The sequence below is a fragment of the Balaenoptera acutorostrata genome, chromosome 1 (genome assembly GCF_949987535.1).
Source record: "Balaenoptera acutorostrata chromosome 1, mBalAcu1.1, whole genome shotgun sequence".
Taxonomy (NCBI): domain Eukaryota; kingdom Metazoa; phylum Chordata; class Mammalia; order Artiodactyla; family Balaenopteridae; genus Balaenoptera; species Balaenoptera acutorostrata.
Window position 1 is genome coordinate 111,002,771 of NC_080064.1, and position 72,089 is coordinate 111,074,859.

General features: G+C 41.6%; 1 protein-coding gene across 1 annotated transcript; it reads right to left on the reverse strand.

Moving 5' to 3' along the window:
• Positions 1 to 38,912: 38,912 nt before the first annotated feature.
• LOC130708932 (filaggrin-like) lies at positions 38,913 to 58,455 on the reverse strand. The gene is given in 4 exon segments (XM_057553501.1): positions 38,913 to 39,008; positions 39,775 to 39,818; positions 39,821 to 39,852; positions 58,376 to 58,455. Coding segments are annotated over 4 exon segments (252 nt in total).
• Between the last annotated feature and the right edge of the window lie 13,634 nt (positions 58,456 to 72,089).

Sequence of the window (72,089 nt, forward strand, 5' to 3'; positions counted from 1 at the left end):
GTATGCTAACACATATATATGGAATCTTAAAAAGAAAAAAAAAGTTTCTGAAGAACCTAGGGGAAGGACAGGAATAAAGACACAGACGTAGAGAATGGACTTGAGGACATGGGGAGGGGGAAGGGTAAACTGGGATGAAGTGAGAGAGTGGCATGGACTTATATATACTACCAAATGTAAAATAGATAGCTAGTGGGAAGCAGCTGCATAGCACAGGGAGATCAGCTCCGTGCTTTGTGACCACCTAGAGGGGTGGGATAGGGAGGGTGGGAGGGAGACACAAGAGGGAGGAGATATGGGGATATATGTATATGTATAGCTGATTCACTTTGTTATACAGCAGAAACTAACACACCATTTTAAAGCAATTATACTCCAATAAAAATGTTACAAAAATAAAATAAAATGAGGAAGTTGACTAATTCATTTTAATAAACATTTATTACCATGCCTATGCTATGTCACTTAAAAAACAAAAAACAAAAAACAATTTCAATTTTCTTAAATTTACCAAGGCTTGATTTGTGACCCAAGGTATGATCTATGCTGGAGAATGTTCCATGAGCACTTGAGAAGAAAGTGTATTCTGTTGTTTTTGGGTGGAATGTCCTATAAATATTAATTAAGTCCATCTTGTTTAATGTATCATTTAAAGCTTGTGTTTCCTTATTTATTTTCATTTTGGATGATCTGTCCATTGGTGAAAGTGGAGTGTTAAAGTCCCCTACTATGATTATGTTACTTTTGATTTCCCCTTTTATGGCTGTTAGCATTTGCCTTATGTATTGAGGTGCTCCTATGGTGGGTGCATAAATATTTACAATTGTTATATCTTCCTCTTGGATTGATCCCTTGATCATTATGTAGTGTCCTTCTTTGTCTCTTGTAACAGTGTTTGTTTTAAAGTCTATTTTGTCTGATATGAGAATTGCTACTCCAGCTTTCTTCTGATTTCCATTTGCGTGGAACATCTTTTTCCATCCCCTCACTTTCAGTCTGTATGTGTCCCTGGGTCTGAAGTGGGTCTCCTGTAGACAGCATATATACAGGTCTTGGTTTTGTATCCATTCAGCCAGTCTATGTCTTTTGCATTTAATCCATTTACATTTAAGGCAATTATTGATATGTATGCTCCTATTACCATTTTCTTAATTGTTTTTGGTTTGTTATTGTAGGTCTTTTCCTTCTCTTGTGTTTCCTGCCTGGAGAAGTTCCTTTAGCATTTGTTATAAAGCTGGTTTGGTCGTGCTGAATTCTCTTAGCTTTTGCTTGTCCGTAAAGGTTTTAATTTCTACGTCGAATCTAAATGAGATCCTCGCTGGGTGGAGTAATCTTGGTTGTAAGTTTTTCCCTTTCATCACTTTAAATATGTCCTGCCACTCCCTTCTGGCTTGCAGAGTTTCTGCTGAAACATCAGCTGTTAACCTTATGGGGATTCCCTTGTATGTTATTTGTTGTTTTTCCCTTGCTGCTTTTAATATTTTTTCTTTGTATTTAATTTTTGGTAATATGTGTCTTGGCGTGTTTCTCCTTGGATTTATCCTGTATGGGACTCTCTGTGCTTCCTGGACTTGATTGACTATTCCCTTTCCCATGTTAGGGAAGTTTTCAACTATAATCTCTTCAAATATTTTCTCAGACCCTTTCTTTTTCTCTTCTTCTGGGACCCCTATAATTCAAATGTTGGTGCGTTTAATGTTGCTCCAGAGGTCTCTGAGACTGTCCTCAATTCTTTTCATTCTTTTATTTTTATTCTGTTCTGTGGTAGTTATTTCCACTATTTTACCTTCCAGGTCACTTATCCATTCTTCTGCCTGAGTTATTCTGCTGTTGGTTCCTTCTAGAGTATTTTTAATTTCATTTATTGTGTTGTTTATCATTGTTTGTTTGCTCTTTAGTTCTTATAGGTCCTTGTTAAACATTTCTTGTATTTTCTCCAACATATTTCCAAGACTTTGGATCATCTTTACTATCATTACTGTGAATTCTTTTTCAGGTAGACTGCCTATTTCCTCTATATTTGTTTGGTCTGGTGAGTTTTTTACCTTCCTCCTTCATCTGCTGCATATTTCTCTGTCTTCTCATTTTGTTTAACTTACTGTGTTTGGGGTTTCCTTTTCTCAGTCTGCAGGTTCGTAGCTCCTGTTGTTTTTGGTGTCTGCCCCCAGTGGGTGAGGTTGGTTCAGTGGCTTGTGTAGGCTTCCTGGTGGAGGGGACTGGTGCCTGTGTTCTGGTGGGTGGGGCTGAATCTTGTCTTTCTGGTGGGCAGTACCACGTCCGGTGGTGTGTTTTTGGGTGTCTGTGAACTTAGTATGATTTTAGGCAGCCACTCTGCTAATGGGTGGGGTTGTGTTCCTGTCTTGCTAGTTGATTGGCATGGGGCATCCAGCACTGGAGCTTGCTGGCCATTGTCATGGAGCTGGGTCTCAGCATTGAGATGGAGATCTCTGGGAGAGCTCTCGCCTATTGATATTACATGGGACGTGGGGCCAGGAGGTCTCTGGTGGTCCAATGTCCTGAACTTGGCTCTCCCACCTTGGAGGCTCAGGCCTGACACCTGGCTGGAGTACCAAGACCTTGTCAGCCACACAGCTCAGAAGAAAAGGGGGAAAAAAAGAAAGAAAACAAAATTAAAAGAAAATTATTAAAATTAAAAAAAATAGTAAAAAAAAAGAAGGGAGCAACCAAACCAGTAAACAAATCTACCAATGATAACAAGTGCTAAACACTAAACTAAGATAAACATAAAAATCAGAAACAAATCAGTCGCAGACAGCAAACCCCAAGTCTGCAGTTGCTCCCAAAGTTCAAGACCTCAATTTTGGGGTGATTTGTTGTCTATTCAGGTATTCCACAGATGCAGGGTACATCAGGTTGATTGTGGAGATTTAATCCGCTGCTCCTGCGGCTGCACAGAGAAATTTCACTTTCTCTTCTTTGTTCGCACAGCTCCTGGGGTTCAGCTTTGGTTTTGGCCCCGCCTCTGTGTGTAGGTCGCCCTCTGGCATCTGTTCCTGCGCGGACAGGAGGTGGTTAAAGCAGCGGTGATTAGTGTGCTCTTGCTCACTCAGACTGGGGAGAGGGAAGGGTATGCTAGTCATAATTGGGATGCGGGGCGAGCCTGCAGCAGCAGAGGCTGGTGTGACGTTGCAACAGCCTGAGGCACACAGTGTGTTCTCCCTGGGAAGTTGTCCCTGGATCATGGGACCCTGGCAGTGGCGAGATGCACAGGCTCCCAGGGGACGTGTGGATAGTGACCTGTGCTTGCACACAGGATTCTTGGTGGCAGCAGCAGCAGTGTTAGCATTTCATGCCCTTCTCTGGGGTCCAAGCTGATAGCCATGGCTCACGCCTGTCTCTGGAGCTCACTTAGGCGGTGCTCTGCCTTCTGTGGGCGCACAGGGAAGGAATCCGGTCTCCTCGCGCACCCCGAAAGAATGGTCTCTTGCCTCTTCGGCAGGTCTAGACTTTTTCCCGGACTCCCTCCCGGCTAGCTCTGGCGCACTAGCCCCGTTCAGGCTGTGTTCACGTCACCAACCCCAGTCCTCTCCCTGGGATCCGACCGAAGCCCGAGCCCCAGCTCCCAGCCCCCGCCCACCCCGGCGGGTGAGCAGACAAGCCTCTCAGGCTGGTGAGTGCTGGTTGGCACCGATCCTCTGTGGGAAGCTCTCTGCTTTACCCTCTGCACCCCTGTTGCTGCGCTCTCCTCCGTGGCTCTGAAGCTTCCCCCTCCGCCACCCACAGTCTCCACCCGCGAAGGGGCTTCCTAGTGTGTGGAAACCTTTCCTCCTTCACAGCTCCCTCCCACTGGTGCAGGTCCTGTCCCTATTCTTTTGTCTCTGTGTTTTCTTTGTTTTTTTGCCCTACCCAGGTACGTGGGGGAGTTTCTTGCCTTTTGGTAGGTCTGAGGTCTTCTGCCAGCCTTCAGTAGGTGTTCTGTAGGAGTTGTTCCACACGTAGATGTATTTCCGATGTATTTGTGGGGAGGAAGGCGATCTCCACGTCTTACTCCTCCACCATCTTGAAGGTCCCTGTGATGCTGTATTTTAAGGCAAATATCAAGAAATGAACCTAGTAGAATTATATTAATACCTTCCAAAAATGAGTATACTAATTAAATTCATATTTGTGGATTGATATCAGTATTTGGCAATATGTATCCACGTGAGAAGACATTTTTAAATATGAAATATGTAAAATTTCATTACACATCAGCAAAAGCAGATGAATATTAGCAATAGATTTTGGTGATAGGAAAAAATAACTTTGAGCTTCAATTAAATGAAATATTACTCCTTAAAAAGGAATTGCAATTTTTCTTATTGGTAGACCTCTATTAAAAAAATTGTATTCAATATTATTTTTATATTTTGAATGTTGTCAAAAGATTGTGGAAATTTGTTTTCCCTCTTGTTATGTATAAGTAACTATGTAATATACTTTTAGGCCACAAATGCCGAAAATATTTATTATCTGGCTTTTACAGAAAGTGTTGGTCCACCCCTAATTTCATCTATACTGGAACTGTCCAGGGCCAAAACAAACAAGCAGACAGACAATGACCAAAAGATCCCATTTTCCTGAATCTCAGTTAATACTTAAATCCTTAGTTGAATGAATGTAGCAAAACAGAAACAGACTCAAAGATACAGAGAACAAACCCGTTGTTACCAGAGAGAAGAAGGGTGGGGGAAGAACAAAGCAGGTGAAGGGGATTAAGAGGTATAAACAACTAGGTATAAACTAAATAAGTTAACAAGGATATAATGTACAGCACACGGAATATAGCCAATATTTTATAATAACTTTACATGGAGTATAATCTATAGAAATATGGAATCACTGTGTTGTACACATGAAAGTAATATAATACTGTAAGTCAACTACATTTCAATTTTTACAATGTTCTTAGTCTTGCAGTTTAGCTGATTTTTTTTTTGTGCTGCCATATCATCAGTGAAGAGCAAGGTCATCAGGTCATTGTGGAAATCAATTTTAATTTGCTGTGAGTCAGTTCTATACAACAGAATAATGAAGCCCTTTATTTGCAGAAAGAAACCCAAGGTTTTCAATAAAGAAACCCAAGGCTTTAGTGGTCTGAATTGGCTAAGCTGATTTTTGGTTTATGGGAACTGTCTTCTCTGAAGCAGGTAAATGCCTCTGGGGATGGGAAGGGCAGAGGTTGAGGAAATCCTCTGGAGTGCTTGAAGTGGCTGTGGAAGGGAGTGAGTTCAGAGGCCTTTGAGCATACCTCGGATGATAGGAGAGAACAGAGGGGCCTCCTGAGTGGGGACAGAACCCTGGGATCCAGGCAGGAACGAGGCATGGTCTATAGCTCAGCTCAGCCCCCTCCCTGGGTCAGAGCTGATGCTTCTCCTTCTGTGTTCCCCCAGACCTCTTTTCTCTGCCCTCTGTATGTTTGTGTTCAAGAAGGGGGGCCGTAACACTATTTTACCAATGAGGAAAATGAAGCTCAGAAAAGCTAAGTAACTAATCAGTAACTTAACTGACATAGTCAGTATAAGGTGGAGCGAGGGCTTAACCCAGGACTCTGCCTCCCATTGCAGTTCCCTTGCCCTCTGACTAGCACTATGCTGAACACAGTTAGGTTCTGAGCCCTGTTGCTTGATTGATCGGAGGGTCTTCAAGAGGACTTTCCCATGCAAATGCTACTGTGCTGCACACCCAGCATTAGATTTGCTCATTGCTTTCTTGAGGCACCCTCTTTCAAAATGTGGATTGGCATGTTAAGGCATTAACACTCTTAAGTAAGTTCTTTTCTTTGTTTACTCACGTCCAAGACAAGAATGTTCATGTTAGGAGTTTTACAAGCAGAGATGACAAGTGTTCTGAAAAGGTAAGTAAGGTATGCTAAAGTCAGATTTTCCCTTTTCATAGTTTTGTTCAGGGCCTCACAGGACTCATGTCACATGAAAACTTGTTCTCCTTCTGAGGGAAGGGAGAAATGAATCTGGACTCTTCCAGCTAATCTCAGCGGTTGGTCTGTTGCCTGAACCTCTCACAAGGTGCAGGCCCGTGCTCCTCCCCATGGTGGTGTCCAGCCTCTGATGGAGGAGGCCCTTCCCAACAGGCAGCCTGTCCCACACCTGGGTAGTTCCAGCCGTGGGGAATATCCATCTGCTTGGAGCTATAATCTACCTGTGAACTCTGCTCCTTGGCTCCCATTCTGCCTTCTGGAACAATGTAAATCAAGGATTATCAAATTCTTCCTCCTTCTTTCTGATTTCAGAAACAATTGTCCAGTCTCCCTCTTACATCTCCTCTTCTCTGTTTCTATCCCTTCTGTTAACTTTTTGTCACATGACGAGGTCTCCGGAACACTCACAATCCTGGCTGCCGGCTCTGGTTTTGCTGTAGTTTGTCAACTCCTCTCATAAAGCTGGCACTCAGAACTCATTAGTCACATTAATTCACGTTTGTTTATTCAACAAACATTTATGCGAGCTTGCTCTATGCTGAGTCCTGGGCACGTGTCTGGGGGATATAAGATGAGATTCAGTTCCTGACTGTGGTGCTGATTAATTTAATAATCAAATAATCAGACTCATTCTCTCACTTCCAGTCTGTCTGTCTCACCCCCTTTTCTTCTCTTTGAGGAAGACGCAGGCAGAGACAGGCCAAAGTTGCACAAAAAGAGTCTTGGGAAAGGCTCTGGAGGAGTTTTGAGGCACACTTTCTTACTGATAGACATTCAGTTATAGGCTGTGGCTCTAGGTCTGTTGTTAGGGCTTGCTCATGGTAGACCCCATGGTTAGGCAGAGTTACCCACCTAATGCCAGCCCTGGGCTGGGGCAGGCCTCCCTGCACAGATGTAGGTCCCTGTTATGGCATGGAGGATCTCTGCAGCTCCCAGTAGAAGAAGGGCAGACCTGAGCCAATCACCCTTACAAAATTTAGCAATCAGTTAAGTCTTTCTACCATTTCAGGGGCAAAGACAGGAAAGGGGTGGAAAGAGGCCAGGCGCGGAGAAAGGCACTCACATCCTGCAGAGACCTTAGACCTTCTAGTCATGCCCTCTTATCCTACAGATACAACAGAATTCCAGGGAAGGGAAAAGACTCTGATAAGCAAGTGCTGCAAGGTCATCAGGGAGAGGAGCCAGGAAACTAGATATCCTGACCTGGGTACAGACTCCACCTACTTGGCACTACTTAGTTCTCCTCCAGGAAGAGTGAGCAGTGGGAATGCCCCAAGACTTGGTGTGCAAGGGCCCTGGTGGGAAGGGGAAGGAGGACAGAAGCAGTGAAACCGGGTTGAGTGTGCCTAGAGAATAGGGCATAGAGTGACCCCTCAGCACTTCAGAGCATCAGGTATTGGAGTCAAACTTTCTCTCCCCTGCTGTCCTCCTCACAGCTCCACCTAGTGTCAGTGTGGAAGCTGGAAGGACTACTTGAGATGACCCACTCTATTAGTCAGAGTTCTCCAGAGAAACAGAACGAGTAGGATGTGTATATATGTAGGAAAAGGTTTATTGTAAGGAATTGGCTCATGCAGTTATTGAGGCAGCCAAGTCCAAAATCTGCAGCTTGGAGACCCAGAAAATCCCATGGTACAGATGAAGTCTGAAGGCATTCCACTGGAGAATTCCCTCTTGCTCAGGTTGGTGGGTCTTTTTATTCTATTCAGACCTTTAGCTGATTGGATGACACCCAATCACGTTATGGAGAGTAACCTGCTTTACTCAAAGTGCACTGATTTAAATGCTAATGTCATGCAAAAACTCCCTGCAAGTTGACGCATAAAATTAACCATGACACCCACATATTCCCTTCATCGTCCTTGTAGGGCTGATAGTTCTCCCGGATTTTAGTCATTTGAGTACCACTACCATGAGTTTTTAGTGCAACATCTGTTTATTTTTTATTCAATATTTCCTTTAAACCAATGTTAACCATTCACTTTTAAAAAGTTAGCCACATAGCAAAATAATATTCAAGAAAAGGCATTGTTGTACTAGTAATTTCTTTCTAAAACACCCAAGAGTAAATAACTCAAGCATTTCAAAAAAGCTTACTTAGCACCTAAAACCATCTTGCATCCTCCTTTTGGGCAACACTGTAACCAGGGCTGCAGTTGAGGAAAGAGCCCGAGGCCCCGCCTGACCACCAGGGGACGCAGTTGTTCGCCTTCCCAGAAGCCCGGGCTTTTATCCCACCTGGGGGTCTCCCCCCACCCCTCGGGGCGCTGTGCTCTCTACCCTGGGGTGGCTGCCCCGGAGCGCCCAGACCCGGGGGCCCTGAGAGGCCCAGAGCTGAGCCCTGCGGCGCCGATGGGGAGGAGCTGCTGGGGACTGTCGGGGAGGTAAGGCCTGGAGTAAGCGCGGCGTCCTCCGAGATGCGGAGGATCCTCGGAGCAGAGGCCTCCCCGCGTCGGAGGTGGAGCGTGCGGGGTGGGCGGGCGGCCCGGTGGCCTCCTGCGTAGCCCTTCGCCCACTCGGTGGTGCGCTTGGAAACTGCGAGAGGCCCTGCCTCAGGCATCCGCCCTCAGAGGCGCTGGTGCCCGTGGCGTCCTCCGGCCTGGCCTGGCCTCGGGGGAAGTAGAAGAAGCTGCTTCTGGGAAGAGGGATTGCACTTCCGGAAGGGGGGGCGGGGCCCAGCCAGCTCAGCTGAGAAAGGCAGGTGGGAGCATCTGAGGCCTGGAAACAGCTCACATGGCCTTCTGGGGAGCGTTCCCCTTCTTCTCTGAGGTGAGCAGGGTGAACCGGGCGGCCTTGGGATCCAGAGCCCAGGACTGAGGTCGTGCCTGGCTTGAGGGGTGGGCTGGTTGGTCTGTCACACCTGCCAGCACAGGCGCGCTAGGACTCCCCAAGCGCCGCGTGCACACCACGTCTTGTTTTTTCTTATCAATATTTTAATTTAGATGGGTTCACTGTTTCACTTAAACGAAAACATTTATTTTAAAAACAAACTTTCTGGGACTTCCCTGGTGGCGCAGTGGTTAAGAATCCGCCTGCCAGTGCAGGGGACACGGGTTCGAGCCCACGTGGCACATCTACTGAAGCCCGCGCGCCTAGAGCCCGTGCTCCGCAACAAGAGAAGCCACCGCAATGAGAAGCCTGCGCACCGCAACGAACAGTAGCCCCTGCTCACCGCAACTAGGGAAAGCCCACGCTCAGCAACAAAGACCCAATGCAGCCAAAAATAAATTAAAAAAAAAACTTTCTTCATTTATAAAATGGTAGTAATGGTATGTGCGTCAACGGCTTGATGACGTTTAACAGATTAAACAGAATAATACATGAAAGTTCTTTAAACAGTGCCTGACACATAAGAGCTTAGTACGTAGTACTTACTGTTATTATCGTTAAGTGGAAAGAAGTTCTGGGAAACACTGGGACATATGGTCCTTCAGAGAAATTTTAACTCTCTCTTCCAGAAACTTTTGGACGCTCCTGATTTGTAGTCCAGCTTTCTTCTTCCTTTTTTAAAAAATAAATTTATTTTTTTATGGCTGCATTGGGTCTTCTTTGCTGCACGTGGGCTCTCTCTAGTTGTGGCAAGCCTTCAGTAGTTGTGGCACCCAGGCTCAGTAGTTATGGCGCACAGGCTTAGTTGCTCCATGGTATTCCAGACCAGGGCTTGAACCCATGTCCCTTGCATTGGCAGGCGGATTCTTAACCACTGCGCCACCAGGGAAGCCCTCTTTTTCCTTTTTAATCTGTAGCCTGAGTGTCCTCAGTGGCTGAAGGGAGCCGGTCCCTGCAACTCCATACCCCACTGGAAATTCCTGTCAGTTTAATTGCTGAGGTAGCTACTAGGTAGAGCTGCCAGCAGATGGCCCCAGAGCACTGTGGACACGTTTGCCTTTTTGGGTTCCCTCAAGAGGGTATTAAGGAATTTTAGGGATGCTTGAGGGTGTGGGCAGGAGATTTGTTATTGTAGTTTTTTTATTTCACAAGATTTTGGCCTTTAATTGACTTGTTCATATATTCATTCTTCAAATATTTATTGGATGCCTAAGCTGTCCCAGATGCTATTCAGAGGCTTGATATATATCAGTGAACTAGAACAGACAAAGATCCTTGCTGTCATGGGGCTTACATTCTAGCAGGCAGCAATAAAGATAATAGATAAATTATATAGAGTGTTAGAAGTGTTATGGAAAAGAAAAGTGTAAACCAGAGTGTGTGTGGGTGGGGTGTTGGCATGGGCTGGTTGCAGTATTGAATAGGGTGGCTAGGATAGGCCTCATTAGGGATGCAGGATTTGATCAAAGATTAAAAAAAAAAAAAATGAAGTTAGCCAAGCAGAGAACTGGGTGCAGAGTGTTTTAGATACCATGAAAAATTTGAAGCAATTACATTTACCCTCTTATAGATGGGGTAATTGTGGCTCAGAGAAGTGAAGTGACTTGTCTAAGGTCTTACAGGAGGTTGCTGGCAAAGTTGGTGTAGTTTCCCCTCCTCACTTCTAGCCCCATCTTCCTTCACCACATCACATTACCTCTCTGTGTTTGCCACGGTGATGGAGGTTTCTTGTAAACCTGCAAAAATACATAGCTTGCTTAAGTGATGACTCAGGTTGGCTTGGCTTATTTCCTCAATTGGGTAACACCAAACTCTCTGTGATCTTCCTTTTTTATGTAATCAATAAATATGTATTGCTACGTGCTGTGGGGGATAGAATTGAGGCATGGGCCCTGCACCCGGGGGACTAGTAATCCATGGACATTTTTGGCCTTCATTTCTTCTCTTTCATCTACTTTCTGTACTTTCCCCAAACAAGTCCACTGATGATCTCTACCTACAGCTTAAACTTAGAATTGAGTCAGATTATCAAACTTAGTCACCCAGTCTTGGTGTCTAGGTTCCTGAATTCTCCCCCAGGTTCCTTTTGTTGCCAGTTGATGCATGGTGGCCCTGGGTATCCCCCGGTCACAAGTCTGTGCTCCCTCTAGCCTGTGTTGGACCAGGTCTGTGAGACCAGGCTTATGCTTTATCCTCTACTCCCAGGCTCTGATTACATACCCCACCTGGCCTTTTAGTCTCCCCCTAGAACTGTCTCCTTGCCACCTGTATTCACAACTGTAGAGATCTCTGCACTTGACTGGAGACTCTGTGTCTTGCTATTTGGAAATTGTGCTTCTTGAACACTGATATGTGGACTTGTGGACTTGGACACTGTTCTTGGTCCCCTCGAGCTGCTTTTCTGAGCCTGAGTCAGTTCTCTCAGCCTCTGGCTCTGAGAACTCTGGACGTATACTGAATCCCCTTCCCTTCCTGCCCACACTTGCTGCAAGGAGATGGTAGTTAGGGTCTGTGTTAAAGTCCTTGGTTATGGTGCTTGTGAAACAGCAGTGAAAGACAGCAGGCTTTATTTTGAGGTAATGAAGTGTTTGTGAACTGGTAGTGTAGAGGAGAGGGGAGCTTGGTAAGCCTGTAGTGGATAAAAATGAGGAAGCCTGGTCTTGAAGGGTGGGTAGAATTAAGGTGAAGGGAGAGAACAGGGTGGGTGAACATGAGGTGTTGCGGGACAGTGAGACATTAGCCTAAATGGAATGGAGAGGGTGTGTTTGGAAGTGGTGGTGGGAAGGGGTAGGTAGGTAGGTCAGGGCTGCAGCAGGGCCTGGAGCACCAGGTCAAGAAGTTTGCATTACAGGGTCCTAAAGTATTCTTTGGGAAGTTCCTGGGAAGTTGGCATAAAGTCATAAAGTGGGGCATGTCATTAGGACCTATATATCCACCTCCCAATCTTTGAGGATCTCAAATTTACTACTTACATTTCTGAATGCCCATATGAAAGAGGTTCCCTGGGTTATTTTGTCATGGCATCCTGCTTCTTACTTACCGTTTGCTTGTTTTTTCTCAGTCTCCTCTAGCATATCCTGGAAGGAATGCTGCCAGACTCTGGTTCCCTGTTGTGTCCCCAGATTCCCCCACAGTATCAGATACTCAATGCTCTGAAAATACTTGTTGACTGAATGAATAAACTAAACTAAATATCTGTTTCTCCAAACCTGCTCTGCCCTCTGAATGCTTGAATCTGTTAGTGCTGACATTGTCTATCTGGTCTGCAAAGTTGGAAACTTGGAGTCAATCTTGGTGAAGACATGAGCACATGACCTGACTGCTCCTGAACTTGGCATGGGGACGGTACTCCCACTGAGATCTTGTTTTTTACTCCATTATGACAAGATAAAACTACATACCCTGTTGCATTTTAGATGTGAAGCCTGAAAGCCTCAAACGTAAACATTGAAAGGAGTGAAAACTCATTGGGAGGCAGGGCTGCAAATTGTAGATTACATATTTCTCAACATAACAATCATATTAGCTGTTCTGAATTCTTCCAAAGGGCAGAATCACACAGTGGGTAAGAGTATGGGCTCTGAAATCGGTTTGCCTGGGCTGAAATCCTTGTTGTGCCACTTACTAGCTGTATGTCTTTGGGAAAGCTGCTTAACCTCTCCATGGTGTAGTTTTCTTGTGTGTGAAATATGGGTGACGATAATACTTCCCTCACACAGTTATAATGATTGAGTTCTCAGAGCAGTGCTACCATGTATTAATGCTCAACAAGGCTTGACTATAATTACTAGTTCTGGGTATTTAATGGGCCATTGAGACAACCTCTGTTCTCTTGCCATCTGGGGGCTGCTGCTCAGAGACAGGCAGCCTGGCTTCATCACGATGTGGCCAAGGGTGTGGTAGGAAGGGATGTTGGAATTTGTTGAGTGAGGAGTGAGCTCCTGCAGGAGATGACAGTGGCCACAGAGGGAGGCCCCAGGTGCAGATGGGATTATTTCAGGTGGAATGTACACATAATTCCCTGACACAGTGAAGGAAGTGTTACTGCCTAGCTCTGTATACACAGGGCTGCACAGAGACTGAAAGATCTGTGCTTCTGCCCTGGGTTTGCTTTATAGGAGGAGAAGGCAGCCAAGTCTGAAGACTGAGTGTTAGGTCTCAGCGCAGTCCTGCTCTACTTCCCCATCCTCTCCTTCCTCAAATGACGCTCCCCAGCTCAGTGAGTATAGCTGGACAAGAGTGGTGCTGTTGTCAAGGCGGCCCAGGAGGGTTTGGTGCTTTCACCAAACTGGTGAACCATAAAAAGTTACTTGTCACCACTGGGTCCTAGTTCCCCACCATATCAGGCATTTAATTCTCTTACTACTTCCCTCTACAAACAGAGCAAAGATGGATTTGATAACCAGTTATTTTACACTATAGAGTGGTTTTATTTTGCTGACTTTTGAAATACTTGGAAGTGAAACATTTTATAGGTACAGAAACATCCGCGGCCATCTATGTGTAGTAATAATGAGGTCTTTCCCAGCCCCCTGTGGGCTTCACAACGTGTACTCTTGAGGGCCCCTCAGCCCAAACTGAAGGACCTGAGGAAGAAGACATCAGCATTCCTCTCTTCTAAATGCAAAAGGCAAGGTGCAGGTGTGAGACATTCAAATTTGAAAGAAGATGCTATTGCAAGGAACCTTTATTTTTTTTTCTACTCTACCTGTATGCATAATAGAAAAAAGACTGCCTAAACAGGGATGGAGGGGAGTTGGAGAAAAATAAAGAGGAGGCTGTAGCATGTAGGTCTGTGCTCTTTCTCTGCCCCAGAATGAGTGTGATGAATTTTTTTCTTTTTTAACAGAAAGGCATCAGTGTATTTTGTGAATAAGGTCTTGATCAAGGTAAGCAGTTCTTTTTTAGCACATTGTACTCTGCCCAGAAATAAAGGAGTCTCTTTAAATGAACATTTCCAGTGACAATGAGCAGTCCCCTCTCTCTAAGTGTGGGCATCCTACAGCTGAGGGGGCACGGGCCTCCATTAGTGTCTCCAAGGTGAGGCCCTTCAGTGCTGGGGAGGACAAACATGGTTTGGCATGCCTTGGCATGAATGAGGGGACTGACTTTCTCCTAGACCAAAAGTGGCATCAGGGGACATCTGCAAGTTCCATCCAATTATTCCTGTTCCCTTCCTGGATACTTGCCTGTCTTCCTCTTCACCATTCTGACCTAGTCACTTTTCTAGTCTATCTTGAAAAGATTTAATTCTGAGGATATGGTTTTACCTTGTCTGTGTGGGTCCATTTGGACTCTCAACCTCACATCCCTTCATATGTGGGCCCCTCTCTCCATTCATCCCTTGACACTTTCCCAGAGCTGTTTCCAGAGCCAAAACCACTTCCTGAGCCAGAGTCATCTCTTCATTGACAATATTCTGAAATATCTCTATCTGCTCCCTCAGGTCATTTCACTCATTCAGTGCCAACTTGATTTCCCAGGGCTGAGTATTTTACTGCCCGTTTGGCCTTTGCTTGGTGATAATCTCCCTCAGCATTCTGTGCTCCTTGGTGCAGTTGGCGGCTTGATTTCCCAGTATAAGCTGTCCCGAAGTCTTTTTTGTTGGTAACATCAACACTCCTCTCTGATTGAACCCACAGTTTTGGATCAATGAATTAGAAAGGTAGAGTCGGTAGAATTTTTGAGGTAACTACCTCCTCACCTGAACTGAAACCAGACTTTTCCTGAGTGACGTGACTTTCCAGCAGTTCCAGTGCAGGGTGTTCATTCTCCCTCATTGTGTTGTGGCTGGAGATGGGCCGAGCTTGCCTTTGCTCGCCACCCTGGCTTCTTTCAACAACTACTCCTCCATTGATGCATACGTACTCCACCCTCTTTCCAACCTCATTTTTCCCTTGACTAATCTTGCCCTGTAACCGTATTCAATAAGGACTTTGGCTGCTTTCCATTTCACATCAGCCACCCATTCAAACGGCCACACCCTGAACCTTGCATTCACCCATAACTACTCCACCTCTTGGGAAGCCAGGACTCCCAAAGTTTCACTTATTGATCACACAGCATAGTCTTCTTACTCTTCTATTCCTTAGGTTCCTACTAAGCCCATTCTTAAAAAATAATCTTTATTTTTATTTTGAGTAATTGCATGCCTGTCACCCAGAATCGATAGTGACATATTTTGTCATGTTTGCTTCAAGGCTTATGAAAAGGAATAAAACATTACAGGTATATTTAAGTCTCCTGTGCTCTTCCCCAAGTGATGATCTCCTCCCCTTCTCAGAAGCAATCACCAACACAAAGTTGGTGAATCTGTGTGTGTGTTTATAAAATGTAATCTTTTTGGGTTTTAAAATTTACATAGTATACTGTATATAATTTACAGCTTGATTCACTCAATGTTATATTTAAATAATCAATATACATATAACAAGTAGTTCATTCCTTTTTAAGTGTTCCGTAGCATTCCAGTATAAGTATATTGTGCAGTTTATTTATCCATTTCCACATTCATCACTACAAGCAGTGTTGCATCAAACAGCCTCATAAATATCTTCCCACACAAAATAGTGTAGTGCTGTGACAGGTAGGTATGACCACAGCTAGACTCTGGCACCTTTGTGTGAGTCAGAAAGGCTTCCTCTTTGCATGGGCCTAGTCCTCTGGACACACAGCTTGGCAAATGGAGGGTCCCTGGGGAAAAGGAAAAAGTACTCACATGGTTGTAGCTTTGTGCTAAGGATATGTCGGTTGTTACGTGGACATGGATTGGATTTCTTGGACTTGCTTCCTGTGGGCATCTCTGGACAGTGGACAGATTTCATAGCCATAGTTGGTGCCTTGTGTTAAGAAGAAAAACTTTAGAGTCACACCGCTTGGGTACAAATGCTAGCTATGGTGACCATAGCCAATTATGCAATTGCTGTGCCTCACTGTCCTCATCAGTAAAATGGGAAGATGGAATTATCTCTCTCATGGGGTAATTGAGAGGGTTGTATATAGTATAGTAACATATAATAAGTTTGACTTATACTAAGTTTTATATAAATGTTAGATATTATTATTGTCATATATGTACACCTTCTTTTAAGATACAAGACTAGGAGTGGAACTGCTGGTTGGTTGGGTGTGCATTTTAAATAAACCTGTTCTTTATTCTGTCTCTATTTGTTCGGCCTGCCAGTCTGCCTCTTGCCTTCTTTCATATCTGTCCTGGATTCCATAATCACACTTTTGAAAGTGTGGGCCTCAGTCATGTTATAATGCATCGTGAGTTTGTCAGCAGTGGGTAAGCATCTCAAAGAGGCACAAATCTGGTTACACAGATTGCTCCCAAAGTGGGCAGAAGAAAAGGACTGGATTAAGGGTGCAATGAGATCAGCTCCTCCTGCTAGGCTCAATGACTCCTCATCTAGACAGGGCCTCCACCTCCACTGACAGATGTCACAGATAATGATCATGATGGGCTGAGCTTGTTTTCTTCCTCTCCCTTCTCCTCCCTGTGTCCTCCCGCTCACGTCCTCCAAATACATACGCCTTCAACCAGCAATCTGATACACAATCTACAGCTACTTACTGCCTGTTACTTGCTTTCCTCCCTCTGGTAATTCTCCTACATTTTGCTTCTCTCGTTTTCTTTAGTTCTGTTGCCAAGAAAGGTCCCTATATCCTTAATTCTTCCCTGAAAAACTCCCTGCAACCCCGTGTTCTATGAGACATCTGGTTTTCTGTGATGCTGTTTCCTTTCACTCTGTGGAGTGGAGCCTGCTGCTTCTGAAGTTAGTGTGGGCTAGTGGATTGAGAACGAGTTTTGTGGTTGGTCACTTCTGACCTACATCATGGCTGATCTGTGTGTCCTTGGACTCATGGTTAACTTCTAAGAACCCCAGTTTGCACACTGAAAAGCTTAAGGATCTCTGCTCCAAAGAGTTGTGAGGTTAAAAAGGGATAAGTGACCTGGCATTGATGCATAGGTCCTAGTATATTCCATGTTGTTATTTACCTTTACCTGAAAAGCTGCTGCTGCTAGGAAGCCCCATCTTTACTACAGTAGTGGAATTAAGGAGAAATTTGACTGTAACATTATCCCTCCCTTCACACATACAGTTTGGGCCCAGGAGAGATACTGTAAGATGTCTCTTTCTCCCATACTTGTAACCCTCACTAGGGATCGTTCAGTGCCTTGGACCCTTCACTTGTCCTCACACCTGCCCTGCCGATTTCATATCTGCCATTTTCTTTGCTTCTTCTGCCAGGCTGTTGGGTGTTGGCGATATCATGTACTATGGTGCATTCGCTTCTCTCTACACCTTTGTGATTTTTCTACCTTATCTAGTCTCTGAATCCTACCTGACAATCTTTCCTCATTCCTAGTTGATGCCCTTCCCAGACCCCTCAACTGCTACTTCACACCTTTCCCACTCCTTTCAAGCCTCCCTCCCTCCCTCCCTATATTCCTTTTAGCAGATCACTTCACTTCCTTCTTTGTTAAGATGGTGGAGTGTCTAAAAAAGCATTAGGAGTCCAGTCTTGAGAAGAATGTTTCTTTGAATAAATGACACAGAGACATTTAAAGGAAAAAAAAAATCCTGAGGTTACCAAGGTTACAGTTGGTCATTTCTTGTGGGTAAAAATCAGTGATTTCCCCATGTGATTGATTATCATACTTGTAGATGTCAGTATTTCGAAAGTCAGGGAGAAACATTTTTCATGAGGGAGTCAGCAGTTTACAGGAAAGAGCTCAAGGCTTCACTGACTTGGGGACACTAATTTTAGGTAGATCTTCTTCCATATTTTCAGGTTATCTCAGGGCATAAAGATTTTTTTCCCCCTGCAACAGTTGGATCTGATGTACGTAGTCATAATAGTGATGGGCAAGGGGTCAATTTTGCTTTCTCCATAGGGGCAACAGATGTGAATTCTCCTAACTTCCATTCTTCTCAAAGGAATCCAACAGATCATTTAAATGCAGGTTGTTGGATCCCATCTCCTAGAAATTCTGACTCAGTGGGTCTCGGGGGTAGTCCAAGAATTAGCTTTCTGAATAAGTACCTCAGGTGATAATTCTCATCTTAGGAACCTCTTTTAGTAACACTGAGATAATAATATCTTCACTCATTTTTACCTCCTTTTACCCTCAAGCATATAAGGAATCCTATTCCTTTCTAGGGCTGATTTTGCTATATGTGCTCTTGCTTCCATTTCTGTCATTTCTTCCAGATCCTTGAGCCAGCAATGAACCCCCTTTTTGGTATCGACCATCTCTTTCTTTTCAATCTCCTTCTCCTTAGCTTACAGACATAATTCACTCATTCAGTAAATTTTACTGGGTGCCTCCTAGGTTTTCAACCCATACTTTAATTTCGTTCTTTGTAAAGGCTTCTTTTGTCTTCCTTGCTTACTCTCCTACGTCTCTTTCCTATCAAACTTCTTGAAAGAATCTGTCCTTTCCATACTGATGTGTAATAATAACAGCAACAGCAGCAGCAACAGCAACAACAACAAATAATAATAAGGGTAGCCACTAATATTTACTGGAGGATGACTGTGGACTAGGCACTTTTCCAAGTGCTTTACATATGTTGAGTGTGTAGCAGACACTCCATGTGTCCTTTAAAAAAATACATATATATGTATATATATTTCTGGACTGTTTATTCAGATATATCGATCTATTTGTTTACTCTTCTGCCAGTTCTCTCTGGTTTTATTTATTGTAACTTTTAAAAATACATTTTATATTCATGCCTGTTACTTACCGGAGTTCTCTTTTTTGGCTTCTGGAACAGCAGTTTCCCCTGCTTCTCCTCCTGCTTTGATTCATCTTTATCAGTGTTCGTCCCTGACTTTTCTTCTCTGTGTACCTCTCAGTCCACTTAAGCCTTTCCCAACTAACTTTTCCAGGCACAGTTCCTGATACTCTTTGCCTACATGCTTCAGCCAAAGATGTCTACTCTTTGGTCCCTGAACATATTACTTCTTTGATGTCTTTGCACATGGAGTTTTGTTCTCTGCCTATGCAGTCTGGGAGTATTGCATGGCAAATTTGTCATAGCTGTGTCTCAGATTACCTGATGATATAATATCTTCAACATCTGGAATGCTCTGACTAGGACTTGTAGATAAGGACCAAGCAGGAGCCGGGAGGGCTGCTCAGGGGTCTTTCATATATGGGGTAGAGAGTACAGAGTGAGGGAGTCAGAGGGCACAGGAGTGGGTGATGGGGGCAGGGCATAGACAGGGAATTCTGGCTGATGGGGGAATTGATGTAGGATCTTTGTTTTTAAAGAGTACTAGACTGTGGGAGGTTGTTTATAAGTAGTCCCTAGTGAACCTCATATAAGGCATGCACTAGGGAGGACTAGGTCAGAAATGCCACCCTCTGGAATTGAACCTAATGAGAAGCATTAAATGTGATCAGATAAATAAAATGTGAGGAGATGAGTTATCTGCCACAGGGGTCCTCCCTTAAAATTGTTCTTATGTATGTTGCTAATGAGCAAGGGTGTTTCTCAAGTGTCCCTTAAGGACATTCTCTTTGCATGGAGAGTAGGAAAAGGAAAGTCAGAGGATGAGTACCAATTGGTGTGACTCCAGCAGTGTCCAGACGAGGGGGCTGCTCTGGTCCTAGAAGTTTGACTGTAGTTGTTTAAAGAGAAATACTACTAGAGTGGAAGACATATGGTAACTTCACATGTTTTTTGAGTCAGGCTGGTTTGGGTCTAAATCCTGTCTCTACTAACGTAAGCAAGTCACTTGACCTTTCAGAGTCTCAGTTTCCTCTTCAATAAAATGAGTGTAGCTCCTTTAGTTGCAGGGTTGCTATGAGAGTGAAATTAAGCAATAAATAATATTATTAAATAATATATGTACAGCACATAATTTAGTATTCCCTGTTCATAGGGAACTCAATAAAAGTGTTAGTTTCATACTCTTTCCCTTTTAAGACAAATTGTTAAATCATGATAGGGCAACACTTTGAGAATCAAACTCCTTTGCTCTAAAGCTCATCGAAGAACCTCTGATATTTCTTAAATGAATCTATCCAGTGGGAAGGAAGTTCCCATGATAGACAACTGGTTCCTGTTCTCAATGCATATCTATCTTTTGTTAAAAATTGGACTGTTAAGACTTTGCTTAGTATGAATCTGTCTCCCAGAGATTAATTGCATATTGAGTGCACAGAAAAAAAATTGACTTTCTTTATTTTCTGAATTGGGATCCAGATCCTAGATAAGTTATTAAGATCCTGTAAGATCCTGCCCCAAACAGTTAGTCTACCCCTTTCTCTTAGGTGAAACACTTTGGTTCTTAGATTCTGGAGTCATAACAAGGAGAAGAGGAATACTATGAAAAACTTGGCTTAGCTGTACAACGAGGCATTTATTTGAATTTTTTTTTTTTTGCTTTATCTTAATTTTCTTTCTCCTGAACCCTGAAATTGGGAAGAGGCAAAAAGTAAGGTTGAGATATTGCCTGGTAAAAGGGTTAGAGTTTGGTCCTCATCCTTGTAGACTCAGATGTACACTGATATCAGTGTATCAGTGGTGATTAGACTCAGGAAAGCTGTTTCTTTGTAACTAAACTAACCAGGGTATGAAGCATGAAAACTAGAATGCCAGCTTATTAATTTCCAATCAGAAATGTGCTGTCAGAAACACAAGGTGTCTTTATTAATCTGGCTAGTGAATGCTTTGGGCTTTTGGGAAAATTATAGGAAGCCAACATTTCAGAAGGTTCTCTGGTAAGTTTCAAGTCTGAACCAGACAGTTGGTTGTGTGATTCAGTTGATGAATCTCATCAGGCATTGATCTGCTGATACGTTTATTTCAACTCCTGGGACATGCCGGACCATGTATGTCAGTGGAGTAGCTTGTCAGAACACTTTCTCCCTTGAGCGGTCCTTGATGTCATGCTCACATTGATCTTTCTGTCCTCCTTTTGTGAAATAATTATGGTTTACAAATAAGTGTAGGGAATAATATAGTAAACATCAACTTGCTTAAGAAAACTTTTGGCCTCATTTATTCTTTCAGTCCCATTTTCTCCCCTCTCTCCAGAGGTAACCGCTATCCTGAATCTGGTGTTTAACATTCCCATAAAGATTTTTATATTTACCAAGTATGTGTTAACTACAAATAATATATGGTATTATGATGTATATTGTAACACTTTATAAAGGGTAACACACAATATATACATGTTTTACAATTTTTTCACTTTATATTTTGGGGACTTCTCCATATTGAGATACATCGACAGTCCCTGACTTACAGTGGTTTGGCTTACACTTTTTCAACTTTGCGATGGTTTGAAAATGATAAGCATTCAGTGGAAACTGTACTTTGAATTTCGAATTTAGATCTTTTCCCAGGCTAGTGACATGTGGTACAGTTCTCTCTCTTGGTGCTGGCCAGTGGCAGCGAGCCACAGCTCCCAGTCAGCTATGTGATCACGAGGGTAAACAACTGATGCACTTACAACCATTCTGTTTTTCACTTTCAGTACAGTATTCAATAAATTACATGAGATGTACTACAGTTTGTTATAAAATAGGCTTTGTTTTAAATGATTTTGTCCAACTAAAGGCTAATATAAGTGTTCTGAGCATATTTAAAGTAGGCTAGACTAAGCTATGATGTTTGGTAGGTTAGGTATATTAAATGCATTTTCAATTTAAGATATTTTAACCTTCCAGTGGTTTTATTGGGATATAACTCCCATGATAAGTTGAGGAAGATCTGAATATACTTAGGGGGAGAAAACTTTTCTCTTCTTCCCTTCTAGGTTCTTTGGCTAGCCTAATAGTTAAATTGATATAAGACAGATTAACTTGAGAAAAACAAATTTAATTTCATACATATGGGAGTACCATAAAAATATGAGACTCAAAGGCAGTCAGGCAATTGAGGCTTATGTACCATTCTGAGCAAAGGAGAAGGGGTAGGGGTCCTCAAAGGGAGGAAGAAAAATCCCAGGAAGTTGAGAAGAGCAAATGTTTGGTAAACAAATGTTTTCCAGGCCATGTAGGTAAGTCTTTCTGATACAAAAAGTTATCTCTGCTAATAGCTCTGGTCCTGGTGTAGGCCCCCTACCTAAACTCTTTTAGACAGTTAAGGGAGAGGCAAAAACAAACAAACCTCTGAAACAAAACTCTTCCTAAGTCTGCTAGGCCTTGGTTGCCTTCAACTCAAAACAATCTACATGCCAATGTGGAATATTTTTCAGTGTTGTATTCTGTACTCCCCTCCCCCCGACCCCAGGTATATCTCATTAATTTTAACTGTTGTATAGCATTCTAGTATATGGATATGTCACAATTTATTTATCCATTCTTCTGTTGAACTTTTAAGTTATTTGCAACATTTTCTGACTCCTGTGTCATTGCCAGATTGCTTCCTAAATGGTTACCAATGTAGACCTTCATTGCTCCAGTCCTCCCCAATGCTGGATATTGCCAGAATTTAGTTCTTTCTAACCTGATCTGTATGAAACGGTATTTCATTGTATTTTAATTTTATGTTTCCCTGAGCATTGTTTTTAAAATGTCACTTGGCTGTTCGAATTTCTATTTTGGTAAACTTTCTTATTGTAAGTTTTGCTGTTTTTTCCTAATTTGATATTTATAAGTTCTATGTACAGTCTAGCTATTAATTACTTGTTGTTTATAGGCCTTGCAGAAGTTTTATCCTCATCGGTGGCTTGTCTTTTTTTACTTTTTGAGAATTTCTTTTGATTTATGGACATTTATAACTTAATTGGGTCTGTTCTGGATGTTCCATTGCTTTTTTTTTTTTAATATTTATTTATTTTGGCTGTGCTGGGTCTTAGTTGCGGCATGCGGGATCTTCATTGCAGCATGCGGATCTTTAGTTGTGGCATATGGACTTCTTAGTTGATGGCATGCAGACTTCTGAGTTGCGGCATGCAGACTCTTAGTTGCGGCATGTGTACGGGGTCTAGTTCCCCGAACAGGGATTGTACACCGGCCCCCTGCATTGGGAACGCGGAGTCTTACCCACTGGACCACGAAGGAAGTCCCTCCATTGCTTTATATGTCTGTTTTTACAACAATTCCACATTATCTTAGATAATATAACTTTGTAATATAGTTTGATATCTGTTAAGATGACATTCCTCCTCCTTATTTATCTTATAAATTGTCCTGGCTATTTTTGATTCTTTGATCTTCTATATAAATTTTAGAATTAGTGTAGCAAGTTTCACAAAAAGCCGTGTGGAGATTTTAAACAAAATTAACTTTATTGTGGTATAATTTACATATTGAAATACACCATTTTAAGTATACTATTTTATGAGTTTTGATGTAAATATATATCAGTGTAGAATAAGTCCATCGCCCTGGACTTCTGTTGGGTTCCTCTTTCCAGCTAATGCATAAGTTCGTAAGTTCTATTCCCTGCCCTAGACAACCACTGGTCTACTTTCTATGTTTTGTATTTTAAAATTTGTCTTTAATAGTTCCCTATAAATGGAATCATATAACATGTACTTTAAAAAAAAATTAATTAATTAATTAATTAATTTTTTGGCTGCGTTGGGTCTTTGTTGCTGTGCGCGGGCTTTCTCTAGTTGCGGCGAGTAGGGGCTACTCTTTGTTGTGGTGCGCGGGCTTCTCATTGCGGTGGCTTCTCTTTGTTGTGGAGCAGAGGCTTTAGGCACAAGGGGTGCAGTTGTTGTGGCACATGGACTCAGTAGTTGTGGTTCACGGGCTCTAGAGCACAGGCTCAGTAGTTGTGACACACGAGCTTCGTTGCTCCATGGCATGTGAGATCTTCCTGGACCAGGGCTTGAACCCATGTCCCCTGTATTGGCAGGTGGATTCTTAACCACTGCACCACCAGGGAAGTCCATATGTACTTTTTTTGTGTCTGGATTCTTTTGATCAGTATAATGTTTTTGAGGTTCATCCATGTCATGTATATGAGCAGTTCATTCTTTTCTCTTTGCTAAATAGTGTTTCATTGTATGGCTGTACAGTTTGTTTATCTGTTCATCAGTTGTGCACATTTTGGTTGTTTTAAGTTTTGGGTATTATTATTAAAGCTGCCATGAATATTCATGTAAAAATCTTCATGTGGACATGTATTCATTTCACCTAGGAGTAGAATTGCTGGGTCATATACTCATGTATATTTAACTTTATAAGACATTGCCACACTATTTTTCAAAGTGAATATATCATTTTCCTTTCTTGTTTTTTAAAAAAATATCTTTACTGGAGTATAATTGCTTTACAATGTTCTGTTAGTTTCTGCTGTACAACAAAGTGAGTCAGCTCTATGTATACATGTATCTCCATATGGCCTCCCTCTTGAGCCTCCTTCCAACCTCCCTATCCCACCCTCTAGGTCTAGGTCATCACAAAGCATTATCATTTTACTTTCCACCAGTAATACCAATACTTGGTATTGCCCGTATTTTTAATTTTGGCCATTCTAATGTGTGTGTAGTAATATCTCATTATGTTTTAATTTGCGTTTCTCTGATGACTAAGGACATTGAGCAACTTTTCAGGTGCTTATTGGCCATTTGTACATCTTGCTTGGTAAGTGTCCAATCTTTTGCTCATTTTAAAATTGAGTTGTCTTGTTTTTGAATTTAAAAAATTATTTACATATTCTGGGTTATCTGTGAAGGACAGGGCCTTGGAAAATAACTATTTAAGTTAGTTTTTAGTCTGACCACCTGTGTGTGAGAGTGAATTGAAGCAGAGATGAGACAAACCTCAGTATTTGATCACCATTATTTATTGTCAGTTTTAATGCAATCCAGTTATTTGAATCCAAAGACTTCAAACAAATATGCTACAAACTAAGAAACTATGAAGCAGTGGCTGACAGTGTTTTGTTCCATCGCTGTATAAATGATATTGTCCTATGAGGCAGGCCAGTGAACTTCAGAAGTAGTTTAGAGCCATTGTATTTTCACGCTATTGCTCTTATAAATTTTTTTTAACCTGGAGAAAATTCTTAGTAGTAGGGGTCAAGATCTTTCTTGCTGAAACCAAGTCAGAGCCCACATTTGGATCTTTTAATCCTGAACTGATTCATCCCTGCCCTTTAAGAAAAAAATGCTCTCACTCACAGGTTAGGGAGAAGCACCTGGTGCCACTTTTTAATGCCTCTTGTTAGTTTACTCATTAAAGATGCAGCTAAGAATAGGGGTTTGGTGGTTTTGATAAGCAAAGACACTATCAACGCTGTGTCTTTGCTTTTAGGGTCTTCTTTTTTCTGATGTCATCCATTGTGGGGCACACAAAAAATTATGGTCCATGTTACTGTAAGAGAAGCTTTGGCTCCAGAACTGGTAACACATTTATAATTTTTTGCTCTTTAGAGATGAAACATTAGTTTTGGCATCATATGATGAGTAAGGAGCTCTCAAAAAGACACCTCAACTAAACCCCAGGCTCCTCAAATGCTTTGCCTTATTCTTCCAAATTTATTCCCACGCATTATTTATTCAACTCAGTATTTCCTAACAAAGTAGCCCCCATACCGTACATTCTTTGGAAGGAACCCAATAACAAGGAATTGAGTACAGTTACATGTTTAAAAGGAAAAGACAGAAATGGATACATCCAGTGTTAGAAAGAAGTTTCATAATGAATTGCTTGTATATAAGTTTCATATTTCTTAAACTACTACTTGAGTTAATTTCACTTCTATTTATTATTCATTCCTTGAATTAGCACCTCTGCTCTTGGACATATTCAGAGAGTGGGGTGCTGCTATGGAAATTGTGGGAACTTGAGTTTGTATCTCCCCCTTCATAACTACCTCCTTCTCTCTGGTAATAATAGCCACCTTGTCTATTATCCTCCTTGCAAGTTAACAATGTATTGATAGTGTTGGATCTAGACTGTCCATAGGAGGGTGTAAACTGTCTAAAGCCACAACTTGAGGAGCTTTCATCTTGTCTATAACTGCTTCCTGGTTGCCCTTCATTACAATTTGAATGGCTACAGCCAGATTCCCTTTGACCCTGGCTCCGTCCTTGGCTTTGTTGCCTACATGTTCTTGATTGTCCATGAATACTCTCATATCCATTCGACTTGCTACTTGATGGGCTACAACTCCTACTTCTTTCTTTCTGGCTGTACCCTGACCATTCCTGGCTGCTGCTTCTTGACTGATTGGGGGTTGAGCCTATTTGGGGTCTGCTATACCCTTCATGAGTTCCACTTGAACTTGACCTACATCTCCTTTGTAATTCATGTTGCTCATAGCTAGAACACTGACCAAATCCAGAACCACCTTGTTCAGAGCAAGATGAGTGACACGAGCCGGACCCATATTGTCCAGAGCTAGAACACTGACCAGATCAGGAACCACATTGTCCAGAGCTAGATGAGTGACATGAGCCAGGCCCATATTGTTCAGAACTGGGTCACTGACCAAAGCCAGATCCATGTTGACTCTGGGTAGAACACTGACCCATGGAAGATTTGTGTTGGCCATAGCAAGAAGACTGACTCCATCCAGACCCAAACTGGCCATGGCTAGAGGACTGACTTGAGCCAGAGTCACATTGGACATGGCCAGAAGACTGTCCTGATCCAGACCTCTGTGGATTATAGCTAGAAGATTGACCTAATCCAGACCCACAATGGCCATAGCTAGAAGACTGGCATGATCCAGATGTATGTTGACCACAGCTTGATTATTGTCCTGAAGCAGAACCATGTTGTCTATAGTCAGAGGATTGACCATATCTAGATTCACGCTATCCAGAGCTTAATGATTGACCTAAGCTAGATCTGTGCTCAAAGGCAGAAGAGTCTCCTGAGTTAGACCCATGTTGCCCAAAGCTAGACTGACCTGATCTGGGTCCATAACAGTCATGCCTAGAGGACTGACTAGAGCCAAACCTATGTTGGCTGTAGCTAGAAGATTGGCTTGCTCCAGACCTAGGTTGGCCATAGCTAGAAGACCCATCTGAGCTAGACTTATATTGACCATAGCTTGAAGACTGTCTTGAACTAGATCCATGCTGGCCACAACTAGAAGACTGACCTGAGCCAGACCTGTGTTGGCCATAGCTAGATTGACCTGATCCAGACCTTTTTTGTCCAAAGCTGGAGGACTGACCTGAAGCAGAGCCATGTTTTCCATGCCTAGAAGATTGACCATATTCAGATTGGTATTGTCCATAGCTTGATGACTGACCTAAGCCAGATCCATGCTGACCAAAGCCAAATGACTCTCTTGAGCTAGAACCATGCCGACCAAAGCTAGAAGACTGCCCTGAGCCAGATCCATGTCGGCTGTGGCCAGAAGACTGACTTGAGCCACATTGACTTGAGCCACGTTGACCATAGCTGGAAGACTGACCTAAGTTAGATCCATGTTGGCCACAGCTTGGTGACTGTCCTGAAGTAGAACCATGTTGTTCATAGCTGGAGGATTGACCTAAGCTAGATCTGTGCTGATTGAAGCCAGAAGACTCTTCTGAGCCAGACCCATGTTGTCTAAAGCCAGAAGACTGGCCTGATCCAGTCCTATGTTGGCCATAGCTAGAAGTCTGACTTGATTCAGTCCTGTGTTGGCCACGATTAAGAGATTGGCTTGATCTGGAACTGTGTTGGCCACAGCTAGATGACTGACCTGAGCCAGATCCATGTTGGCTACAGCTTGGTGACTGTCTTGAAGTAGAACTATGCTGTTCATAGCTAGAGGATTGACCTATGCCAGATCCATGCTGCCAGAAGACTGACCTGAGCCAGATCTATGTTGTCTGTAGCCAGAGGATTGACCTGATCCAGACCCATGTTGGATAGAGCTAGAAGACCATCCTGAGCCTGACCTGTGTTGGCCATAACTGGATACCTCACTCGAACTAGAAGTAGAACAGTATCCTTGTTCTTCACAGTTTCCTGATTGATATCCTTCATTTGATTCATGCCATCTCTGTTGAGAGGGCTGGCCTGAGCCACAGCCATGACCACAACCAGTGGGCTCATTTGAATTTGACTGGTGGTCTTGTCCTCCACAACTCCCTGAGATGACTCCACGATGCTGCTTACTAAGTGACTGGCATGATTTTTTCTTATGTTGTCTCTTCACTAAAGATTCATTTGAGTCAGACCAGTGTTGGTCAGAACTGGAAGACTGATCCTCTGAGTGGCACACATGCCCTTGTTCTCCATAAGTACCTGACTGATTTGCTGAGTTTGATCTTGTGCTACAGTTCCTTGAATGAGTATAACCAACTTCTTCACTCCTAGACCTTTTGTGCTGATGAGAACCATGCTTATTTTTCTTACTATCCTTGAAGTAGCCTGAACTTGACTCTCTCTTTCTTTCCCCAGAGCTTTGGCTGTGCCCAGCACTAGACAAGCCTCCTTGATGCCCAGTTCTTCTGGAGCTGGACCCAGACCTGTGTTTAATGCTGCCCCTGGAGCCTCTGGAGTAAGAATCATGTTTTCCTTCACTCCAACTTGAATGACTAGAAGACAATTCTTGCCCTTCATCCTCCTTTTCTGTTTCACTCTGTTCCTCTTGGTGCTGGTGACTGTGATCTTTTTGCTTTGACCCTGAAGCTTGGCAATAGTCTTTGCCGATGATTTTATTACAAGCCTGAGCCACCTTGAATATCATCAGAGGGTACTCAGTAAATTCTATCTTCTTGTTATGATCTCAATTGAGATTTTGCATGATGGTATCTACAGTGTCTGGATCATCTGGATTCTGTATAGGAACAAGGTACAAAAGGAAGCTCTGTGAGTATGCAGCACACACTGAGCTAACCAATCGAAGGAAGGCTGTAGAAATATGAATGTTTAGCTTACTTAGGTGGAGCTCAGCCTCATAGTCCTTTAGGCTGGACTGCCCTATCCCGAGCAGAAAGAGAAAAAGGAATATACAATGAATAGCTAGAAAAGGGTGCAACTGGAAGATGACAGGGAACAGGGAATTGATTATTTTTTAAGGAATGGGTCAAATATATATGATTAGCTAATTTATAAACAATAATTTTGGATAACTGCTTTAATTCTATATGGCTTTTCTTTATTTGTCCAGCTTTTAATTAACTACTTAATTAACTCAACAACAAACATTTATTGTGCACCTACTATCTGCCTAGCATTGAGGCAAAAGATTGTTGCAGGCAGAGGGAACAATATGAACAGAGAGCCAGAGGTGAGAGGAAGCATGGTTCATACAAGGAACTGAGAGATTCAGGATTGCTAAATATAGAGTCTCAACAGTCAAGAGATATGGCTAGAAAGAGAAATAGGGACCAGATCATGCCTTTTTTTTTTTTAAAGATTAAAAAAAAATTAAATTATTTAATTTATTTATTTTTGGCTGTGTTGGCGCTTTGTTGCTGCGTGTGGCCTTTCTCTAGTTGTGGCGAGCGGGGGGCTACTCTTCATTGCGATGCACGGGCTTCTCATTGCAGTGTCTTCTCTTGTTGCAGAGCATGGGCTCTAGGTGCGTGGGCTTCAGTAGTTGCAGCACGCGGGTTCAGTAGTTGTGGCTCATGGGGTCTAGAGCGCAGGCTCAGTAGTTGTGGCCCACAGGCTTAGTTGCTCCGTGGCATGTGGGATCTTCCCGGACCAGTGCTCAAACCCGTGTCCCCTGCATTGGCTGGCGGATTCCTAACCACTGCACCACCAGGGAAGCCCCAGATCATACCTTTTAAGTTGTGTTAAGGAACTTGAAGTTTAAGAGCTGGGAACTGTTGAAGGATTTTGAGTTGAGTTGTGAAATGATTAGATTTGCATATAATGCTGAGATTGGAAGTGGAAGGTGGCCTGACCCAAAGACTAGCAATAGTGATGGAGAGAAATGGGCTGTTTTGAGAGACTGTTGGTGAATTCGATGGAAGTTGGAGGGTGGAGGATCCTGCTGAGAGAGGAAATCAAGAATGGCACCAGATTATGCCTTGGTCGAAGAGGAGGAGGGTTGTTTAAAGGGGAAGATGATGAGTTTCGCATCTGACACTGAATTTAAGGCATCCATAGAAACCCAAATAGAACTATTCAGTAGGCAGCTTGATTTAATGAATTGAAGATCAAGAGCTAGATATAAGCTTATGAATATTTATTTCCTGAGCTAACATTTTAGGGTGGTAGTTACTCTATTTTATGATTTAGGAGTAAGATGTTAATTTCCTGAACTCAGAGGCCTTATAGTGCCAGAATCTCAGTAATGGACAGTGGTCAGGATGTTCTGGGTTGAAGAAAGACAAAGGGAAGAAGATGCATTTCATCTACTTTGCAGTTTTTCTGAGAACCAGCTCATTTTCTTTCCAGAAGAATTACTCACATAGGACATTATTTAATCTGTGGATTTTCCCCTGTTGTTTAGTAGGATCACTTCCCTTGGTCATGTTATGGAAACATTATGGTCAACTTTTGACTTTATTTCAAGCCTTTTTTTAAACACTGTTCTCTACAACCAAGTAGGGAAAGTTCTCCAGGAATTTGACATATGTGACAAAAAGGTAGAAAGGGGTGACTAAAAGAATTGCAGCTGTCTTCAGTCCAGACATAGAGTTCTTACCTTCAGAATTTGATCAAACTCATTTTCCAAAAGTTCTTTCAGTTCTGCCTTGTTCAACATGTCACACTCCCCATCCTGGGTGGCATATTGGTAGAAAAGATTGATAATAGTGACAGTGCTTTGTAGGAGTTTAGGCATCTTTTTGTAAATTCAGTTAACCTAGAGGGGAAAAAAAGGACAGAGACCCACCTATTATTATTCTTTTTTATTGCTTAAATAGATAAATAGTTTGAGTCACTTGTAATAATTGTTCAGCATTAATTAGCCATGATTAATTTCATTCTGTTGTAATCAAGAACGAATCCAGACTTGAATGACTTGTTCAAGCCATGTAGCAAGAAAGTGATGTAATTGGGAACAGAATCTATTGATGTATCTCTTCTTTCCATTCCTGAATGAATGGAGCAACAATGACTTTCTGTTTTGGGCTCCCTGCCTCTACCAGGGATAATTTTCATAGCTTTGTTTGGGAGCTGTAGGAATCCTGAGTGCGCCAATCCATCCACTCCCTCAGTTTCGCTCTAGGTCCCAACCCTCAAACTAGGGAGGGACAGGTCCATCCACTTGCATGCCTGACTCCAGCTGGGGGGCACCAGGGCTCACCTGGATGCTCAAGACTGTAGGCCAGAGAAAGCAGACAAAGTGGGCAAAGCCAGCCACAGGCCTATGTGGTATGGAGCCAGGGGCAGCTTCTGTTTTCATTCTTTAAGCAGGGACTGACCCTCAGGCTTTACTGATTACACGTCAAAGAGAAAAGGCTCAGAGTAAAGGAGGCAACCTGCCTGATGGATAATTTGAGCCTTGTGATCTTTAAGGAGATGACCTCAAAGAAAGGAGGTACTACCATCCCAGTTATCTCTTCATTTTCCTTCTCAATAAAGCTAAACTTATACCAAAGTTCCCCAAAGTATGTATATTACAAAGGAGCCTGGTGCCCAGAGCCTCTTTGCCTTAGAGCACATCTTGGATTCTCATAATTTATAGCCCTAAGTACTCCTGTTCACTTACCTGGTTCAGCAGAGGAACAAGTAGGATGGAGACTGAAGCAGCTTACAGGGTGCTGCTAGTTGGGGATAGTGGCCTTTTTATAGAAGGAATAGTAGTCCATCTTAGGGAGGAGCTGCTCTCTTTGAGATGTCCTAATTCACTTCCAAACAAGCCCAGATCCACCTACATTTCCACCTCCCAGGTGTTTACCTTCTCACTTCCTTACCTGTTCACCTGAGATTGTGTTAGCAGTTCCCAAATCTGGGCTAGTATCAACCCCACCTGCCAGAGTCTCTGGACACTGCAATGAAAGACCTCTGTGCTGTTCAACAAGGTGTCTAGCATAATGCATTGATAACACATTATATGGATTTTAATTGAAGTTGAATGGAGTGTGTGCGGAGACATCAGGGACCAGATGTCAATAAATCATGGAATCTGATGTTTAGAAGGAGCCGTGAAGATCATCTAGTCAAACTCTCTTTTTTAAACTTAATTTTCTTATACAGGATTCCAGCCAAGGTGTCACCCATGATATTATTACCTCTTGGAATGGATAATGGCTGCAGAGGCCCTCTTGTTTCTTTACCTAAGTCTATTTATGAGACCTTAGTGACCATTCATCAATGTTGCTTTCACTCAACCACTATCTAACATTGGGAAGAAATCCACGCTCTTTAGCATGGTATCCAAGGTTCCTCATGATCTGTGCTGTGGCCTCTCTACAGCCGTATCTCCTCACTCCCTATCCTTCTTTGTGCTCCACCAGTAATTAACTTCATAAACCTTCCTGAATATACCATACTGTTTTATATATTTTTCTGGAATATCTTCCGTCATTATCTGCCTGGCAAACCCTTATTCATTTTTCAAACTCACCTTTCATATTCTGTAGGAAATCTTTCCTGAATTACTTGAGAGAGAGTTATAATTGTGTCCCTTCTTCATAATTTTATTTTAATATCAATCACACAGTATTATAGTCTTTTAAAATTCTCTTACTATGTAATTAATATTTAATATAAAAAATTAGAAAATGTAGATAAATATAGAAAAGTTAATGAAAATACATGTAATCCTACTGCCCAGAAATAGTTACTGTTAATTGTTTGGTGTATATCCTTTACACACACACACACACACACACACACACACACAAACACAGACACACAAATGTATTTGTCTATGTGCCTATGTCACTTCTAGACTATTAGCTCCTTAGAATAGAGAACAGGCCTTATATTATCCCTATGCCACTTGGAGACACAGCACATTGCTTGGCATATAAAGGTCCCCAATAAATGTCTGCCAAATTGAATCGAAATGAAAGAGGAGTAAGGGTCATGACTACAGTGCTCTGCACTGACCACCTCTGTTTTTTCACAGGATTAGGATCTGCCCTTTCTCTTCCTGTGTTCAGCTCAGAGGACATGATTTCGCCTGGATATAAACTGAATCTTACATTAGGAATCGTCCCTGAGGACCTTGCTGTACACTCGATCTGTTGTGACTATGTAGCACAAATCTCACTGAAGCTGGGTGAAGTGACATAGACTTACAACTTGTGCAGTATGATCATCAGGGTTTGGGAAGGGGTTGTAGCAACTATTGGGAAATGATAAATTATATGATTCCAAATTTTGCCATTATTAGGCTACCTGTTTTCTTCTAAGTGTTACTCAGAGGGCTGCAGAGTCAGTATCCATTCTGGTGGCCACGTTTCCTCTGGATGCCTGTTTTGGGCCTGGTTGTCACGCTTCATCAGAGGTGTGACTGAGACTGTGGGATTGCAGGGGGGGTGGAATTTGCTGAGTGAGGGCTAATTTCCTGCAGGAGCTGGCTTTCACCACAGAGGGAAGAAAGGGTTGTGGGTAAAACATGTTTTGGGGGCCAGTGCTCTCCTACAGGAGGGGTTGGCAAACATTTCTGTAAAGGATCAGGTAGTAAATATTATAGACTTGTAGGCCAGATGGGCTTTGTTGCAACTACTCAACCCTGCTCTTGCAGCAGGAAAGCATCCATAAATGATGTGTAAACAAATGAGCATGACTGTGTTTTGATAAAACCTGTTGATCCACCTAACCCTTAAATTTCATAATTTCACATGTAACAAGTTTTCTTCAACCCTTAAAAATGTAGAAAGCATTCTTAGCTTAGGGGCCATTTTTAGCAAATTGGTGATGCCCTCGATATGGCCTCTGGGCTGTACTTTGCCACCCCACTGGCCCTCTTCTATATTTGCTTGTCAGGAAGATTCACAGGAGAGGAGAATCTAGAGGGAAGAGAAGGGCTGGGAAGTGTGGGACATCGGAAGCACTAATTCTTGTGAGAGAGAAAAGCGTGCATGTCTGTGAACGCTGGCGTATGTGACGTGGTAGGAAAGGGACCAACCATGAAAGGGAGGTAAATTTTGACTTGATGTAACGAACAAACTTTTAACATCTCTGTTGGCTGAAAATGCAATGAGGTCTTTGCAAAGTAATTGTATTTATTGTCAGGGGTATTAAAGGAACTTTCATGTATCGTGTAAGCAGTTTTAATCCTTTCAGTGCTTTATTTTCTGATTATCCTGCAAAATCAACAATCAGAGTTTGATGAGCTTTATTTTTCGGTTTGTGTCATGAAAACAACAGGCATGTTGAAATGTGCCTTTTGGCCTCTTGTCTCCCTTTTGAGAATTACTAATGTAAGAGTCAGACTAGATTATCACAGAAGTCTTTTCCCAAACTGAGATTCATGATTTTACCAGAGTACGTGCTCCACATTAACAGAGTGGGCATGAAGTCTGCACCCCCCGCCTTCTGCCATTAGTTTAGTTAGTGGTTTATCCCCTTGGAGGTGACAGGGTTCAGGAGAAGAGATTTCTTAAGGTACGTGACATGTTCTAGGTTTTTCAGTGCCTTATGTGTTGGCAGAAGAAAGGAAATTACGTTCCCCTTTATGCCAAGCACAGTGCTCTGTGCCCTTCTGTACATCATTCTATTAATCCTCACAACAACCATATGATGTAGGAATTATTACCTCTATCTTGCAGATGAAAAACTGAGGCTCAGAGAAAATACAAAACTTGTTTCAAGTCAGTTATTAAGTGGAGAAAAAGACTCAAACTCAAATCTGTTTCTTCCTAAGAATAGCCAGGGAATGGGGGACTATTCCTGTTTTGGAAGGGTTTGGGGGACAATTCTTAAGGAATCTAATTTTGACTTAAAAAAACCAACCAACAAACAAATAAGATTGGTGAGGATAAACAGTGAAGCTTTCTTCCCACCTCTGTTCAGTCACATTTTCACTCTTGTCTGGAAGGCACTGTTCCTATAGCACCATCTGCTGGGTCTTAGGGAAATGCTAGGGAAAGTCTCCCTCTTGTCCTTTCTGTCTTTTACCCTCAACTCCCTGTGTAGTTTCTGAGAGTTGTTTGTACCTTAGTGTCTATGAATGAGGAGATGGTAAAAAGCAGGGACATAACAAGCAGAGAGTGTTGATGGTCATGATTTAGGGGTAAATGGAATCAAAAAGAAGTCAGCTATAATATAAAACTGGCCAAGAGGTGTTTCCCCCCCCATATCTTTCTCCCCAGGTACAGGGGTCATTTTTTCTCTTATCTCAAAAGAATCAAAAATGGATCTGATGTAATTTTATAGCTTAACATGTATTATCTGGGAGGTGGGCCAGGCACGTTGATATATCTTTCAGCTCCAGACCCAGGCCCTGGAATAACTCTGCTTGAGGATTTGCCTTCCTATTCAGTTGTTTCTCTCTCTCTCATCTTAGTATTCTCCCTTTTCTCCTTCAAGTTCTCAAAAACACCCAGATGCTGGGAATCCAGAGCTCGTTCTTACTCGTATCCTCTTATTTTTTCTGTCAGTATCTTTCACTAGTGTGTTTCCATCTCCTTAACTTGCTGTTTGATTCTCTTATTGGCATGGCCATTTATAGCCTGTATCCCTTTGTTCCTACCTACTTGAGGCTTTCTGCATGCAGACCTGGTCTCTCAAAGTGGGCAGATGGAGAAAGTGTTTGGGAGTGCTCCTTAGGGATCCTCCAGATGTTACAGAGGTGGCATAAAAGACCTGCTAGCATGGGAGACAGCAGAGGCGATGTCCTAGCTTTAAGTATGGGAGGGGAAAAAGCGAGACATAGAGACCTTGGTTGTTGGGAGTCAGATCCAGAACCTTTGTCTTTTAGTGTGGAGGGGGTGGGGGAAGGGAACGGGTAGGGGGAGGGGCAGGGGGAGAGGGAGAGGGACAGGGAGGGGGGAGGGAATGTAGCGAATGTAATGAGTGTGAAGCTGATTGGGCCTCAGTTTCCTCTCTGACCTTTTCTCCTCCTACTTTCCCTCTCCTCATAGACTCTGCTGAAGCCATGCTTCTTCCTTGCTATTCTCCAAAACCTTCAGGCACACTCTTTCCTTAGGAATTTTATTTCAAGAACGTCTTCCCTCAGATATCCATTTGGTTTAATCCTTTATCTCCTTCAAGTCTTCGCTGAAATATTACCATCTCACATTACCTCCCTGCCTTTTCTATGTGATACATACATCTAACATGCTAGAGTATTGTTGGCTTATTTATTATGCAGGGTTTTGAGCAGAGGAGAGACATGATCTGAATCACTGCTCTGTTGATACTAGACCACAGCGAGATGAGGTAGAATAAGGACGATCAGTCAGTTGAGAGACGAGGGAATGGAAGTAACCAAGGCTTCTGGCTTGGATGACTGTGTTGTTATCATACACACTGAGAAAAGCAGGGCTTGAGATGGGGGAAGGATGATGACTTGTCATCTAAGTTATCTCCATCATCTGATTCTTTCCACCTCTTCATACCTCAACTTTTTAAAAGAGCAGTGAGCACTCCCTGTCTCTGACTCCCTTATCTTCCATTTACTCGTCAGCCCTTTACAACCTGAGTTTCACGCCCTCTTTCAGGCTTTTTTGAGGGCTCATCTTCCTTGGTTGTGCTTAAATGCTTTTGTTCTGCAAAGCATCTTTAATTCTCTGCCTGTTTGGGTCAGTTTTTACCATTTATATATAGTAAGATAATGGAGAAGGGAAGAGGCAAGACATAGGGTTTATACTTTTATATTGGCAATTTTTATGCAGTAGATAGTCTGAAACCAAAGACTTGAAAGCTCTGTCTATAAACTCAAGGTATTGCAGTCACAGTAATCTGATGATGCTGTAAGACCTAATACATCACTTTTGAGTCACATGTAATATCAAACTTGGCAGAAACTTCAAAACTTAAGTGCTCATATTTAACTCTTATTGAACCCTACACAGCAAAATTTTTTGTATTATATTATTACATTTAAATTTATATCACTAACATATAGCTGAGGGGGAGAAGTATACACTATCCTTTAAAGGAAGATTAACAGGAAGTATAATGATTAAAGTAGAATTACATTTTTAAAGAAAACAATAGAGACAGATAACTGTCTTTAAAAAGCAGTTTTTCACTACAAATTCCTGTGCTTTATGTATTTTTCTCCTGTCTTTGCTTAGTTTTTTGAGTTAGTTCCTCTCCTGTTGGTGTTTCACTTATGGTAATTGTCCCTTTGCTCGTGGATGTATTTATAGAGTGGAGTGTTGCTACAAAAAGTAGTAAAAACTTGGTTTTCGCTTGCTTCCATTGTTACTTGTTGTCTCAGAACTGCCATCTTGATAAATATCCTCATCCTGGCTGTACCTTCCACTGTCCCATAGCTGAGTATGGCTAGATTCCTTTTTATACCTTCCATTGAACCCTTTGGTTTTGGTACTGAGTGTATAGCAATAGTTGCATTCTGCTATTTTTGTGGGGGAGGTGGGGCTTTGCTGTCACCAGATTTGTAAGAACTGGAGATGTGATTTTCACTTTGGGGAACTTGATTGTCCTTGTTCATACCATGATTGCCTGGATGTATCACTAAATTGGACATTATTATCCTGCTTTCCATTTGTACTGGACTCAAAATGATTGTAGATGTAACTTGCTTGGGTGGGTATTATTGCACTCCTGTCTTCCAGTATTGTTGAGTTGAATCCTGGTCTTTCATGGCCAGAAGTCATCTGTCCACTAGTAGATGATGATTTTCTGTTTGATTATCCTGACTGAACTTCAGAGTTACTAGAATGTCCATTGTTAGGTGTCTGTTTTCTAGTTGAAGTGAATTATGGACAATAGGGGAAGTAGTTAGAAAATGACTAGATTCTAATTGTCTGAGGTCATTCAGGGGACCTGCTATAAGCAGTTGATGGTCTTACACCTCTGATAGATTCAGACTGATCATCGGTATCAAGTTTATAACTTATCCTTGAGTATCCAAAATTAAATCCTTGCCTTTCTATCTTACCTGTTGATCTGGACTCTGAATGATCAGAAGCAGATCCTGACTGATCAAGCCTAGGCTTGTTTGTACTTTTATTCCCAGATTTCAGTGGACTGGAATCAAAGCTAAATGTTCTGTTCTATTGTTTTCAGACCATCCATAGTCATATTCAGCACTTCCATAGCTGCCATGTTTGCAATTATAACCCAAATCCTTGCCTTTGTCTCTACTAATGCCTGTCTGAATATGATTAGACCCAAATTGATCTTGGGTTTGATGTGTCTGGCTTCTGAGTGTGCTGTCTCTTGCCTGATTATGACTATGACTTTTTCCTGGAAAGAATTTGTCGTATACATTATTCTTTTGGTATTGGATTCTGACTGCTCTTGGGTAGTTGACTAGACTCTGAATTTCTAGCTTGGTCTTCAGAAATGTTCATGAATGGGTCTTTTGGGAGGCTTATTTTTTTGGGTTCTGATTGTCCATGGGTTTATGTTGACTCTTTATTTGAGTCTCCTTCACCACCACTAAACTGACAATAATTGTATGCTCATTTTCTAGTTTTACTAGGTTCAGATTGTATGGATGAAGTTTGTAGGCTGACCCTGAGTGTCAACCTATTTTCTGATTGTTGATAGCTGGATACATGTCCTTCTGTTGTGCTGTACCTAAATCTCTCATGGGTGGACCCAGACTGTCCATTGGTGGATATCTGGGCATGACGAGATTGTGAATATCTAGTGCAGCCTCCTGTGTGCTCCTAGTTAGAGGCTTATCTGCTTGCTGGACTGAATCTTGACTGTCCCTGAGTGTCTTTCTGGCTCTTTTGAGATTCTGACTGTATGGACCTATCTCTTTGTCCTCCTGCATGCTATTTCACATGTCTGCATCCAGACTGTCTGAGTTGATGCTGATGCTCTCTCCGAATCTTCTGATTTCCCTTCACTATCACTGGCCTGACCGGAACTGGATCCTCAATGTCTGCTTGCTGCGTACCCAGGCTGAGCCTCTAGAACTGTGTCCTGTATGTTCACGGAGGATCTTTATCTTTCTCTCATGCTTGATCTTGATGATCCATGGGAAGAATCAGACTGTCCATAAATTGTTATCAGCCCTTCAAGAGACCCTGAGTGTCAGAGCTATGTCTTGACTGCTTGTGGCAGGATCCTTGATTTATTCCTCTGCTGGATTCTGAGTGTCCGTGGGAAGGCTCTCTGGCCTTGATGAGACCCTGAATATCTAGACTTGTGTAGTGACTGGCCATGAGTGGATTCATACTGGTTTTTTGAACTGGACTTAGACCACCCATGGGTTTATTCTGACTGTCTCTCTGAATCTTCTGATTGCCCTTCACTATCAGTGGCCTGACTGTAACTGGATCCTTGCCGTCTGCTTATTCCAGATCCAGTCTGTGTAGATGATGATTGCCTGTGGGATGACCCAGATTGTCCATAAATAAACCCATATCTTTCTCTTGTGTTAGACTCTAATTCTGCATGGGTAGACCTAGCTTGCCTCTGAATAAATGTCCATTTTTGACAGAACCCTGGCCTATCTCCAGTATTCCCATGGCTAGCGTAATTTATTCCTCATGTGCTACTAGATCCATACTCAGACTCATCATGGGAAGGTGAAGACTGTTGTTCCCTGTCTTCTGATTGTCTTTCAATATACTGGACTGACTATAACTGGATCCCCCTTCTCTGTTGATACTATAGCCAGACTTTGTAAATGATTGTGTGTGGGTAGATCCTGAGTGTCCACAGCTATCTCTTGATTGTCCATAACTACCTTATATGCTTTTGGTGCCAGATCTGGGCTGTTCATGAGTAGGTCCAGCCTGTCTTCCAGTGTGTGTCTGTTCTTGTGAGACTCTGAGTATATAAACCCGTCTTCTGACTTCCTGTTTCACAACTGTCCATAATCATACTCAGACCATGCATGGACTAATGTTGACTTTCTGTGTGAGTCTCCTGATTGTGTGTTATCAACTATAACTGGATCCTCAATGTCTGCTTATACTTGATTTAGACCTTGTATGTGCAGATTGTCTGTAAACAGAACTGGAGTATTCAGAGCTATCTCCTGATTTTCCATAGCCAAATACTGTACACGTCTTCCTGTTAGAGTGGACTCAGATTCTCTTTGGGTAGACCCAGAATGTCCATGAATTGCTGTCTGGCCACGTTGACATTCTGAATGTCTAGAGTTGTCTTCTAATTCTCCTTGGTAGAGCCTTGTCTTCCTCTTGTGCTGGACCAAGTTTGCTTATGACTACACTCAGACTGACCATGAGTGGAAGCTGACTGTCTATTCAATCTCCTGATTGCCTTTTACTATCACTAGATTGATTATAACTGATGTCTGTTTCCTGCTTACAGTGGTAGAGGCTGTGTGGATGTAGACCCTGAATGTCCACTGCAATCTCCTTTTTATGGCTAGATACTTGTCTCTTTTTTATGCTGGACCTAAACTTTTCATGGATTAATCCTCACTCTCTATCTGAGCCTCTTCATGACTAGACCCAACTGTTCATGAATTTTTTTTTTAAACATCTTTATTGGAGTATAATTGCTTTACAATGGTGTGTTAGTTTCTGCTTTATAACAAAGTGAATCAGTTATACATATACATATGTTCCCATATCTCTTCCCACTTGCATCTCCCTCCCTCCCACCCTCTCTATCCCACCCCTCTAGGTGGTCACAAAGCACCGAGCTGATCTCCCTGTGCTATGTGGCTGCTTCCCACTAGCTATCTATTTTACATTTGCTAGTGTATATATGTCCATGCCACTCTCTCACCCTGTCACATCTCACCCCTCCCCCTCCGCATATCCTCAAGTCCATTCTCTAGTAGGTCTGTGTCTTTATTCCCGTCTTGCCACTAGGTTCTTCATGACCTTTTTTTTTTCCTTAGATTCTATATATATGTGTTAGCATACTGTATTTGTTTTTCTCTTTCTGACTTACTTCACTCTGTATGACAGACTCTAACTCCATCCACCTCACTACAAATACCTCCATTTCATTTCTTTTTATGGCTGATAATATTCCATGGTATATATGTGCCACATCTTCTTTATCCATTCATTCGATGATGGACACTTAGGTTGCTTCCATGTCCTGGCTATTGTAAATAGAGCTGCAATGAACATTTTGGTACATGATTCTTTTTGAATTATGGTTTTCTCAGGGTATATGCCCAGTAGTGGGATTGCTGGGTTGTATGGTAGTTCTACTTTTAGTTTTTTAAGGAACCTCCATACTGTTCTCCATAGTGGCTGTATCAATTTACATTCCCACCAACAGTGCAAGAGTGTTCCCTTTTCTCCACACCCTCTCCAGCATTTATTGTTTCTAGATTTTTTGATGATGGCCATTCTGACTGGTGTGAGATGATATCTCATTGTAGTTTTGATTTGCATTTCTCTAATGATTAATGATGTTGAGCATTCTTTCATGTGTCTGTTGGCAATCTGTATATCTTCTTTGGAGAAATGTCTGTCTAGGTCTTCTGCCCATTTTTGGATAGGGTTGTTTGTTTTTTTGTTATTGAGCTGCATGAGCTGCTTGTAAATCTTGGAGATTAATCCTTTGTCAGTTGCTTCATTTGCAAATATTTTCTCCCATTCTGAGGGTTGTCTTTTGGTCTTGTTTATGGTTTCCTTTGCTGTACAAAAGCTTTTAAGTTTCATTAGGTCCCATTTGTTTATTTGTGTTTTTATTTCCATTTCTCTAGGAGCTGGGTCAAAAAGGATCTTGCTGTGATTTATGTCATAGAGTGTTCTGCCTATGTTTTCCTCTAAGAGTTTGATAGTGTCTGGCCTTACACTTAGGTCTTTAATCCACTTTGAGTTTATTTTTGTGTATGGTGTCAGGGAGTGTTCTAATTTCATACTTTTACATGTACCTGTCCAATTTTCCCAGCACCACTTATTGAAGAGGCTGTCTTTTCTCCACTGTATATGCTTGCCTCCTTTATCAAAGATAAGGTGACCATATGTGCGTGGGTTTATCTCTGGGCTTTCTATCCTGTTCCATTGATCTATGTTTCTGTTTTTGTGCCAGTACCAAACTGTCTTGATTACTGTAGCTTTGTAATACAGTCTGAAGTCAGGGAGCCTGATTCCTCCAGCTCCATTATTCGTTCTCAAGATTGCTTTGGCTATTCGGGGTCTTTTGTGTTTCCATACAAATTGTGAAACTTTTTGTTCTAGTTCTGTGAAAAATGCCAGTGGTAGTTTGATAGGGATTGCATTGTATCTGTAGATTGCTTTGGGTAGTGTAGTCATTTTCACTATGTTGATTCTTCCAATCCAAGAACATGGTATATCTCTCCATCTATTTGTATCATCTTTGATTTCTTTCATCAGTGTCTTATACTTTTCTGCATACAGGTCTTTTGTCTCCTTAGGTAGGTTTATTCCTAGATATTTTATTCTTTATGTTGCAGTGGTAAACGGGAGTGTTTTCTTAATTTCACTTTCAGATTTTTCATCATTAGTGTATAGGAATGCAAGAGATATCTGTGCATTAATTTTGTATCCTGCTACTTTACCAAATTCATTGATTAGCTCTAGTAGTTTTCTGGTAGCATCTTTAGGATTCTCTATGTATAGTATCATGTCATCTGCAAACAGTGACAGCTTTACTTCTTCTTTTCCGATTTGGATTCCTTTTATTTCTTTTTCTTCTCTGATTGCTGTGGCTAACACTTCCAAAACTATGTTGAATAATAGTGGTGAGAGTGGGCAACCTTGTCTTGTTCCTGATCTTAGTGGAAATGGCTTCAGTTTTTCACCATTGAGGACAATGTTGGCTGTGCGTTTGTCATATATGGCCTTTATTATGTTGAGGAAAGTTCCCTCTATGCCTACTTTCTGCAGGGCTTTTATCATAAATGGGTGTTGAATTTTGTTGAAAGCTTTTTCTGCATCTATTGAGATGATCATATGGTTTTTCTCCTTCAATTTGTTAATATGATGTATCACGTTGATTGATTTGCGTATATTGAAGAATCCTTGCATTCCTGGAATAAACCCCACTTGATCATGGTGTATGATCCTTTTAATGTGTTGATGGACTCTGTTTGCTAGTATTTTGTTGAGGATTTTTGCATCTATGTTCATCAGTGATATTGGCCTGTAGTTTTCTTTCTTTGTGACATCTTTGTCTGGTTTTGGTATCAGGGTGATGGTGGCCTCGTAGAATGAGTTGGGGAGTGTTCCTCCCTCTGCAATATTGTGGAAGAGTTTGAGAAGGATAGGTGTTAGCTCTTCTCTAAATGTTTGATAGAATTCGCCTGTGAAGCCATCTGGTCCTGGGCTTTTGTTTGTTGGAAGATTTTTAATCACAGTTTCAATTTCAGTGCTTGTGATTGGTCTGTTCATATTTTCTGTTTCTTCCTGGTTCAGTCTCGGCAGGTTGTGCATTTCTAAGAATCTGTCCATTTCTTCCAGGTTGTCCATTTTATTGGCATAGAGTTACTTGTAGTAATCTCTCATGATCGTTTTTATTTCTGCAGTGTCTGTTGTAACTTCTCCTTTTTCATTTCTAATTCTATTGATTTGAGTCTTCTCCCTTTTTCTCTTGATGAGTCTGGCTAATGGTTTATCAATTTTGTTTATCTTCTCAAAGAACCAGCTTTTAGTTCTGTTGACCTTTGCTATTGTTTCCTTCATTTCTTTTTCATTTATTTCTGATCTGATTTTTATGATTTCTTTCCTTCTGCTAGCTTTGGGGTCTTTTTGTTCTTCTTTCTCTAATTGCTTTAGGTGCAAGGTTAGGTTGTTTATTCAAGATGTTTCCTGTTTCTTGATGTAGGCTTGTATTGCTATAAACTTCCCTCTTAGAACTGCTTTTGCTGCATCCCATAGGTTTTGGGTCATCGTGTCTCCATTGTCATTTGCTTCTAGGTATTTTTTGATTTCCCCTTTGATTTCTTCAGTGATCACTTCGTTATTAAGTCGTGTATTGTGTAGCCTCCATGTGTTTGTATTTTTTACAGATCTTTTCCTGTAATTGATATCTAGTCTCATAGCGTTGTGGTCGGAAAAGATACTTGATACGATTTCAACTTTCTTAAATTTACCAAGGCTTGATTTGTGACCCAAGATATGATCTATCCTGGAGAATGTTCCATGAGCACTTGAGAAAAATGTGTATTCTGTTGTTTTTGGGTGGAATGTCCTATAAATATCAATTAAGTCCATCTTGTTTAATGTATCAGTTAAAGCTTGTGTTTCCTTATTTATTTTCATTTTGGATGATCTGTCCATTGGTGAAAGTGGGGTGTTAAAGTCCCCTACTATGATTGTATTACTGTCGATTTCCCCTTTTATGGCTGTTAGTATTTGCCTTATGTATTGAGGTGCTCCTATGTTGGGTGCATAAATATTTACAATTGTTATACCTTCCTCTTGGATCGATCCCTTGATCATTATATAGTGTCCTTCTTTGTCTCTTGTAATAGTCTTTATTTTCAAGTCTATTTTGTCTGATATGAGAATTGCTACTCCAGCTTTCTTTTGATTTCCATTTGCATGGAATATCTTTTTCCATCCCCTCACTTTCAGTCTGTATGTGTCCCTAGGTCTGAAGTGGGTCTCTTGTAGACAGCATATATATGGGTCTTGTTTTTGTATCCATTCAGCCAGTCTGTGTCTTTTGGTTGGAGCATTTAATCCATTTACATTCAAGGTAATTATCGATATGTATGTTCCCATTCCCATTTTCTTAAATGTTCTGGGTTTGTTATTGTAGGTGTTTTCCTTCTCTTGTGTTTCCCACTTAGAGAAGTTCCTTTAGCATTTGTTGTAAAGCTGGTTTGGTGGTGCTGAACTCTCTCAGCTTTTGCTTGTCTGTAAAGGTTTTAATTTCTCCATCGAATCTGAATGAGATCCTTGCTGGGTAGAGTAACCTTGGTTTTAGGTTTTTCTCCTTCATGACTTTAAGTATATCCCGCCACTCCCTTCTGGCTTGCAGAGTTTCTGCTGAAAGATCAGCTGTTAACCTTATGGGGATTCCCTTGTGTGTTATTTGTTGTTTTTCCCTTGCTGCTTTTAATATGTTTTCTTTATATTTAATTTTTGATAGTTTGATTAATATGTGTCTTGGCGTGTTTCTCCTTGGATTTATCCTGTATGGGACTCTCTGTGCTTCCAGGACTTGATTAACTATTTCCTTTCCCACATTAGGGAAGTTTTCAACTATAATCTCTTCAAATATTTTCTCAGTCCCTTTCTTTTTCTCTTCTTCTTCTGGGACCCCTATAATTCGAATGTTGGTGCGTTTAATGTTGTCCCAGAGGTCTCTGAGACTGTCCTCAGTTCTTTTCATTCTTTTTTCTTTATCCTGCTCTGCAGTAGTTATTTCCACTATTTTATCTTCCAGGTCACTTATCCGTTCTTCTGCCTCAGTTATTCTGCTATTGATCCCGTCTAGAGTATTTTTAATTTCATTTATTGTGTTTTTCATTGTTGCTTGGTTCCTCTTTAGTTCTTCTACATCCTTGTTAAATGTTTCTTGCATTTTGTCTATTCTATTTCCAAGATTTTGGATCATCTTTACTATCATTATTCTGAATTCTTTTTCAGGTAGACTGCCTATTTCCTCTTCTTTTGTTAGGTCTGGTGTGTTTTGACCCTGCTCCTTCACCTGCTGTGTGTTTTTTTGTCTTCTCATTTTGCTTATCTTACTGTGTTTGGGGTCTCCTTTTCACAGGCTGCAGGTTCGTAGTTCCCGTTGTTTTTGGTATCTGTCCCCAGTGGCTAAGGTTGGTTCAGTGGGTTGTGTAGGCTTCCTGGTGGAGGGGAGTAGTGCCTGTGTTCTGGTGGATGAGGTTGGATCTTGTCTTTCTGGTGGGCACGTCCACGTCTGGTGGTGTGTTTTGGGGTGTCTGTGGCCTTATTATGATTTTAGGCAGCCTCTCTGCTAATGGATGGGGCTGTGTTCCTGTCTTGCTAGTTGTTTGGCATAGGATGTCCAGCACTGTAGCTTGCTGGTCGTTGAGTGAAGCTGGGTCTTGATGTTGAGATGGAGAGCTCTGAGAGATTTTCGCCATTTGGTATTACGTGGAGCTGGGAGGTGTCTTGTGGACCAGTGTCCTGATGTTGGCTCTCCCACCTCAGAGGCACAGCCCTGATGCCTGGCTGGAGCACCAAGAGCCTTTCATCCACACGGCTCAGAATAAAAGGGAGAAAAAAATAGAAAGAGAGAAAAAAAGAGGATAAAATAAAATAAAATAAAGCTATTATAATAAAAAATAAGAAAAAAAATTATTAAGAATAAATGTATTCAGAAAAAAATCTTTTTTTAATTTTTCAAAATAGATTTATTAATTTTTTATAATAAAAAATAAGAGAAAAATTAATAAGAAAAAAATTTATTAAGAAAAAAAATTTTTAATTTTTTAAAATAAAAAATATGAAAAAACTTATTAAAATATTTTTTAATTTCTAAAAAATAGAAAATAAGGAAAAAATTATTAAGAAAACATTTATTAGGAAAAAAAAATTTTTTTAATTTTATTTATTTATTTATTTATGGCCCTCCAGGGAGGGGCGGTGTGGATAGTGACCTGTGCTCGCACACAGGCTTCTTGGTGGTGGCATCAGCAGCCTTAGCGTCTCATGACCGTCTCTGGGGTCCGTGCTGCTAGCCGCAGCTCGCACCCGTCTCTGGAGCTCGTTTAGGTGGCGCTCTGAATCCCCTCTCCTTGCGCTCCACGAAACAAAGAGGCAAGAAAAAGTCTCTTGCCTCTTTGGCAGCTGCAGACTTTTTCTCGGACTCCCTCCCGGCCAGCTGTGGTGCGCTAACCCCTTCAGGCTGTGTTCACGCCGCCAACCCCAGTCTTCTCCCTGTGATCCGACCGAAGCCCGAGCCCCAACTCCCAGCCCCCGCCCGCCCCGGCGGGTGAGCAGACAAGCCTCTCGGGCTGGTGAGTGCTGCTCGGCGCCGAGCCTCTGTGCGGGAATGTCTCCGCTTTGCCCTCCGCACCCCTGTGGCTGTGCTCTCCGCTTTGCCCTCCGCACCCCTGTGGCTGTGCTCTCCTACCTGGCTCCGAAGCTTCCCCCTCCGCCACCTGCAGTCTCTGCCCGCAAAGGGGCTTCCTAGTGTGTGGAAACCTTTCCTCCTTCACAGCTCCCTCCCACTGGTGCAGGTCCCGTCCCTATTCTTTTGTCTCTGTTATTTCTGTTTTCTTTTGCCCTACCCAAGTACGTGGGGAGTTTCTTGCCTTTGGGGAGGTCTGACGTCTTCTGCCAGCGTTCAGTTGGTGTTCTGTAGGAGCAGTTCCACGTGTAGATGTATTTCTAATGTATCTGTGGGAAGGAAGGTGATCTCCGCGTCTTACTCTTCCGCCATCTTGCCCAGACCCCCCCCCCCACAACTTTTTTATCCATTCGTCTGTCGATGGGCATTTAGGTTGCTTCCATGACCTGGCTATTGTAAATAGTGCTGCAATGAACATTGGGGTGCATGTGTCTTTTTGAATTACGGTTTTCTCTGGCTATATGCCCAGTAATGGGATTGCAGGGTCATATGGTAATTCTATTTTTAGTTTCTTAAGGAACCTCCATATGGTTCTCCATAGTGGCTGTATCAATTTACATTCCCACCAACAGTGCAAGAGGGTTCCCTTTTCTCCACACCCTCTCCAGCATTTGTTGTTTGTAGATTTTCTGATGATGCCCATTCTAACTGGTGTGAGGTGATACCTCATTGTAGTTTTGATTTGCATTTCTCTAATAATTAGTGATGTTGAGCATCTTTTCATGTGCTTCTTGGCCATCTGTATGTCTTCTTTGGAGAAATGTCTATTTAGGTCTTCTGCCCATTTTTGGATTGGGTTGTTTGTTTCTTTAATATTGAGCTGCATGAGCTGTTTATATATTTGGGAGATTGATCTTTTGTCTGTTGATTCGTTTGCAAATATTTTCTCCCATTCTGAGGGTTGTCTTTTTGTCTTGTTTATGGTTTCCTTTGCTGTGCAAGAACTTTGACGTTTCATTAGGTCCCATTTGTTTATTTTTGTTTTTATTTCCATTACTCTAGGAGGTGGATCAAAAAAGATCTTGCTGTGATTTATGTCAAAGAGTGTTCTTCCTATGTTTTCCTCTAAGAGTTTTATAGTGTCCAGTCTTACATTTAGGTCTCGAATCCATTTTGAGTTTATTTTTGTGTATGGTGTTAGAGAGCATTCTAATTTCATTCTTTTACATGTAGCTGTCCAGTTTTCCCAACACCACTTACTGAGGAGACTGTCTTTTCTCCATTGTATATCTTTGCCTCCTTTGTCATAGATTAGTTGACCATAGGTACATGGGTTTATCTTTGGGCTTTCTATCTTGTTCCATTGATCTATGTTTCTGTTTTTGTGCAAGTTCCATATTGTCTTGATTACTGTAGCTTTGTAGTATAGTCTGAAGTCAGGGCGTCTGATTCTTCCAACTCCGTTTTTTTCCCTCAAGACTGCTTTGGCTATTTGGGGTATTTTGTGTCTCCATACAAATTTTAAGATGTTTTGTTCTAGTTCCATAAAAAATGCCATTGGTAATTTGATAGGGATTGCATTGAATCTGTAGATTGCTTTGGGTAGTATAGTCATTTTCACAATATTGATTCTTCCAATCCAAGAACATGGTATATCTCTCCATCTGTTGGTATCATCTTTAATTTCTTCCTTCAGTGTCTTATAGTTTTCTGCATACAGGTCTTTTGTCTCCCTAGATAGGTTTATTCCTAGGTATTTTATTCTTTTTGTTGCAATGGTAAATAAGAGTGTTTCCATAATTTCTCTTTCAGATTCTTCATCAGTGTTTAGGAATGCAAGAGATTTCTGTGCATTAATTTTGTATCCTGCAACTTTACCAAATTCATTGATTAGCTCTAGTAGTTTTCTGGTGGCATTTTTAGGATTCTCTATGTATAGTATCATGTCGTCTGCAAACAGTGACAGTTTTACTTCTTGTTTTCCAATTTGTATTCCTTTTATTTCTTTTTCTTCTCTGATTGCCATGGCTAGGACTTCAAAAACTATGTTGAATAATAGTGGTGAGAGTGGACATCCTTGTCTCGTTCCTGATCTTAGAGGAAATGCTTTCAGTTTTTCACCATTGAGAATGATGTTTGCTGTGGGTTTGTCATATATGGCCTTTATTATGTTGAGGTAGGTTCCCTCTATGCCCACTTTCTGGAGAGTTTTTATCATAAATCAGTGTTGAATTTTGTCAAAAGCTTTGTCTGCATGTATTGAGATGATCATATGGTTTTTATTCTTCAGTTTGTTCATATGGTGTATCACATTGATTGATTTGCATACATTGAAGAATCCTTGCATCCCTGGGATAAATCCCACTTGATCGTGGTGTATGATCCTTTCAATGTGTTGTTGGATTCTGTTTGCTAGTATTTTGTTGAGGATTTTTGCATCTATATTCATCAGTGATATTGGTCTGTAATTTTCTTTTTTTTGTAGTATCTTTGTCTGGTTTTAGTATCAGGGTGATGGTGGCCTCATAGAATGAGTTTGAGAGTGTTCCTTCCTCTGCAATTTTTTGGAAGAGTTTGAGAAGGATGGGTGTTAGCTCTTCTCTAAATGTTTGATAGAATTCACCTGTGAAGCCATCTGGTCCTGGGCTTTTGTTTGTTGGAAGATTTTAAATCACATTTTCAATTTCATTATTTTTGATTGGTCTGTTCATATTTTCTGTTTCTTCCTGGTTCAGTCTTGGAAGGTTATACCTTTCTAAGAATTTGTCCATTTCTTCCAGGTTGTCCATTTTATTGGCATAGAGTTGCTTGTAGTAGTCTCTTAGGATGCTTTGTATTTCTGCAGTGTCTGTTGTAACTTCTCCTTTTTCGTTTCAAATTTTATTGATTTGAGTCCTCTCCCTCTTTTTCTTGATGAGTCTGACTAATGGCTTATCAATTTTGTTTATCTTCTCAAAGAACCAGCTTTCAGTTTTATTGATCTTTACTATTGTTTTCTTTGTTTCTATTTCATTTATTTCTGCTCTTATCTTTATGATTTCTTTCCTTCTGCTAACTTTGGGTTTTGTTTGTTCTTCTTTCTCTAGTTCCTTTAGGTGTAAGGTTAGATTGTTTACTTGAAATTTTTCTTGTTTCTTGAGGTAGGCTTGTATAGCTATAAACTTCCCTCTTAGAACTGCTTTTGCTGCATCCCGCAGGTTTTGGATCGTCGTGTTTTCATTGTCATTTGTCTCTAGGTATTTTTTGATTTCCTCTTTGATTTGTTCAGTGATCTCTTGGTTATTTAGTAACGTATTGTTTATCCTCCATGTGTTTGTGTTTTTTACGTTTTTTTCCCTGTAATTGATTTCTAATCTCATAGCGTTGTGATCAGAAAAGATGCTTGATATGATTTCAATTTTCTTAAATTTACTGAGGATTGATTTGTGACCCAAGATGTGATCTATTCTGGAGAATGTTCCGTGCGCACTTGAGAAGAAAGTGTAATTTGCTGTTTTTGGATGGAATGTCTTATAAATATCAATTAAATCTATGTGGTCTATTGTGTCATTTAAAGCTTCTGTTTCCTTATTTATTTTCATTTTGGATGATCTGTCCATTGGTGTAAGTGAGGTGTTAAAGTCCCCCACTATTATTGTGTTACTGTTGATTTCCTCTTGTATAGCTGTTAACAGTTGCCTTATGTATTGAGGTGCTCCTATGTTGGGTGCATTCATATTTACCATTGTTATATGTTCTTCTTGGATTGTTCCCTTGATCATTATGTAGTGTCCTTCCTTGTCTCTTGTAACATTCTTTATTTTAAAGTCTATTTTATCTGATATGAGTATTGCTACTCCAGCTTTCTTTTGACTTACATTTGCATGGAATATCTTTTTCCATGCCCTCCGTTTCAGTCTGTATGTGTCCTGTCTCTTGTAGACAGCATCTGTATGGATCTTGTTTTTGTTTCCATTCAGCCAGCCTGTGACTTTTGTTTGGAGCATTTAATCCATTCACATTTAAGGTAATTATCGATATGTATGTTCCTATTACCATTTTCTTAATTGTTTTGGGTTTGTTTTTGGAGGTCCTTTTCTTCTCTTGTGTTTCCCACTTAGAGAATTTCCTTTAGCATTTGCTGTAGAGCTGGTTTGGTGGTGCTGAATTCTCTTAGCTGTTGCTTGTCTGTAAAGGTTTTGATTTCTCCATCAAATCTGAATGAGATCCTTGCCGGGTAGAGTAATCTTGGTTGTAGGTTCTTCCCTTTCATCACTTTAAATATATCATGCCACTCCCTTCTAGCTTGTAGAGTTTCTGCTGAGAAATCAGTTGTTAACCTTATGGGAGTTCCCTTGTATGTTATTTGTCGTTTTTTCCCTTGTTGCTTTTAATAATTTTGTTTTTGTCTTTAATTTTTGTCAAGTTGATTACTCTGTGTCTCGGCGTGTTTCTCCTTGGGTTTATCCTGCTTGGGACTCTCTGTGCTTCCTGGACTTGGGTGCCTACTTCCTTTCCCATGTTAGGGAAGTTTTTGACTATAATCTCTTCAAATATTTTCTTGGGTGTTTCTCTCTCTCTTCTCCTTCTGAGACCCCTATAATGCGAATGTTGGTGCATTTAATGTTGTCCCAGAGGTCTCTTAGGCTGTCTTCATTTCTTTTAATTCTTTATTCTGTTCTGCAGCAATGAATTCCAGTGAGTTCCTGGATCATCTTCACTATCATTATTCTGAATTCTTTTTCTGGAAGGTTGCGTATCTCCACTTCATTTAGTTGTTTGTCTGGGGTTTTATCTTGTTCCTTCATCTGGTACGTAGTCCTCTGCCTTTTCATTTTGTCTGTCTTTCTGTGAATGTGGTTTTTGTTCCACAGGCTGCAGGATTTTAGTTCTTCTTCCTTCTGCTGTCTGCCCTCTGGTGGATGAGGCTATCTAAGAGGCCTGTGCAAGCTTCCTGATGGGAGGGACTGGTGGTGGGTAGAGCTAGGTGTTGCTCTGGTGAGTAGAGCTCAGTAAAACTTTAATCCACTTGTCTGCTGATGGGTGGGGCTGAGTTCCCTCACTGTTGGTTGTTTGGCCTGAGGCGACCCAGCACTGGAGGCTACAGGCTCTTTGGTGGGGCTAATGGCGGACTCTGGGAGGGCTTACACCATGGAGTACTTCCCAGAACTTCTGCTGCCAGTGTCCTTGTCCTCACGGTGAGACACAGTCAACCTCTGCCTCTGCAGGAGACCCTCCAACACTAGCAAGTAGGTCTGGTTCAGTCTCCTATGTAGTCACTGCTTCTTCCCCCTGGGTCCTGATGCGCACACTACTTTGTGTGTGCCCTCCAAGAGTGGAGTCTCTGTTTCCCCCAGTCCTGTCGAAGTCCTGCAATCAAATCTCGCTAGCCTTCAAAGTCTGATTCTCTGGGAATTCCTCCTTCCATTGACAGACCCCCAGGTTGGGAAGCCTGACATGGGGCTCAGAACCTTCACTCCAGTGGGTGGACTTCTGTGGTATAATCATTCTCCAGTTTGTGAGTCACCCACCCAGCAGTTATGGGATTTGATTTTATTGTGATTGTGCCCCTCCTGCTGTCTCACTGCGGCTTCTCCTTTGTCTTTGGATGTGGGATATCTTTTTTGGTGAGTTTCAGTGTCTTCCTGTCTATGGTTGTTCAGCAGTTAATTGTGATTCCGGTGCTCTCGCAAGAGGGAGTGAGTGCACGTCCTTCTACTCCACCATCTTGAACCAGTCTCCCAGACACCATGTTACTGCTGTCAGAATTTTCTTTTTTTATATATTGTGTTTGCATTAACCAATTCTTGTGTTTATAGTTTTTCTTAATACTTTGTTTTTTATCTTTATACTGGAGTTAAAAGTGACTTACACACCACTCAAAGTATTATGTTATTCTGCTTTTGTCTATATACTTACCCCTGCCCGTGAGATTTATACTTTCATATGCTTTCATGTTTTTGTTTAGCATTTTTTTGTTTCAACTTGAAGAGTTCTCTTTAGCACTTCTGGTAAGGCAGGTATAGTGGTGATAACTCCCTCAGTTTTTGTTTGTTTGGGAAAGTCTTTATCTCGCCTTCATTTGTAAAGGACTCTTTTGCTGGTATAGCATTCCTCCTTGGCAGGGATTTTTCTTTCAGCACTTTGAATACATCATTTCACTTGTTCCTGCCAAGTTTCTGCTGAGAAATCTGCTTATAGTCTTACGGGGGAACGCCTTGTATGTGACAAGTCACTTTTCTCTTGTTGCTTTCAATATTCTCTATTTTTGGCTTTCAACAATTTGATTAAATGTGTCTAGTTGTAGACCTCTTTAGATTCAATCTATTTGAAATTTTTTAGGCTTCACCAATTTGGATGTCCATCTCCCTCCCTAGATTTGGGAAGTTTTCCACCATTATTTTTTTTTAAATAATCCTTCTGCCCTTTTATCTTACTTTTCTCCTTCTGGGACTTTCATAATATGTGTTGGGTTGTTTGATAGTGCCCCATAAAGTCTTATAGACTTTCTTTACTATTTTTCATTCATTTTTCTTTTTGTTCCTCTGACTGGGTAATTTCAAGTGACTTGTTTTCAAACTTGCTGATTTTCTTCTTTAGCTTGAGCAAGTCTGCTATTTATCCTCTCTATTGAATTTTTCAGTTCAGTCATTGTGTTCTTAAGCTCCAGACTTTCTGCTTAGTTCTCTTTTATTGTTTCTGTCTCTTTGTTGAACTTCTCATTTTGTTCATGTATTGTTTTTTCTGATTTTGTTTAATTAGCTATCTGTGTTCTTTTGTAGCTCACTGAACATCTTTCACCTGATTATTTTGAATTCTTTGTTAGGCAGTTTGTAGATCTCCATTTCTTTAGGGTCAGTTATTGGAACTTTAGTTTTTTCCTTTGATATTATCATGTTTCTCTGATTCTTCATGATCCTTGTAGTCTTGCATTGGTGCCTGCACATTTAAAGAAGTAGTCACTTCTTCCAATCTTCAAAGACTGGCTTTGGCAGGGAAATCTCTTCACCAGTCAGCCCTGCCAGAGATTCTGGGAAGGCCATATGCCAGGTTCCATGGGTAGGCCTGCTGTCAAAGTCCACAGGTGAACAGACCTGATACCTGGGTCTGCAGGCAGGTGGTCCTGGTGCCAGGGTCTGTGGACAAGTGAGTCTGGTTCCAGGGCCCATGGGTGAGTCTGGTTCCAGGGTCCATGGGTTGGCCTGGTGCCTGAGTCCATGGTGGTGATCCTAAAGCCAGGATCTACAGGGGCTGGCTTGACACCAGGGTCCACTGGGGGAGGCCTGGTACCAGGGTCAGTAGTGAAGCTGGACTCTTACTTTGCTCTCTTTTCCCCACAGGAGAACTCCTGAGCCAAGAGATCTTTCTTGGTGCTGCATTGCATGGGCTGGGGGGAAGGGTGACACAAGTAAAGTGATACTGTCCTTCCTACTTTCTTAAATGCATCTTTTCTAGTTTCTGTGCTCCACCTGAGCACTGTAATCTCTCACCTGGATTCTGGGACTCTCATGAAGATATTTTTGTTTGTGGATAGTTTTCAAACTGGTATTTCTGTGGGAGAATGTGGGCTGGAAACTTTTGTTTCAGCAACTTGCTAATGTCATTCATCCCACCCAATTTGATTATGACTGATAAATCTACCTCATAATAGTGTATGGTGTAGGCTCAGCTGCTGTAACAAAAAAAACTAAAAATTTAATGGCTTCGAGAGCAATAAGTTTATTTTTCTATCATGTAAACAACCTACGATTAGTGTTCTAAGTTAGCAGACAGCTCTGATGCACACAGGGACCAGGCTAATGGATGCTCTGCCATCCTCAACTTGTGACTTCCTAGGTCATTGTAGTAATTACCATTCCAATGAATAGAAGAAGGAGGGGGCAGAAATCCAGGGCAAGGATTTCTTCTTAGGCAACTGAGAGGGAAGTTGCATACTTTGCTCCTAGCACAGCCACATGCTAGATACTGTTATGTGGAAAAATGAGAAAACGGATTCTGGTAAACAGCTAGCAATCTCTTCCACAAATATCAACATGTACTAAATGGACTTCACAGTTTATCCCTATTTCACCTTTCTCTTCTTCCTGTAGTCCTTTTCTCTGTGTATCACAATCCACTCCATTGCATGTACCAGAAACACAAGAATCATCCTAAATATCGCTCTTTCTCACTTCCCAAAGTGAGAGCATTCCCATCAAAAAAGAAATCCCCATCAAATTCTGTCAATTCTAGTGTCTACATACTTCCTGGAACCATGTCCTCCTTGTTCCCACTGCCATGCTTCTCTTACCTGGATTTCTGAAACAGCTTCCTAAGTGATCTCTACACGCCTCCAGTCTTGCCACCATCTAAATAATCCATTGTCCGACCTCCAGCATGAACTTTCTAGAATATGAATTGAATCATAATACTCTCAAATCCTCCAGTAGTTACTCAATACTGTTTGGATAAAATCCAGACTTCATAGCCTGGATTAGGAAGCCCTTCATGAGTAGGTACTTGATAAATATTCAATGAATGGATGAATGATTTCGCCCTCGCCTACCTCTCTGGTCTTGTCAGCTACTACTCACCCATATCCACCTACGTACAAACATAAGGAAGTTCTCACAGTTCTCTACCCGCTATGTTGTTTCCTGCCCCCATGCATCCACTGGAGCTGCTCCATCTACCTTCAATGTCCTTCTTGTATTCTCTTTCTCCCATAAGCCTCAATTAGTTCAAATCTTCCTTTTCTCCTGAAAACTGTGCTATATACAGTATAGCACTTGTTATACTCTGCTTTAAATTGGTCTTTATGTGCATGATTCAACAGGTTTATTAAGTGTTTATCATATGCCAGGCACAGCCCCTGAAGCCATTATGGAGCATTAGGAGACAGTGTAACATGGACACCTAATTAGATTGGGGGGGGTCAGGGGCCAGGGAAAACTTCTCTAAGGAAGTTACATTTAAGCAGAAACCTAGAGTCTAATTTTGGTACTTGTTGTCATCACTTTCGTAATTACCTCCCATTTACTTCTTTTTTTTATTTTTATAAATTTATTTATTTTTTATTTATTTATTTTTGGCTGTGTTGGGTCTTCATTGCTGTGTGCAGGCTTTCTCTAGTTGCAGTGAGTGGGGGCTACTCTTCATTGCGGTGTGCGGGCTTCTCATTGCAGTGGCTTCTCTTGCTGCAGAACACGGGCTTTAGGGTGCACGGGCTTCAGTAGTTGCAGCACACGGGCTCAGTAGTTGTGGCTAGCGTGCTCTAGAGCACAGGCTCAGTAGTTGTGGCACACGGGCTTCGTTGCTCCGCGGCATGTGAGATTTTCCTGGACCAGGGCTCGAACCCATGTCCCCTGCCTTGGCAGGCAGATTCTTAACCACTGTGCCACCAGGGAAGTCCCCCATTTACTTCTTAACCCACTGCTTTAATCCCTGCCCTGGGGATTCAAGTGTGTATTGTTCCCTTTGCCTCAAATGACCTACTCTGTTGGTGGTAAAATCCTCCCCATTATTTTTAAGATTCAGTTTCAGCCTCATTCCCTTCTGTGAAAACTTTCCTGACTCCCCCAGGCAAAATTAGTCATTTCTTCCCCAATTTTTTTTTTAATAAATTTTATTTATTTATTTATTTTTGGCTGAGTTGGATCTTCATTGCTGCATGTGGGCTTTCTCTAGTTGTGGTGAGCGGGGGCTACTCTTCGTTGCTGTGCACGGGCTTCTCACTGCAGTGGCTTCTCTTGTTGCGGAGCACGGGCTCTAGGCATGCGGGCTTCAGTAGTTGTGGCGCGTGGGCTCAGTAGTTGTGGCTCGTGGGCTCTAGAGCGCAGGCTTAGTAGTTGTGGTGCATGGGCTTAGTTGCTCTGCAGCATGTGGGATCTTCCTGGACCAGGGATCGAACCCGTGTCCCCTGCATTGGCAGGCGGATTCTTAACCACAGCGCCACCAGGGAAGCCCTCTTCCCCATTTTGAATCTGCCTCTATCACAGCACTAATCACCTAGTATGTGAGCTCCTTGAAATGAGAACCTATCCTATATTTTTGCATCCTACTACTGTCCTGTTCCCTTAGAACCTTTGGGATGTTTTGTGTAGTCTAAAAATCCCTGCTTCCTTCAAACATTCCTCTTATGACATGGTTCATAATCCTAATGATTTCCTGTTTAAATACATTTCATTTTACCAATATCTTTCTTAAAATGTGTCACCCTTAGCTGAATTCAACTCCAGAGGTGTGATCTAGCTGCATAAGATAAAGGAAGACCACTACCTCCCTTATTCTAAAGCTAGACATCTAAGCATCCTAAGATTATATTGATTAGGGGGACAATTATATAACAATATGAAATCATACTGAGTTGACTCTGGGAGAGTGACTACTGCTAAACCAATCTTATCCTGCACTTGTGCTGGTGGTATATGGGAGTCAAAGAAAGAGTTTTACATTTGCCCCCTTTAAACTTCTTGTTTTATTCAGCATCAATACAACCTGCTAAGATATATATATATATTTTTGCAAACCATTTCTGACTTGAAAGTGTTTATTAACCTTCCCAGCTTTCCGTCATCTGTAAATTTGATTGGTCTGTTTTAGAAATCAGCATTCAAGTAATTAATAAAAATGTTAACTAGAATAAGATGTGGATAGGCTGCTGGCATCATACTATATGCTTTCTTAATAAAGATTCTATTTCATTAGTCATCACCTTTAGTTTTGACAAAATATAATTGTCCATATATTCAAGATTCCTCTAACTTGTCACAAAGATAGTATAAGAGATCTTGCCAAATGCCCTGTGGAAGTTCAATGACATATCTTTTCAGCATAATATTCAATAGAATAATTACGATGTACATTTAAATTGGGAATGAAAATACTTTTATTGAGCTAAAATAGAATGAACAATGAACATGGCTTTTATGCCAAGCAGCTCCAAGGAAGTAGCACCAGAAACTCAGAAATGTGACTCTGGGGAGATAGGACTTTTAGTAGAAAAAGTTGAAAGTAGAGAAATTGGGACAACAGGCAGCAATAAGAATGGCTGGGGATGGGACCATCAGAAGATATTTCAAAATGGGAATAAAGAACATAATAGCAAATTAAAAGAAGAGACTCAAACAGTTTTATTACATATCTTCTTTATTTGGGCATTGTAATAACCCTATGAAAGAGATATTAAAGACTTGGAAGGGTTAGTGACTTGACTGAAGTCTCACAGCTAGAGGATCTGTGAATTTAACCCAGATCTCTCTGACTCTAGAAGACTAGGAGTTTTTACTATACCAGGCTCCTTAGTTTAAGGAGGTTGTTTTTAGGGGAATCTAGAAGGCTAATGCATAGTATTTTTGTGGCTTTGGAGAGAACAATTCAGAATAGGCTCAGAAGAGTGGATTCTGGACTCATAATGAAGAGACTTTTCTTCAATGAATAAGAAAACTAAGCCTAAAATAATGTTAGCCTAAGCTTTTAAAGTGCAAGTCAAGTTGGAAACAGCAAAGAGAGGCTGAGCCACGTTCTAGGTCCAAGACTAAAAGAATGACCCTTCCAGCCACCCCATTACTTAGGGGAAAAGGCTAAGTAATAAATTAGTGACTGGAGTTGAGGCTTGGGCTCGAGACAGATGGTTTTTCACAGCAATGTAAGGTTGGTGAGAAAGCAGATGGTGCTGACACCAGTCCTGGGAGTACGTTCCATAGACAGATCCTGCGGACTGAGCTGGCTGCAGAGATGATTACTAAGTAGATATTCTTATTGTCACTCATTTATGGATGAGGAAACTGAGGACCAAATACATTGAGCAACTTGCCCAAGCTTACATATCCAAAGTGTGGCAGAAGCGGGAAGTGAAGCCAAGGTTGTCCAGCTTCAGAGCCCACTCTGGCCACTGATGCTGCATTGCTTCTGTGGATATCACCTCCTCTGTGAAGCCCTCTCAGACTCCCCATCTGAGTTCCCATAGAGTTAAGTTATACTTTCATAGGTATTCACACTGTACCTTTAATTACCTCACATTGCTGTTTATCTTTTTTTTTTTGCATACAGATGTGAGCTCCTCATGAGCAGAATTGAGGCCTTGTATTTCCTCTACACCAGCACAGGTGCCTGGAATTCAGTGACACTCAGTGGAGGCTTGCTAGATAGATACCTTATAAGATAAGATTATTGGTTTTAAGCAGCAGTCATCAACTCTGGCTCACTTAGGCAGAATAGCATTTCATAGGAAGGCTATCTAGTGGTTTATAGAATCAACTGGAAGGGTAAAGAACTATGTTAAGAAAATAGGCAGGAAACTAGAAAAGTGAGGCAGTAGAAAAAAAACCTGTTCAGGATTTGACTCTGTGCAAAAAAAATGAGTTATTACAGGTAAGGCACTTAGAACATTATTAGTCACACTGTAAGGGACTGGTAATGTTTGCTGTTATTATGCGAGTTGGGTCTTGAAGGGTACCACATTCACCAGGTGGAGGAAGAAGGACCAGCGTATGAAAAGGCCCCTGCTTAACAGGGCATGGTGTGTTAGGGAATTTCTGGAAGCTTGATATAATAACCAGAAGGTAAGGATACCAAGTGGGGCAGAGCAGGGATAAAGCAAAAGTTGAATCTGGCAAAGGAAGACAGAAAACAGACCAGATAGGGCCTTGTGACTATTTATCAGAATAAAGTCCTCGTTTGGAATTTGTTTTAAGGGCAAAGGGGAACCAATGGTGGCTTCTAAATAGGGCAAAGGAAGTGCTCAGTACATGCAGGGTCTGTTTGTGAGTTGCCTGAGGCCCATTTAATTGCAAATGAATGAGATTCCCTGCTGGGAATGGAAGGGCAGGTGGGACTGGAAGACTTTGTGACCCTGACTCCTAGGCATTGTTGAGGACTTGCAGGAAAACCACTCAAGAACATACAGGCAAATCTTGACCACCACTTTAGAGAGGAGCATCTGAAGCCATGACTGCTGAAGTGCCCCTCAGAGGCTGGAGGAGTTCATCAGGGAAGGCTCCCTGGGGCAAGCAAGGCCTGAGCTTGGTTTGAGGAAGGGGGTCATGGTTTGCCTGATTCTCTCATCTTATCACTGAAGGAAGAAAGGGCCGGAGAAGGGGAGGGTCTGGCCGATGGTCACACTGCAGAATTCCATGGCTGACTCCTGTGTGGCACTTTTCTTACTGCACTGTGCTGCTGCCACATGCAGCCTTGACATGACTCTTGGCTGTAAGTCAGGCAGGACAGTCCCAACATAGTTTTTGGGGCCAAAGGGAGGAATCCTTCATGAAACGGCCATAAATTCACCTACAAGATTCAAAGAGACCTCGTCAATCGTCTCCAACAATTTCTTGTGCGGGCGAGAGGCTGTTTATGAGGTCTGCTAGCCTGAAACCACCTTGTAAAGGCAGAGCACAGGCCTGGAGAGGAGAAATTCCTGCTGTGGAGCACGTGCGTCTGCCTGTAGGACATTCCTCCTCCCTGGCCAAAGCAAGAAGGCCGTTCAAGGAAACTCCAATGGGTTTAAAGAAACACACTTATTTTTCCCTGAAAAAAGTAATACGTGTTCATGATAGAAAAATTGTAAAATGCAAAAAAATACAAAGAAGAAAGTAAAAATCTCTTATAATTTCACAATTCAGACTTCACAACTCACTGCTGACATCTGGCTTATAGCTTTTTTTAAAAATGGGCATGTTGGCTTTTGAAATTAATTTATTAATTAATTAATTTGGCTGAGTTGGGTCTTCGTTGCTGCACGTGGGCTTTCTCTAGTTGAGGTAAGCGGGAGCTACTCTTCATTGCAGTGTGTGAGGTTCTCACTGTGGTGGCTTCTCTTGTTGTGGAGCACGGCAGTTAGGCGTGCAGGCTTCAGTAGTTGCAGCACTCAGGCTCAGTAGTTGTGGCTTGCAGGCTCTAGAGCGCAGGCTCAGTAGTTGTGGTGCATGGGCTTAGTTGCTCCACGGCATGTGGGATCTTCCCGGACCAGGGCTCGAACCTGTGTCCCCTGCACTGGCAGGCAGATTCTTAACCAGTATGCCACCAGGGAAACACTTATAGCTTTTTAGTGTTTCATTTATATATGCGTGTGTCTGTGTGTACATGTATTGTATAAATGTATATGTATACGTATGTATATATAATTTTTCTATTATAATAAAATAAATACAATTTACCATTTTAACCATTTTTAAGTGTCCAGTTCTTTGGCATTTAGTACATTCACACTGTTAGCAACCATCCCCACTATCCATCTCCAGAAATTTTTCATCTTCCCAAACTGAAACTCTAGACCCATTAAACACTAACTTCCCATTCCCCCCTCCCCCCAGTCCCTGGCACCCACCATTTTTTTTTTCTGTCTCTAAGTCTGACTACTCCAGGTACCTCATATAAGTGGAATCATACGCTATTTGTCTTTTTGTGACTGGCCTGTTTCACCCACCATCATGTCCTTAAGATTCATTCATGTGGTACCATGTGTCAGAATTTCCTTCCTTTGATTGAATAAAATTCCACTGTATGTGTACAGACTACGTTTTGTTTATCCATTCATCCACTGATGGACACTTGAACTAATTCCACCTTTTGGCTATTGTGAATAATGCTGCTATGAGCATGAGTTTACAAATATGTTCTGAGTCCCTGCTTTCACTCCTTTTGGGTATACACCCAGAAGTGGAATTGCTGGTTCATGTGGTAATACAGTGTTTTATATATTTTAAAAATTGATAATATACTCATAATTTTATATCAAATTGTGAGCATTTTCCAATGTCATTATAAACTCTTTTAAAACCTGATTTCTTAAAAAATCTGTATTTTAATCGCTACTCTTTTTTTTTTTAATTAATTAATTAATTTATTTATTTATTTTTGGCTGTGTTGGGTCTTCGTTTCTGTGCGAGGGCTTTCTCTAGTTGCGGCGAGCGGGGGCTACTCTTCATCGCGGTGTGCGGGCCTCTCACTATCACGGCCTCTCTTGTTGCGGAGCACAGGCTCCAGACGCGCAGGCTCAGTAGTTGTGGCTCACGGGCTCTGTTGCTCCGCGGCATGTGGGATCTTCCCAGACCAGGGCTCGAGCCCGTGTCGCCTGCATTGGCAGGCAGATTCTCAACCACTGCGCCACCAGGGAAGCCCCTAAAACCTGATTTTTAATGTCTGCTTAGTATTTACTACATTACCTTGGCATCCTATTCTTAGATATTTTGATTATTTCTAATTTTTCACTATTATAATACTATAATGAACATTCTATACATAAATATTTGAATATATCTGTTTATTTCCTTAATATGATAAATTCCTAGAGGTAAAATCATTATCAAAAGATATGAACACTTTAAAAGCTTTTGATGCATATTCATAAATTTTTTTCATAAAATTTGCTCCAATTTTTTACCCTTCAATAATGTTTTGCCCACTTTAATGTTTATTAAAAATAATTCATTCTTTTTGCAACCTGGCATCCCAGGTAACTGACCCACCAATAACACATTTCTGGTCTTGGCTTCACAAGAAACTTATCTGGCTAAGGTTGTGGGTATACAGATTAGAAAGACGATTTGGGAAGTATTATTAGAGGAAAAGAACAGAAACTGGCATTTTCTTGTATGAGAAAGTAAGAGGTAGATTGGTGAGGTGGTAGGGGTAAGTGCAGATGGGAGAGGGGAGAGTTTGTTAAACATCTCTACGTGCTTTACATATGGTGTTAATCTCCCAACAACTCTATAAGGGAGATATATATGATGATCCTCATTTTCCAGTGAGGAAACTGAAGCTCAGAAAGAACCTGGGTTCTAAAGTTATGCGGATGGTAGGCGGTAGAGCCAGGACTCAACCAAGGTCTATCTGACACTCTGACACTGGGGACTGGCAGTGGCCTCTTTCCACTACACCACGATGCTCTCAGGAGAAGACCAGAACCCTGAGAGATAGGAGAGACAAAGAAGATAGGCAAGGTTGCAAGGTCAAAATGAAAAGCATAGACAAATTTTATTGTTAGTTCCTAGATCCAGGGAGAGGTAAGTGTTGTCCTTCTGTGTAAGGGGATTAAAGGTGCTTCCATTTGGTGGGTGGTCATACTCCCCTGTGGAGGTGTGTGGGTTTGGCACTTGTGACATGCTACTAAACTAGATAATCTGATTTATTTCAACAGATCCCACAAAACACAGCAGAGCCACCTGCAGGCCCCACATCCTCCTAGGTGAGGTGCTTATGTAAGGGTGGAGAGCAGAGTAATCAGCAGCTTATTCTGCTGGCAAAACTCTAAGGGGGAGGCAGATGGCCAGAACCAGCGAAGTGAGAAAGATCAGGTCATGGGTGGAAAAATCATAAATCTGTGGTTTACCTCAGATTACTGAATTACTCCTTAAGTGGGGATAAATAATACCCCATGTTATGTTAAGGCGTGACTTAATCTTTCACTGTTTGTGGGAAAGGAGGTGTAATTAAATATTACAACACCCTTTCATAGTACAAACACTTCAACAATACACATGGCTACTGATCTTATCACAAAATAGATGGTAATTAGAGCAGTGAGTTCCTGGCTGGTGTATCATGGAAAATAGAAGTGGATTTTAGTCCTCTGTTTTATAAGGGTAACTATGTGCTTGCTGTGAGCAGTAGGCAGTGGAAAAGATCCCTGATGAAATAACAGAGAGTGTTTTTGGTGGGGAGGGTGCTGCAGTCTTTGTGAGTAGAGTTACAAAACGTCTTTACAAGACATCTTTCTCTGCACCAGAGAATGAGGCCCAAAGAGCCATTTTCAGGATTGACGATGTAATGGAACCACCTGGAATCATACCAAAGCTAAGGTTGGTTTAGGAGGGGCCCAAAGGCGACAGCATGGTCTTTTGCTCTCTGAGCTAAGATTCTTTGGTTATTTCAATATATTTTCCATTATACCTACTAATTTCACGTTAGTTCCTTGACAGAGAGACTAGGTCTGGTTCATTTTATAATATGCCAAGCATACAATTGGCACTCAGTAAATTTATAGTAATATACAAATCAGCACATAGCATAGCATCCCATTTTTATTATTTGTGATTATTTATATTTGGGATTAGGATTCAAAGACAAGGTAGATTTCAGCCTGTGTAAGGGAATTTTTCCTCTGTGGATGGTGACTTTCCCTTGGAAGAAAAAAACAGAACCCAGGGCTTCCCTGGTGGCGCGGTGGTTGGGAGTCTGCCTGCTAATGCAGGGGACACGGGTTCGAGCCCTGGTCTGGGAGGATCCCACATGCCGCGGAGCGGCTGGGCCCGTGAGCCACAACTGCTGTGCCTGCGCGTCTGGAACCTGTGCTCCGCAACAAGAGAGGCCGCGATGGTGAGAGGCCCGCGCACCGCGATGAGGAGTGGCCCCCGCTTGCCGCAACTGGAGAAGGCCCTAGCGCAGAGGCGGGGACCCAACATAGCAATCAATCAATCAATAAAATAAAATCTTTGAAAAAAAAAATAGAAGAGCTGAGTTAAAAAAGTTAAAAAAAAAAAAAAAACAGAACCCAAATGATGAGTAGGTCTCATAAAACAAAAGATTGATTTTTCTGGTCACTGTGGCCCAGCTTGTTCTAGTTTGTTAAACGTGCCTCTCGAAGTCAGATGCAAAAGTTGAGGCCCTAATGGTTGACTATGGCTTCCCCAACCACACATATCCTCTGGTCCGCTTCCTGAGTCTTGTGAAAAAATAAGCCAATTAGAGATCCACTCCCTACCCACTTCTTAGGTAACAGCCTAGTAATCCTGAGAGGGAGAGAGATGGACCAGTGAGAAACTGATTTTACCCTGGTAGACAGGATAGGGGCTTGAGAGAGACGGGGAGGGTTGGTGTCACATGGGTACCTTTGGAGTAATGCTCTGACGTTCAGCCCTAATCCTTAGGTTTTCTTGGAGATGGAATTCTCCACAGTTGAGGCTTGGTCCGGAGCAACTGCTAAACGCCGTAATTATCCTCATAGGAAGAAAGCCCAACCTGTGAGAATCTTCTATACTGGATCAAGGTCAAGCAGATTAGGACCATTTGCAGCTTCTCCTCCTTCTTCAAACATCCTTTGCTTTATAAATAGCTGGCCTTTTTTTTTTTTTTTAACATCTTTATTGGAGTATAATTGCTTTACAATGGTGTGTTAGTTTCTGCTTTATAACAAAGTGAATCAGTTATACATATACATATGTTCCCATATCTCTTCCCTCTTGCGTCTCCCTCCCTCCCACCCTCCCTATCCCACCCCTCTAGGTGGTCACAAAGCACAGAGCTGATCTCCCTGTGCTGTGCAGCTGCTTCCCACTAGCTATCTATTTTACATTTGGTAGTGTATACATGTTCATGCCATTCTCTCAATTTGTCACAGCTAACCCTTCCCCCTCCCCATATCCTCAAGTCCATTCTCTAGTAGGTCTGTGTCTTTATTCCCGTCTTACCACTAGGTTCTTCATGACCTTTTTATTTTCCCTGAGATTCCATATATATGTGTTAGCATACTGTATTTGTTTTTCTCTTTCTGACTTACTTCACTCTGTATGACAGACTCTAACTCCATCCACCTCACTACTAGCTGGCCTTAAAGAATGCTTTATTCAGTTCTTAACATTTTTGAGTGCTTACCATGCCGTGTGCCAAGCATACATTTAGTTTTTTATGTATGGATTTATCTATCCTCATAACTACTATGAGGAGATACCATTATTCTCCACTTTACAGGTGAGATAACTAACACAGGTACCTTGATCAAGTGCACACCTCTCGTAAGGTGCACAGCTGAGGTCTGAACCCTGGCAACCTGGCTCCTTAGCACTCATCTCAATCACCAAACACTACTGACATGGGATGCTCTAAATCCCTGGAAAAAGTCCATGGAAGCTATTCTGCAATCATATATCTGCGTATAATGTGTATGCGCATATATGTATAAATGTAATTTTCATAGAATTATAACTTTTATATGTTTTACATATAGATGTATAATTTACAAATATAATTTCCATAGTCATCTGCACATGTAATAATAAATGTACATTTTCATACAGCTATTTACATGGTAATTTGCATAAAGAGGAGGGTGTGGAAGGGATTTATTGTTGGTGTTTTTTGTATTCATCTCTTTGCTGTGTCTTTTATGATTTCTCTATGATAAACATATAATGGTTTGAAACTAAATTTTCTTAATTTAAAAAAGGATTTGGGAATTCCAGCGGTCCAGTGGTTAGGACTCCACGCTTTCACCACTGAGGGCCTGGGTTCAATCCCTGGTCAGGGAACTAAGATGCCACAAGCTGCACGGCTCTGGCAAAAAAAAAAAAAAAAAAAAAAGGATTTTTTCTTCTTATTTAAGATATTTAAAAACATGCATTGACTGAGTTCCTACCTGCTCAGTAAGGGATGCCACAAAGCCCAAGCAGAACTCTGGGTCTGGAATGACACCAGGCTGTCTCATTACCATAATGGGTCTTACTTTTTTTTCCAAGAGAAGGTGGAGGCTTCCAATGGCCTGCATTACTATAACGGCCTCCAGGACCCCAACAAGCATTCCCATTAGAGCTGGGTTCATTTTCTCTTTGTGATGTCAGCTCTCTTCTGGAGAACCCCCAGATAAACTAGAACAACTATTCCTCCACATTTCACCCAGAGCCATGGGCCTCAAGACTGCCTCAGCTACCCTGGTAGCACCAGGGAATGGGGAGCCTCGGCCCCTGGCCATCTATTTAGTGCTGTAAGAGGAAGGTTCAGGAGCCCCTTTCAGCCCTGATGGATAGGAGGTGGTGCTGCCTTGAGAGTTTAGCCGTGTCTGTTTCAACGGGTCCCAGTCCTTCTCCTCAGTCCCTCCACAATCACTGGCCTTATGGATCCGCAAGCCTCTCACCATTCAGGCAACAACAGAGGCAAAGCCATTTGGCTTTTTTTTCCCCATAGTTCTTTTCTCTCTGCTAAATGGAAATACATAAGAATAGGATGTTCCTGCTCCACCCAAACCTTGCCCACTTCCTGGAGATGTGGAGAAGGGAACCACCATTTATTGCCTGTAGCTTGTGTAAAATGGGGAGCACGGAGAACACTCCACACAGAGCCGAGTGGCCTACATCAGCCCTGGGAGATGAGTCCAGAGTGGTCCTGTGAGTGGCTAGGACAAGGGTGGGCTGCAGCCTTGGTCTCAGGGGCCCCGGGAGAAGTGCACAGACAGCTGTCTTCTGCCTTGAGGCGGGAGAGCCAAGGGATGTTTACCTCCCTGCCTCTCTGCATGGGCTGTGCCAGAACTGTACTTTCCCAGGTGGGATAATCAGGCACGCATAGGGCCGTCCCTGCCCAGTGTAGCCACAGCCCTGGCAAGAGGTCTAGCTCTACAGAGCATGAGGCAGGGCCTGCCCCGAACCGGATGCTGGGAGCCCATTTGTCAGTGGGAGCAGCTCTGTGAAGGGCACGCCCCGACAAACACACACACATATACACGCCCACTATCATCCCTGCAGCTCAGAGCAGCCTGGGGTGGGTCACTGCTGAGATTTCAGGGTCACTTCCTCCAGATGGTGCTGTGCCCGGTGCCACACTACTGAGCCTGTCCGGGTTTCTGATACCATCTCTCTTTCCAGCATAAGCAAATGTCCTGCAGGAGCTCCTTTAGAGGCGACAGTCTTCAGTACCACCAGGGGGCAGCAGTGCAGTACACCTGCTTTCTACGTGAAGGTAAAGTACCTGGTGGAAAAGGTTTGTGGGGCATTTGGAATGGGGCTTCAGCCCCTCGTACCCAACTCAGGGGGACAGGATACTTTACATGCGACAAACCATATCACTGGGGCTTCTGGGCTTTGCAAAGGCCAACAAGATGTTTGAGTCAAAAATAATTAGATGTCATCCTATATGTGATATATGTATGTCTGTTCCAAAATAAAAAATGTGCAAAATTAAATTCTGTAAATGTTTATAGATCTAGAAGTAAAGCTTCATGAAATCTGTGCATTGTTGAATTTAGTAATCATAAGAAATTCTTACTTGTTAAGCAATTTTTAATAGAGTTTTTCTCAAGAATACAAACTGTAATTGCAATGAAATCATAACTAAAATCAGGTAAATGTATTACTTATATATAAATAATTTCAAAAACAAAATTATTAAAACTTTCCCCCAAATTAGGAAAAATTACATGTAAATGGTCTGTAGGTGCATTTTAATTTGTTTGATATGATGTGGAAGGCTGAGTCTTCCATCCTTCAAAGAGAATAGAGTCCATCTCAGGGACTGTGAAAAAATAAACTCCATTCCCATCAAGCCCCTGTGTATTTTCCACAAGTTTTCCCTCGTGGCTCTAAGATAACATGCACACTGTTTGAAAGAAGCATCTATGTGGAAACTTTAAGCGACTGAGGAAGGCCAGTAAGTCCTGAGAGAAGGAGAAGCATGTTAGGGAGGGAGCAGACTTGTTACCTTAGCAAATGCCCTGGTTCACAGGGGCTAGGACACACACACAGGCCCCCAGGCTCTGAATCTGGGAGGAGAGCCTTCTTGAGTGGCAGACTCACATCTGCCAAGCCCAGAGACTAGGACTGACCTTCACGATTTCAGTTGATAGGTTTACAACAAGAAACATCAATGTTGAAAAGACTAGTCACTCATATCCCCTGGACAGTGCTTTCTCTCACAGGGACCCATATCATGACCAGAGGAGCAGAGTTAAGTTTTTGATTTGGAGGTTAAGGACATCCATCCAGCCATTCACCTGATGGAGATCCACTGCCACCGTAGACCTTGCCAATGGGAGGTAGCCCTCTTGCCTAGACACAGACTGCTTATATGGGTCTTGCCTCATTGGCTCCATGACTCACCTTTTCTATATTGGCTGAATAACCCTCCTCCCTTCTGAATGAAAGGTGAGTACATTAATGTTGCAGTCAGATTCTGTTGACCTGGACACCATTACTTCTTTTTAAGGTTGACACCATTATTTCTTTTTAAGGTTGACCATGAATGTGTCTCTGATTTGATCCATTCCAATGTTTAACATTTATAAGGAATCCCTATTCATTTATACCTAAAACTTGGGGGATGGGGAATCTCATGGTAGCTTCCAGATCCATCCAGCAAGGCATAGGGAGGGTTAGAAGGGAACGGCTGCCTGCTCTTGCCTCTCCATGACTCATGGTTGCTTGACTTCTCTTTCAGAACCACATATGTCTTCATATTTCCCCTGACTGTTCCAGGGTAGCCCCCTTCCTCTTCCTGGAAGCTCCCTGAGAACGTGGATCCTGAGAGTAGGGTCTATTCCAAGGCGTCCGTGGGCTCCATGCTTTCATGGCCTGAATCCCCTTTTGGGGCTGGAGGTGGGCCTGGAAGGGCCACTCTGTGTGACTCCTTCCCAACCCCTTTGGGTAGATCCTCACACATACCTGTGCCCTTTTTTTCTCTGTGAGGTGTGATCAGTCACTGAGTTTATAGCCAAAAGATCTGAGTTTTTAGTCCTACCTCTGCCATTTTCTAACTGCGTGACTTTGGCAGCGCTAAAGAAACTCCATTTTCTTATTCGATATGAGCTTGATTATAGCTGCATTTCCATAGTCACAGGTCTGCATAGAGATTATATTAACTAATGTATGTGGGAAAAAAAGGTGAAGTCATTCCATTTTTTTCAACAAATAATTCTTGAACGCTATTATCTGCCAAGATCTACTTCAGGTCCGGGGAGACAGCAAGAGCAAAACAGGCAGGTGTAATAACGATGAATTTTGCCAAATTCCCTCCATTGAGGCTGTGTCATTTTGCACTCTCATCAGAAAAATGTGGGAGTACCTCTTTTCCACAGCCTTGTCGACGAAATCTATTCTCAGAAAGTCTGGTCTCAAGTCTATTCTCTTTTAGAATTTTGCCAAGCTGATGGTGAGAAATGGTATCTCGATATAGTTTTAATTGTGTTTCTATTAGTATGAACAAGCTTTAGCATCTTTTTATATATTTAAGGATCATTTGCATTTCTTCTGTCAACTATCTGTTTATATCTTTTGCCCATTGTTATTTCTTATTTTGTATAGTTGTGCTTTCTCACCTGTACCTTTTTTACCTTTTTAAAAATTAGACTGGTTAGTTGCTTTCTACTTAGTGTATTCAAAGAAATAGGTTATTTATTTTCTTATTATTTACTTATTGTACTACTTTTCTACTTTCTTAGCCATCAATTTCTTTTGTACCTTTTAAAATTCATACTATATATTTTTTTTCCTTCATTGGTATTTTTCTAGCTTTTCAATTGGTACATTTAATTCATTTATTTTAATTTTTATTCATGTGTAGTTAAGGCTCTGAATTTTCCTTAGAGCATTCATGCAGTTGTGTTCTATATGTCCTTAGGTATCTCGTTTGTCATTATTTTCAAAAAGTTATGTAATTTCATTTTGTATTCATCTCCTTTTATCCAAAAATTGTTTAATAGGGTGTGTGTCTGTTGTTAATTTCCAACAACAGCAACAAAAACAACAGCGATCTGGCAACATTCATTGATACTACATGTGCCAGCAAGAATGCGATTTGTATTACTTCTGTTGTTGAATAATGTATTGAGGGTTTCTTTGTGGCTTAATATTAAATATTTCATGTGTAGAAGGTATATTTTTATTGTTGGGTTAATATATTAGTAGATTATATATAAAAAGAGTTATATTTTAATATTTGTGTTGTTTAATTTGTCTCTACTCTAAAAGTACCCTTTACCCTATTATTTCTGTTTTTTTAAAAATTTGTCCTTGTACCTACTGTAGTTCCTGCTTGTATGAGACTTGTGCTACATTATTGAAAGTATAGATACTAAAAATTGTTATATTTTCATTATGAAATTATAGCCTTTGTCATTTTAAAGTTTCCTTCTTGGTCTTATTTAATGCTTTTTGACAAATTCTATCTTGTCAGGAATCAAGATAACGACCCTGCTTTTTAAATTTTGTTTTAATCTGCAGTTTCCTGATTTTTATTTACCCACTCACTCCTTTTAAAATAATTTTCTGCATCTCTTGGATTTGAATATCTCTTGTAAAGAGCATAGACTTACATAGACCCAGTATGAAAACTTGTTCTTTCAATAGTGAATTAAGCCTTTTACATTATTATTATAAATTGTATGTTTGACCTCAGTCTGCCACACTCTTTTTTGTCACATTTATGCAAATATATATCTTGTACATAAATAACATTCACTATGTTGTCATTGTATTTGCTTTTTTTTTTCCTGGAATATATTTTGATGTTGAGAAGGGTTTGTATTTTCATTCTAATGTTACTTTTATAGTAACATCCTCATGTAATATGTGTCCCCTTCCTTTTTTTAATTAATTAATTAATTAATTAATTAATTAATTTATTTATTTATTTTTGGCTGTGTTGGGTCTTCGTTTCTGTGCGAGGGCTTTCTCCAGTTGCGGCAAGTGAGGGCCACTCTTCAATGCGGTGCGCGGGCCTCTCACTATTGCGGCCTCTCTTGTTGCGGAGCACAGGCTCCAGACATGCAGGCTCAGTAGTTGTGGCTCACGGGCCTAGCTGCTCCGCGGCATGTGGGATCCTCCCAGACCAGAGCTCGAACCCGTGTCCTCTGCATTAGCAGGCAGATTCTCAACCACTGTGCCACCAGGGAAGCCCCCCTTCCTTTTTAAATATACTGTCTATTCATCCCCTACTGTAAGTAATAATGGAATTTGCTGAAAACTTTTTCACTCTCCCCATCTTCTTTCTTCCTCAATATCTAATTCGAAATGATATCCTTCTACTCCCAGGTTTTACTTAAAATTGTATACTTACATAAGACAATAAGTGGACTTACTCTATTTTCTATACACTTCCTCCTTCTGCTTCATTTTTGTTAGCTTATTATATTTATATTTAGAGCATATAATGTAAAATGTTATTCTGTCATCTTTATCCCCATTATTTAGTCATAGTCTACAGTAAACATGTCGAAATGCTCTGTATCATATTCTATGGCAAATGCTTTTATGATTCTGGTTTTTGTGTGTTTGTTTGTTTTGGAAGCTCATTCTCTAGTAGCGTCCCCATGAAGGGATTGTGGGAACACTATCCCCTGTGTCCTTGCAAGTTCTTTGCTATTTGTCTTTGGCCTTTATACCTAAAGGTCAGTGAGGGACAGGTATAAAATCACTTTGTCCTCAGAAGGACAGCCTTACCTTTTACTCTCCTGGCTCTAGTTCTGGGTTTTTTGTTTTGTGTATTAGTTTCCTATTGCTGCTGTAACAAATTATCACAAACTTAATGGCTTAAAACAACACAAATTGATTCCCTTGCATCCTTGAAACTCACAAGTCTAAAATCAAGGTGTTGAAAGAACAACTGGAGGCTGTAGGGGAAAACTTGTTTCCTTTCTTTTTCTAGCTTCCAGAGGTCATGCACATTCCTGGGCTTGTGACACATCACTCCAACCCCTGAGGCCATGATCACATCTCCTTTTACTGACTTCAGCCCTCTTGCCTCACCTTTGTAAGGACCTTTGTGATTACAATGAGCCTACCTAGATAATCCAGAACTATATCCTCATCTCTAGACCCTTAATTTAATCACATCTGCAAAGTC